This window comes from Triturus cristatus, chromosome 8 (assembly GCF_964204655.1).
Source record: "Triturus cristatus chromosome 8, aTriCri1.1, whole genome shotgun sequence".
In the NCBI taxonomy this organism is placed as follows: Eukaryota; Metazoa; Chordata; class Amphibia; order Caudata; family Salamandridae; genus Triturus; species Triturus cristatus.
In genome coordinates this window covers 1,344,098,957-1,344,171,045 of record NC_140591.1, presented here as the reverse complement: position 1 = coordinate 1,344,171,045, position 72,089 = coordinate 1,344,098,957, and positions in this window count along the sequence as shown.

The window sequence follows — 72,089 nt, the reverse complement described above, 5'->3', positions numbered from 1 at the left end:
CACACCCCTCCTGTGTCTGGGCACTGCTGGGGGGACTCTGCACACACCCCTCCTGCATCTGGGCACTGCTGGGAGGACTCTGTACACACCCCTCCTGTGTCTGGGCACTGCTGGGAGGACTCTGCACACACCCCTCCTGCGTCTGGGCACGGCTGGGAATGATAGGCACACACCCCTCTTGTGTCTGGGCACTGCTGGGGGGACTCTGTACACACCCCTCCTGCGTCTGGGCACTGCTGGGAGGACTCTGCACACACCCCTCCTGTGTCTGGGCACTGCTGGGAGGACTCTGCACACACCCCTCCTCCGTCTGGGCACTGCTGGGAATGATAGGCACACACCCCTCCTGTGTCTGGGCACTGCTGGGAGGACTCTGCACACACCCCTTCTGTGTCTGGGCACTGCTGGGAGGACTCTGCACACACCCCTCCTGCGTCTGGGCACTGCTGGGAATGATAGGCACACACCCCTCCTGTGTCTGGGCACTGCTGGGGGGACTCTGCACACACCCCTCCTGCATCTGGGCACTGCTGGGAGGACTCTGCACACACCCCTCCTGTGTCTGGGCACTGCTGGGAGGACTCTGCACACACCCCTCCTGCGTCTGGGCACTGCTGGGAATGATAGGCACACACCCCTCCTGTGTCTGGGCACTGCTGGGGGGACTCTGCACACACCCCTCCTGCGTCTGGGCACTGCTGGGAGGACTCTGCACACACCCCTCCTGTGTCTGGGCACTGCTGGGAGGACTCTGCACACACCCCTCTTGCGTCTGGGCACTGCTGGGAATGATAGGCACACACCCCTCCTGTGTCTGGGCACTGCTGGGGGGACTCTGCACACACTCCTCCTGCGTCTGGGCCCTGCTGGGAGGACTCTGCACCCACCCCTCCTGTGTCTGGCCATGTACGCTCCATACATACACGGGTGGGGGTACGGTCCGTACATACACTGTTGGGATGGGGGTACGCTCCATACATACACTGTTGGGGTGGGGGTACGCTCCATACATACACGGTTGGGGTGGGGGTACGGCCCATACATACACTGTTGGGGTGGGGGTACGCTCCATACGTACGGCGGTGTGGGTACGGTCCGTACATACATGGGTGGGGGTACGCTCCGAACATACGCGGGCCTGGGTACACTCCATGCATACACAGGTGGGGGTACGGTCCGTACATACACTGTTGGGGTGGGGGTACGCTCCATACGTATGCGGGTGTGGGTACGGTCCGTACATACACGGGTGGGGGTACGCTCCGAACATACGCGGGTCTGGGTACGCTCCATGCATACACGGGTGGGGGTACGGTCCGTACATACACTGTTGGGGTGGGGGTACGCTCCATACATACACTGTTGGGGTGGGGGTATGCTCCATACATACACTGTTGGGGTGGGGGTACGGCCCATACATTCACTGTTGGGGTGGGGGTACGCTCCATACGTACGCGGGTGTGGGTACGGTCTGTACATACACGGGTGGGGGTACGCTCAGAACATACGCGGGTCTGGGTACGCTCCATGCATACACGGGTGGGGGTACGGTCCGTACATACACTGTTGGGGTGGGGGTACGCTCCATACGTACGCGGGTGTGGGTACGGTCCCTACATACACAGGTGGGGGTACGCTCCAAACATACGTGGGTCTGGGTACGCTCCATGCATACACGGGTGGGGGTACGGTCCATACATGCACTGTTGGGGTGTTGGTATGCGCCGTACATACACGGGTGGGGGTGCGGGCCATACCCAGGCCTTTGGAACATGGGTACGGGCCGTACCGCCATTATTGGGGTGACGTAGGGGTGGGCGTGGTACGACTCGTGCCCACGCTCTTAAGGCGTGGGTACGGTACATACCAGACTTGTTGTGTTGCCGGTTCGCGTGTACATCCACTTCCGTTGCTGGACACGCCCCCACCCCCTCGAAGTGACCAGGCCCTGAAGGTCAGGTATGTCCAGGGCATGTATGATTTGTGACTTGGGTGGGGGTTTTTTGTCCTGCCCCTGCCCCCCCCCCCCCTTTGCCTGTGGTACTGTAAAAATCGGAACCGTGTAGGTGGCATGGTCCCACCATGCCAAGTTTGGTATCAACGAACCGCAAATGAGCAACGCGATATGTATGAGTGTTTTCATCATGTTCCACTGATGGATTCACCGTGCATATGATACTACATATTGTATCCATGGGTTCCATTTTACAGTAGTAGCCATTTTGTGGTTGCCCTCACATAGGCTGCGCACTAAGGCCATGCCTAGGCCTAAAGGACACGTACACCTTCTTTGACTTCTCTCTGACCTGTGCAAGCCGACTCCGCTGCCCGAGGTCAATCCTGTCCGGCCAGTTCCTTTCTCGCGGCCTAATGTGATTAGCATCAGGGCTCGACCCATCATAAAGCCCCTGTTCGCACACGATCCCTGACTAAGCTGTTTTTACACCTGACTCTGTTTCCTACTTTATGGCTTGTTTTACGAGCAGGACGTGCCCGTTTATGGGGGTCTGCTGTTATCTGATAAGGGTTCCGATCCCTGCTGGGTGCAATAACTGCATGCTTAATGAACTGAAATGTGGGATTGTCATTATGGCTCTGCTGTTCCTTTGAAACTAAAATATGTGAATGACCACTTGTAAAACAGGGGCGGTGTTGCCCCCAAAGCGTAATTTTTTGTATATAAGTAAAGACTGGTTTGTAGTTCGGGGCAGTCTCCTGAGAACATACATCGTGGTGTACTTCTCGGATACCTGTTATTGGTCTGCAGGCAATAAAATACGATCTTTGATTTCACCTAGAAGACTCTGTGTTTCTGTGCGTCTGAAACAGGAAGAATCCGAAGTCTTAGGGTGTGTTCCCCTGCACCGCTGGGTTCCAAAAACCCGGTACTTCAGTTGGCGCCCAATGTGGGGCGATTTCAGTGGTACCGGTCCAGCCAGAGGTTCGTGAGGAGCTTCGTGTGGAAATTCCGGAGGAGGGCCGCCACTTCATCGACCCCTGCATGTCGACGTGGTCCGAAAGTCTTTTCTGCGAGGTTCTCCGCGTCCCGACGGCTACGAAGGACTGCTGCCCTGATTAATCGCCCTGTTTTGGACCCTTGACGAGTTGGTAGAGTGAAACAATTGAGAGAGTCTTCTGGTGAAGTCATCGATACCTCAGTTAAGTATAGGTGGAGCGTCTCCCAGTTTGTTTGGTATCCTTCGGGATCACTTTGATTTGGGTCTTGCAAGTGCTAAAGCCAGAGGACTCCTGTATTCACGAGACTATCGTATTCGATAATCCTTTGAAGTTTGAAACTAGACTAGTGAGCAAAGATGCCTGGTTCTAGTATATTTGGAAATTTGTTTTGTTTTGGTTGTAAAAGGGACTCCCGATTGGAGGATTCGTGTCCGGTTCCTCCAATTGGAACTCCAACTTATGAGCTGTATGTGAAACATGGCGTGGGCCCCATTACGTATAATGAAATATGGGTCCGATACACCAGAAAGGATGTTGTTTTAAAATGGCCCCAAAATGGTAGTTTTGACACAGAGATCCTAGATAATTTAGAAGTTAAATTGTTCAAGAAGAAAGCCCGGCCGGCGATGTTTGATTCCTTCTGCCTATGGCGAAAGGAAGCCAAACAAAAATAAATTAAATTAGCAAAGAAACAAAGAGAGAGAGGTATGTCGATCATGCAAGCAGCTTTGCAGTTTGAGGATAATGAAGAGAACCGAATAGATGATCAGTTGCATAGGCAACGCAAACTAGTCATCGATAAATGTTACCCAGTTTTGCCACCCCTTCAACAAGATGAGTCGAAAGAGAAAGAGAAAGATTCCCTAATGTCCCATTTGCTAAGTTCGCCACCCCCTTATGCGCAAAATGCTACAGCGCCTCCACAGCCCGTAAATGTGCAGCCTCCAGCTAATGCGCAGCAAGCTTTCCCGCAGCCGCCAGCTCCTCCTCAGCCGGCTCCTGTCCTGGTAGCACAGCCTTCCCAAGGGCCGCCGATTTTGCAACCTACCACTTCTGCGCCCCTTACGACTTTTTCTAGCACATCAGCTGCCTCTCTTGGTGCCCTACCTACTGCTACCCCTGTATCTGTATCTGCACCCGTTTTCCTTCCCTCTGTTTTTCCCCCAGTTCTTGCCTCGACTTCTCCTTCTGCACGACAGCGAATAGCTAGTGCAGTCACTAGCCTTATATCACCCCTCTTTGGGTCGTCTACTACGACCCCTGGTCCACAACGTAAGCAGTTACGTAGTCAAATACATGGTTCTAGAGAGAAAGAAGAACTGGACCGCATGGCACGTAGATGGATTGTTTATCCTTCTAGATATGATGTAGAATCTGTTGTTAATGTTTTTCATCAGTGGGAAGCGCCACAACAACGGTACGTTTTTGAGAAAATGTGTGAAATTCTATGTGAGGAATTGGAAGATAATGATGTAGACTCCAGTCCGCAAGAGTTGTGTCAAGTGCGATTTGAATTTGGAAAAGGTACGATTGTGGGTTCCGAAGTTGAGAAAGCAGTTGCGACACTGCTGTCTTTCAGGAATGGGGATTGTCAGCAATCGTTGTTTGGACAGGAATTCCCTGAAGGGACACAGGTAAAAGCGCAACAATATCCGATGCGTGAGGTTCCTCCAGTTTGGAGACCTGGTGATGCGAATGCTAATCCACCTGTTCTGCCACATTTTCAGCGTGTTTGGGTACATGTTCCCTGGAAACGATCTGAAGTATTAGCCCTTAAACAGACATTGCCTGACCCCCGTAAGAACCCTGCAGGATATTATAAGGAGTTATCGCAGACTGCAGAATCATGTGTCATGAACCTGGCAGACATAGATATGTTGTTCGGAAATGTTGTTCCACAGCCTTTGTGGGGATTAATTTGTAATGCAGATCATGCTGCAGAACTAGGTGACACATGGGCTAATATCATTAATGTGGACAATGGACAGGTCGGTGGTGCCAAGCCTGAGCCCGTGGTAGCAGAACTCCCTGGTAGAATAATTAATTATATGAAACTTTAATGCCCGCAATACGTGTAAATTGGGATAAGTTATCCGCGTGCAAACAGAAGAAAGATGAAACAGTGTCCGATTTCTTCACTAGATTTGAAGAAACATTTATTGACCACAGTGGTCAGGACATGAGTACAGAAGGGGGCCAACGGTTATTTGTTGATAAATTTGTGCATAATTTGCTTCCAGAGTTGTGTAAGAAATTAAAAGATTCGGAGAGTTCTTGGGCCGTTTCCTCTTCAGCGCAAATACTGGCTACTGCACAGTATTATGAAAATAGGGATAAAGATGAGAAGGATAGAACAGACAAGAAAACGAAAGAGTTGAAAACAAAGGTTCTTTTACAGCAGGCTTATCCGCCACGTGGAGGTCAGAATAATTATAGGCAAACACAGGGTATCTATCAGCAACCCCAACAGTTCCAGAATAATCAGCAAATGTATGGGTATTATCAACCACTTGTCCCTATCAGTCCCAATCAATGTTCATATTGCAAGGAGGAGGGTCACTTTAAAAATAATTGTCTTAGATTGTTGCAGCGCTTATGGCGCAAGAGGTAGAGGTGGCCAGCAAGCCCCAAGAGGTAGCGGACGTGGAAATGTTCCCCAGAACGCGCGTCCTCTTCCGCCTCAAAATACGATGAATAGTTTTGATCAGCAAACCAATGCGACTGGCAAGACAGCGCAGTACTATAATAATGACTACTATGCAGAGGATGATAATACGGAAGGAAATGATTACTAGGACAGCCATAGACAGAGAGAGGGAGTTGTTTCAGTGCCAGTGGATCAGAGCGGACCGTATGTTAAGGTGACTACAGCAGGTATAACAGAGCCCTTTCTGCTGGACACTGGTGCTGCAAAGAGTTCTATTATGCACTCCAAACTCCCTGGCGTGCCTTTGTCTGGCGAAATGAATGTTTCCATAGGTTTTTCTGGCGCCCCGGTTAGGAACCCGATCTCAAGTCCTATGGCCCTTTCTGTTGGACCTTGTGAGCTGAAAGCACCCCTCATCCTAACGACAGGATGTAATGAAAACTTGTTAGGATTGGACCCGTTGAAGAGATTACATGCGACCTTATATTGTTCTCCCTCAGGAGTACAACTTACGCTGGGTAAGGAAGTGATTTCTCCCATGTATTTGTCAAAGACTGAACTACCAGCTGAATTGTCGTCTCTTCCTGATGCCCTTTGGGCCACTGGCCCTAATGATGTGGGCCTTTTGGAAATACCGCCTTATGTTGTCACTTTAAAAGCCAATGTTAAATTGCCCGCATTCCCCAGTACAAGATCTCTAAGGAAGGTGAAAAAGCATTGTTAGCAATCATCTATGATTTAATTGAGAAGGATGTCATTGAAGAGACAAGAGGCAACGTTTGTAATAGTCCAGTTCTACCTGTTTTGAAACGTACTGACCCTTCGCAGCCACCTTTTAAAGATTTGTGATCGATCTTAGAGAGGTCAATAAGGTAGTTGTGCCACAGTTTCCAGTGGTCCCTGATATAACCGCCTTGTTGACTATGATCCCAGCTTCCGCTGCTTGGTTCTCAGTAATTGATTTAAAGAATGCTTTCTTTAGTATCCCGATTGCAGAGGAGAGCAGAGATATTTTTGGCTTTTGTTTAGGAGGTCGAAGCTTCCGTTTTAAACGTGCTCCACAGGGCTACTGTGAAAGCCCATCAATATACAGTCTTTAAAAGCACAGCTTGATGCCCTTGTTTTACCTAAAGGTGCTACCCTTATCCAGTATGTTGACGATTTACTAATCGCCGCAGATACTGAGGAGATTTGTAAAGGAGCTACATCATCATTGTTGCGTCATTTATCTGCCTTTCATCACAAAGTGTCTCTCTTTAAGCTGCAATATTGTCGACAAGAGGTGACCTATTTAGGTCATCTCTTCTCGAAGGAGGGAAGGAAACTGACCCCAGAAAGAATCCAAGCCATTGCACAATTAAGCGTGCCAAAGACAAAGAGAGAAGTGCGTGCTTTCCTGGGCATCACTTCATATTGTAGGCACTGGATCCCGAGTTTTTCTTTATTGGCAAAACCATTGCTAGCATTAACATATAAAGATATACCAAATCCTGTCCCATGGTCTGAAGAGTGTCAGAAAAGTTTTTTGGAATTACGAGAGGCAGTATGTTCAGCTCCTGTGTTGGGTTCCCCCGACTATAGTAAGCCTTTTACCCTGTATGTTTATGAAAGGGATGGTTGTGCATTGTCAGTACTGACACAGCCTTTTGGAGACAGACCGCGCCCATGCGCGTATTTTTCATCGACTTTGGACCCTGTAGCGAGGGTATTGCCAAGTTGTTTAAGAGCTACAGCGGCAGCAGCTGCGTCTATTCGACAGTCTGCTGGACTAGTAATGAATAACACATTGATTGTAATGGTTCCTCATGCAGTGGACACATTGTTAAATAGGACCAAGACACAGCATTTAACTAATGCTCGATTGTCAAGTTACGAGTTGACACTGCTAGCAAGTCATGTACACATAAAAAGGTGCAATACGTTGAATCCAGCCACGTTATTGCCAATTTCAGCAGACACAGATGAGGTTGAACAACATGATTGTCTGTTCAGAACAGAAGAAGAAACAAAAGGGAGAGTGGATCTTAAAGATACTCCCCTGGTTGAATGTGATGGTATTTTATGGGTGGATGGTTCATGCTTCAAGCTTCCGAATGGTGATACGACTGCTGCGTATGCTGTCACGACTCTGCACACGATTGTTGAAACTGCACGCATACCACATAATTCGGCTCAAGCAGCGGAATTAATTGCACTCACAAGAGCATGCGTGTTGTCGAAAGGAATGAAAGTGAACATATATACCTACAGTCAGTACGCTTTTGGTGTGGCCCATAGTTTTGGGCGTTTGTGGAAAGAACGTGGGTTCCTGACTTCGCATGGAGCTAAGATTCAGAATGGTCAGTTAGTGAATGATCTCCTTGAGTCGCTGACCTTGCCATTACAAGTTGCGATTGTGAAATGCAGCGCACACAAGAAGGTTACCGATGATGTTGGGCGTGGTAATGCATTTGCTGACGAGACCGCGAAAGAAACTGCGAAAGATGTGACAACCCGAATGTATGTTGCAGGCTCCGCAAGATGGGTTGGTGATGTTGGAATGTGTGAAGACACAATAGAGAGTGTGAAGTCCCTTCAAGCTGAAGCCACAGAGAAAGAATTAAGTATGTGGAAAGAGAGTAAGGGTAAATTGGATGAAAACGGTTGTTGGATTGATTTGTCAGAACACCGGCGTTGGTTGTTACCTGATGCGTATGTGCTTCCAGTGGTTACGATGGCACATGGAATGGCACATATCAGTGTGAAAGGGATTTGTAAGTTGTTGGCTCCAGTCTGGCGGAATGCGGGAATCCCTAAATGTGCAGAAAATGTAGTCAAAAATTGCATGGTATGTCTGAAATACAATCCTGGTAGGGGAACCCCAGCTCCACCTGGTCATTTTGCGCCTCCATCATATCCTTTTGAAGTTCTACAACTAGACTTCATCCACATGGAAAGGTGTAACAATCTGAAATATGTACTGGTTGTTGTTTGTGCTTTTTCAAAATGGATAGAAGCATATCCCCTAAAAGACAATACTGCCTTATCCACAGCTAAAGCCCTAGTTAAATAATTTTTTCCTAGGTTCGGAATGCCAAGGATGGTATGGAGTGATAATGGGAGTGAATTTGTGGGTCGAGTGATGAAAGATGTATGTGAGGGACTAGGCATTAAGCAGAAGTTTCACGCTGCAAATCACCCCCAATCAGCTGGACTAGTAGAGTGCTACAATGGCACCTTGAAGCTTAAGTTGGCCAAAATTCAGGCGAGCTCCGGTGTTAAATGGCCTGACGCTCTGCCCTTAGCACTCCTATCAACAAGAATGACTGTACATTCGCGAGTGGGACTTAGTCCATATGAGATAGTGTTTGGCCGTCCGGCCAATGTATGGGGAGTGCCAAGGCCGACAAAGTTCAGTGAAATCGAATATCCAGTACTACTTGATTACCTGTATGAATTGACGGCTAAATTGCGTGTCTTACACCAACAGGTTCACGATACTCTGCCCCAGGCCTCTGAAGCTCCAGGACACCCTATTAATCCTGGAACGTGGGTGCTAGTTAAAAATGTTCAACGTGCAAAGAATGATGAGCCCTGTTGGATCGGCCCCTACCTAGTACTGCTATCGACAAGATCAGCAATTCGAGTGAAAGGAAAAAAGAATTGGATTCACGGCATACACTGTAAGAGGATCCCTTTACCCCTACCGTATGACCGGTGGGCCCAGGAGGGGATCGCTGACTCTGAGGCTGAGACTGTGCCTCGTTTTGGGCCTTTTAGCGATGCACGTGTAAAGGGGACAAATACAGAGCGAGAAAGTGACGACATTCTGCAGGAAGCTATATCGCCATCAATTCGATTGGATACCACAGAGCCTGAACTCTTGTTTCAAGACCAGACAGTGCCTGGCAGAAATAGGTATAATTTGAGGCCAAGAACCATGGACAAATAAAAATTCTTCTTCTTTGATATCTTCAAAAGTGCAGCTCTATCACCTGAAAAACCTTTTTGACTTTGTGTTTTTCGAACCACCATCCGGGTTCAGCTGCAGGGTCGCGGTGCCAAGACTTTGGGGTACAAGCCGAAGACGCTAGGTCGACGGTTCTGGTCAGTCTAGGGCGTTCCCTGAACTGACAGGTGTACTCCTTAGCAGAAGATACTCATCCGCCGCGAGCAGCACGATTAGAGGATGGAGTTTTTCAGGATGAAGAGACCCACCGAGGAAATGAATGTCAAGAGCAGAATATGTAAAATAATGAATAGCAAATGTTTTGTAGTACTATGTCTGTTTGTGCTCTCTAGCATAATGATGTTTTCTGTAGGTTGTATATTATTGTCTTTCCAAGTGTCATTTGCACCCACTGTACAGCCCACACCTCTTCCTACTGTTTCCCAGCACTCTTTCCACCCTCTGCCAGAACACGAACAAGCTAGACGTGCCGAATTTGTAAACAATTTGTTCATTCAACTCCTGCACCAGCACCAACTAGTTATGAATACAACGAACTGCTGGGTGTGTGGTTTGATGCCGCACACCATTAATAAGGGCATCCCATATCTAGTACTGCCATTCAGCTATAATGGTTCATCATGGGCATTCCAGACCATGTTTCTCTTTGCGCTTGAAACCTACTCCCAGCGACCACCGCGTTCCATTAGACCTAACTCGAATAATAAAGCCTTGATGAAAGGAGTTGCAGATATGAGTAGAGATATCGATGCATATACATCTATTCCCAAGGATGAGTTGCAAGCTTATGTAGGTTGGAACGCGACTGGGTATAGCATCAGTTTGGGCGAAAAACAGCGCAAAAGTTCATCTCCGATTTGGGTCGTGCCCCACATAGGTCGGTTCTGTCTACAAGGCAATGGTCAGAATCCAAGAGCTCAGCTAGGAAAGAGTAACTGTACTGAAACATACACTTTCCCATCACAGTTCTCCCCTGCGTTTTTGGCTGCCAAGGGTACATACTTTGTCTGCAATGATCGAGCATATACATGGTTGCCCCCTGATTTCTCGGGCACATCCTATGTTGCGAATTTGCTACCGCCAACATTTACTGCCGCCTCTGATTATCACAAGACCAGAGTTGTGAGAGGCGTTGTTAGTAAGGAAGATACTGCTGGTCAGGAGGCGGGAGACTTTTTCCTGGGTTTCCTGCCGTTTTGGGGACCAATGGTCAATAGTCGGAACCTAAGACAACTGACCCGTGTAGTTGAATCCACTGTTAATGTAACGGCCGGTGCCCTTGGTAACTTGACAGCTGAGCTTCAAGCGTATCGCCTGATGACGTTGCAGAACCGTATGGTTTTAGACGTCATACTTGCAGACCGTGGTGGGGTATGCAAGGTCATCCAATCAAGCTGTTGTATTTTCATACCGGATAACGCTCCGACAGTCTACCAGGCCATTTCCAAACTACATAGGATTTCCGAATCCATTCACGTAGATAAAGGAGATTGGTCACTGATGGGGTGGTTCTGGGGACTGATATCAGTTTGGGGATGGAAGATTTTAATAGTCATTGGAATGATCTTAGCCATTCTTTTCCTGTTCTGTTTATGTATACAGTGTGCCCCTGTAATGTGTAGCCTCTGTGTTACATCATGTGTAAGGAAACCTATATCGAAGGACGAGCTAAGCAATAGGATAATGCTACAGCAACATCTCCATGACTTCATGAATGTAGACTTGGACTCAGATTAGTATAGTTCTTGCCTATGTAAGGGCAAAAGGAGGGTCTGTGGTACTGTAAAAATCGGAACTGTGTAGGTGGCATGGTCCCACCATGCCAAGTTTGGTATCAACGAACCGCAAATGAGCAACGCAATATGTATGAGTGTTTTCGTCATGTTCCACTGATGGATTCACCGTGCATATGATACTACATATTGTATCCATGGGTTCCATTTTACAGTAGTAGCCATTTTGTGGTTGCCCTCACATAGGCTGCGCACTAAGGCCATGCCTAGGCCTAAAGGACACGTACACCTTCTTTGACTTCTCTCTGACCTGTGCAAGCCGACTCCGCTGCCCGAGGTCAATCCTGTCCGGCCGGTTCCTTTCTCGTGGCCTAATGTGATTAGCATCAGGGCTCGACCCATCATAAAGCCCCTGTTCGCACACGATCCCTGACTAAGCGGTTTTCACACCTGACTCTGTTTCCTACTTTATGGCTTGTTTTACGAGCAGGACGTGCCCGTTTATGGGGGTCTGCTGTTATCTGATAAGGGTTCCGATCCTTGCTGGGTGCAATAACTGCATGCTTAATGAACTGAAATGTGGGATTGTCATTATGGCTCTGCTGTTCCTTTGAAACTAAAATATGTGAATGACCACTTGTAAAACAGGGGCGGTGTTGCCCCCAAAGCGTAATTTTGTGCATATAAGTAAAGACTGGTTTGTAGTTCGGGGCAGTCTCCTGAGAAAATACATCGTGGTGTACTGCTCGGATACCTGTTATTGGTCTGCAGCCAATAAAATACGATCTTTGATTTCACCTAGAAGACTCTGTGTTTCTGTGGGTCTGAAACAGGAAGAATCCGAAGTCTTAGGGTGTGTTCCCCTGCACCACTGGGTTCTAAAAACCCGGTACTTCATGCCCCTGGGTGTTGTTCTGACCTTCTGCGGCGTCTGCGTCGGTTCCTGTAGAGCAGGTGGACTGCTATGAGGGCTGGGATGACACGTAGGTTCGGGTCCATGGCTGTCCGTTGCGTACAGGTGCTTCTTGCGCGTGTCGTCCTGATTTCCCGGCAGTTTTTGGCAGGCGGAGAATTTTATCCGTGCGGGGTGACGTCGGTGCGGTTCGTACTTCCTGGTTCGTGAAACGCAGCCTGAATGCGTCCCGACGTCATGTCGGCGCTTTCCCCGGATCACATTTGTATGTATATTTTCGGAGGTCGGTGTTTTGTACGAATCGTACGGAAATGGTGTTTCCGTGCGATTCGTACTTACATGTTTGTAATGTTTTTTTCCCGGGTACGAGTCGGACGGAGAAAACGCTCCGACCGACGGTTCGTACCCGTATTTTCCAGGATCGGAATCGGCACCAAAGTGTAGCAAATCCTGTGGAGAATCTCCGTCGCAGCCACAGGATGCTGACACTTGCCCTCTACTGCTTCCTCTTGGAATGGCAAGCAGGAGGTGAAAAAGATCCAGTCGAAACCTGCTCAATAAAAAGTGTTCATAGATAGTAAATACCCCCAGGAGGTAAGGCTCAGTTGATAATGTTGATTTTAACATTATGGTGCCGATTCTGATCCTGGAAACCCCGGGTACGAATGGTCGTACAGAGTGTATTCTCCATACTACTCGTACCCGGGAATTCCATCTTACAAAACAGCAAGTACGAATCGTACAGAAAACCATTTCCGTACGATTCGTACAAAAGTACGTGCGGCGAAAAAATACCCACAATTCCGATCCGGGACATTGCGTACGTGACGTCCAGACGGAGTCAAGCAGCGTTTTACGGACCAGCAAGTACGATTCGTGCCTACGTCACTCCGCACGGACCATTTTTTACGGCAATTGAGGACGAAATGAAGAAGGAGCACCGGTACGCGACGTACAGCCATGGACCACATCCTACGTGTCATCCCGGCCCTCCTAGCCTATGACCTGGTGCACAGAAACCCACGCAGACGCCGCAGAAGGTCAGAATAACACCCAGGGGCAAAGGGGGGGGGCAGGGGCAGGAAACATAACCCCCACCCAAGTTAAATTGTAAATATGTCCTGTACATACATGACCTTGTGGCTCTGATCACTTCGGGGGGGCGTGTCCACCACTCCCTACGTACCGTCACAACGGAAGTGGATGTGGACGCGTACCCGTCACCACGACAATGGTGGGACGGCCCGTACCCGTGCTGTGGGGGCGTGGGTACGGCCCGTACCTTCATTGGAGTGGTGATGGAGGTGTACGCGCCATACCCATGCCCTCAGAGCGTGGGTACGGCCGTACCACCATTGTTGTGCTGATGGAGGGGTACGTGCCGTATCCAGGCCCTCAGAGCGTGGGTACGGCACGTACCCCTCCATCACCACTCCAATGGTGGTACGGGCCAGACCCACGCCCCCACAGCCTGGGTACGAGCCGTACCACCATTGTCGTGGTGACGGGTACGTGTCGTACCCACGCCCTCAGAGCATGGGTACGGCCCGTACCACCATTGTTGTGGTGATGGAGGGGTACGTGCCGTACCCACGCCCTCAGAGCGTGGGTACGGCACGTACCCCTCCATCACCACTCCAATGGTGGTACGGGCCATACCCACGCCCCCACAGCATGGGTACGGGCCATACCACCATTGTCGTGGTACGGGTACGCGTCGTCCCCATGCCCTCAGAGCGTGGGTACAGCCCGTACACCCTATGAATGTGGGGTTAGGGTCCGTCCCACCCGCACCCCTACGGCACCAGTATACAATGGATACAAGGCGTACATACGCCGCGAATGTCGGCATAGGGCCTGGTGCAGCATATAAGCAGTATATTGGTTTGTGTGTATGAACAGGACAGCAGTGTACTGCACCAAGAGGGCGGGTGGGTGGGTAGCTGCAGAGGACTTCCAGCAGTGGACAGAGACATGGGGGTGGGTGCCCAGGACTCCCAGCAGTGGACAGAGACATGGGGGAGTGCACAGAGGAATACCAGCAGTGCCCAGACACATGAGGGGTGGGTGCATATCACTCCCAGCAGTGCCCAGACATATGAGGGGTGGGTGCATATCAATCCCAGCAGTGCCCAGACATATGAGGGGTGGGTGCAAAGGCCTCCCAGCAGTGCCCAGACATATGAGGGGTGGGTGCAAATCACTCCCAGAAGTGCCCAGACATATGAGGGGTGGGTGCATATCACTCCCAGCAGTGCCCAGACATATGAGGGGTGGGTGCAGATGATTCCCAGCAGTGCCCAGACATATGAGGGGTGGGTGCAGAGGCCCCCCAGCAGTGCCCAGACATATGAGGGGTGGGTGCATATCACTCCCAGCAGTCAACGCATCACTGACAGCGGTGTCCCACTCCCATGAGGATGGATGTCATTCCCCCACTGCATGACACACCACATGTGGTTGCGATGACAAATGACACATGCATACCCACCCCTGGCGGATGCAGCACAATACACACACTGAGATCATGTCACAAGACTGTATAGTTATGTGAAAGCCTACTAAACTAAGAGAGCCAAAGGGAACAAACACTGTCACGCACATTCCAGGACTGATAGGAATGTACAGGTGCTGGCACAGCCACCAAGTCGTTGTCTCTCATGGAAGGAATAGGGTGGACTTCCCACAGATACAATGCCCCCAATTTTTTGTCAGGTGACCAAATACCCTGCAGAACAAGTACCATATGTGTGCTAGGCTGGGAGTACACACATGCATAGTGCGGAAAAGGGACCATTTCCCCATGGAGGCATGGCAACATGCTCTATACACAAGTACAGTGACTACCAAGGATGGCACAGACACTGCAGCCGGACACATTGCTGAGCAGGAATGGACATAGTTGAAGGGATCCATCAGCCACCAAGGGAATGTAGACACAGGTCAGCACAACAATGGTGCAACTCCCTGCAGAGAAGATGTCAGGTGCACAGAGGAAGGAACACTCCTTGGGACAATGTCTCCAAACACAAAGAGCATACACGACCAAAGAATCATTGCAGAGACCTTGTGATGCCACGCAGATACCAGGGTCCACCCCATGAGCAGCAGACTACTACATTTCCCAGATACCCAACACATGATCACCACCCCAACTCATGGAGCATCAGCACCAACATCAATAACTGAAAATCAATCGTGTGCAAAGGGAAAACAAAATGCTTTATTCAGCATGAAAACAAAAAGTAGAAAAGGACACTATTTACAAAGGCCATAGGCCAGTCCAGATACGAAGTCCTGGGGGGGGACACATGGCCAAGCGTCTCCCCTAGCTTGCCTGCACATTTGATACCTCTGGTTGATCGACTGGGGTGGGGGCATCATTAGGCCTGGGCGGTAAATTCCGTTCCGTTCGCGGAATTTGCGGAATTTGGGTAATTTCGCGTTCCGCGGAGAACGCGAAATTGCCCAAAAATCTGCGTTCCGCGACTTCGCGAAATTTTTTGCTTGTTCGCGTTCTCAATATGCGTGTTCGCGAGATATTTCACCCCGAGCATGCAAACAGCGATCGCGAACAGGAAAAAAGTATCGCGAACAAGCAATTCCGCGTGTTCGCGGAATTTCTGCGTGTTCGCGGAGATTTTTTACCGTTTCGCGGAGATTTGCGTAACGCGATTACGCAAATTCCGCCCACCCCTAGGCATCATGTGGGTAAGGACCAGGCACCGCAGGGACAGGAGGGGGTGGGGCAGGTGTTGGGGGTGCAGGGACGGACGACTCCACCACAGGGGGTGGGGCAGCGCCAAAGGTGGAGGTCAGTATTGCGCTGCACACGTCTGCAAGGTCTTCCAGCATCTTCCCTGCAGCTGAAGGAACCACAGGCCCCAAGGGGGGGGGGGGGGGGGGGGTCAGAGGGATGGGTTGCAGTGCTACTGGGGAGGGGGTGGACAGGGGGGGACTCAACTCCCCTACCCGTGGAGTGCCTTGCCCGGTTGCGCGCAGGTGAAACAGTGGGGCTGAGGCCCAGCACAGCCAAGTAGGTCTCCTTCTCAGACTGTGGGGCAGGGGAGCCGAGGGGAGTGACATTGGAGGGACTGGGGAGTGAGGCATGCGGACTCAGACTGTGGCTGCGTGTCTGCATGTGTGCCCTAGACCCAGTGGGTGTGCCTTCTTCCCCCTGAGTGTGCGTGACAGGAGGTGTGCGCTTGCCCTTCCCTGTTGGTGTGCTGCCTGTGTCTGGTGTGGTGCCTGCCTGGGAAGGTGTGTGTGTGCTTGGGACAGGAATGAGAGTGGGAAGTGTGGATGGTGCAGGGGTAGGTGGGGGGATGAAGCGCTGCAGGAGACTCACTGCTGCCGTCAGTGACGAGTCCATGGACCGCAGCAACATCCGTTGGTCAGACATCGCTGATGACATGCCCTCCATGTACGACACCATCTGTGTCAGCAGTCTGGTGTGGCCATGGAGGACAGTCAGGATTGATGTCTGGCCAACCTGCAACTGCCGCTGAATGTCCACAGACTCGGCAGTGAGGGCAGCAGGGGAGACAGGGGCAGGGAGTGCGGTGCCTGGCACGAAGGAGACACATTGTTGCCCTACACGGACAGAAGCCTCGGACCCGTCTGCATCGTAGTCGGTGGTGGTACTACCCAGGTCCTCCGGCGCACTCCCCTCACCCTCCGTGCCACTTGATGCTGCCGACTCGCCAGGAGTGGTGGCACTGGTGCTGGATCCCTCCTCCACGTCCATGCAGGTGTCTCCCTCGGTGTCCCCCGATGATGCTGTGGGCAAGGTGAAGAGACAGGAAATAATCAGTCACCTGTGTACATCTGACACATGAGTCCAAACTAAATAGGTCACAGTGCATATCATGAAAAGCATCATGAGGAACATCTAGAATACCCAGCACATATGTAAGCCCTGCACTCCCCAGTTGGTTCACCCAACATGCCCCCTGAAATAATGAAAATCAGGACACCACAGCAAATAACTGGATATCCAATTATACAGAGAAGCTAGTGTCTGTGAACAGTGGAGCACAGGCAGACCATGACGGCATGCCACCTCCTGGTCACTGTGAAAGAAATAGTATTGGTGCACCCAATGCCAAATAACAGATGCCAATGCTGAAGGGGTCCCCACACTCATAGACCTGTGAGTACTTTATAAAACCAAAAGTTATACTATCTGATCCATTGGGAAGCACATAACTGTACACAATTGACATATTTGGAATGTGTGAATGTCCCACTTGTGGAACAGAACACACATGTGCATGAATATCAGAAGTCACACAAGGAGGTGCACACAAAACTACATATACACAGTCATTGTTTGAGCTGCCCACCTAATGCCAAGAAGCCAATGTTAAGAAGAAATGTGGTATCAGGAAGCACATACACATGGCACCATGGTGGTCGGGATGACTTGACACCGGTAAGTTGGCATCAGTTGGCATCAGCAACAACCAAGGACTAACTCAAATGCTAACACACTGTGGGGACATGGATATGTATAAATCCTAAACAAAATTGGACAGAAATGTGGCCATGTTCTAATTGTGCCAGCGTGTTCCACAAAAGTGTAAAAGTGGTACTTGTGCACTCCCTTGGGAGACATCTGTCATGCAGGCACATCATTGTCCTTCACTAAATCAAAGTGAAGCATATAAACTATTGGGACATGTTGACAAGTGTAGTGAGTGCCAGGGCACATGATTTCTTGAATAACAACTTAAAACATACCACCTGTCAAATGGCCATCCATGATGACACAGTTGGCAACACATCTGACACACTACCTGTCATGTGGATTGGCACACATGTCCAGACACAGGACAATGCATTAGCAAATGGCCCTGAAATTGTCTTGGAATAAGGAGCACCTGCACTGAGGAGACACCCTGATGTGAACGAAGAATGTCCACACAAATGTCAGCACACACAGACCAAACCACATAGCATCTGGAGCACACACCGGTGCCAATAATGGATGAGCAGGAAACATGTTTTTTAACTTGTGACAGATGCTGCAAAGCACAAACATGACACCCTGCACAACATGCCTGGGTCACTGCACGTTGAGTGCCTGTCCAGACAATCATCACACACTGGTCAGACCTGGCAAGGAGACATAAGGTTTGGACATGTAGTCCTTGCCCGCACAAACACCCCATACCTGAGACAATGTGATTGAGACAGTTCAAGCATTGACACCTCTCCATCTGGGTTTACTAAAAAGTGCATCAGGAAATCCTAAATTTACTCCACATCACCTCGTGAGGCTGCCAACACATATTTGTGAGAAAGAACCTCAACAGATTGTTGTACATAGACACACAGGCACTGGCCAGTGTGAGGATACACAAGCAAAATGGGGTCAGCCTGTACAATGGGCACATGTAGCACACTTTAGATGAATACAAATGAGGCCAGGGAACAATGCCACAGAGGCAAAACTATGCTGAACACATTGAGAATGGGCACAGTGTTGGATGACACACATGATACCGAGGCAAGGGTGTCTTAGGGTACTGTAGTGGGCACACTGCTCCATGGTCCTGGATTTATCTGACTGTAACATGAGCTACCGTCCCGGCACTATGCATATCTCCCACTCATGCACATCATGTCTGAGGCCACAACATCGGCCATGCATGCTGCAAGTCTGTTCATTTAAAAACTCACACTCCTATGTTGAGACTCAGCATCAGTGCCAACTGATATGGACCCGCAAATGACTGAACAGGACAGGGCACAGGCAAGGTAACAACACATGTCTCCGACCCCACCCCCACATGATGCAGACAGCAATGTGCACTTGTATTAACTGCCAGCCTAGATGACCATGTGCAATAGTGATTACACACAGACCAGGGAACACATGTTAAGGAGGGGAAAGGAGGAAGAACAGCAGCGGATGACTTTGGGGAACAGAATATGCAATGCACATATTAACCCTGGCAGTGTATCCATGCCACTGAGCACTTCCAAAAGCTGGTGACACACAACAAACACACATGTACCTGCCCCCTTCCTGCTGCTGCTTCACCCGTAACCGCCTATCCATGTCAGGGAAGACCACCGCCAGGACACGCTTCATTTGGTGGGTCAGGCGCCGGCGCCCGCGGTTCTTGCCTTCTGGTGAGTCCCCCAGCAGGATCCGGGTGATCCTCCAGGTCCAGCACCGGATGTCCTGCCAGCGTTTCCTCGCCTGTGCCAGGCGCCAACTGCGACCCTCCACGGAGATCATGGCCCTGACGGCCCGCTTCTATATCTTCTCCTTCTCGTAGGCGGTTACCTGTGAGGATGCCAAAGTGAAAATAGATCACTACACCTGCTCCATGTCACAGAGACACACATTAGAACATCTTGATTTGTTGGACAGGGCATAGTATGCTGCAAAATAATAGCACCTTTGTCATAGGGACATTCGCCTGTGTGTAAGGCCCAATGCACTACATGGCATTGGAAGTACACAGGTGGCATGAGGGGTGCGACACACTCCCTGATCATGGCACACACTGTGCATCACAAGCAACACAAAGTTGATGGCCAGCACCTCCAAGCAGTCACATGCCCCAGGCCACTGACCCAACATCAGCAGACTACACAGACACACACAGGCACAGATCATTCCCCTGCCAGTGGCAACAGCCGATACAAACCTCACTCTGCACATGTGCCACTTGCCTGGGGGGTGTCACAGGTGTGGGGCTAGCCCAGCAAGTCATACACACAGCACGGATCACTTCTCACATCAGATGGGTAGAGCTGTTGCCTCCTCCATGCAGCTGTGGTGCAACACTCCACATAGACACTCACCCACATGACAAGGAACATTCACACACATCAATGTCCAGATCATTTTGACACTCTCACCACAGCTCCATTCAACTCACACACATCTGTGGGTACAGTCACCTGTCACACGGGGGGAACACTGAATCACCTCAGGACTATAGAACAAGAAGGGCCAAGAGGATTAGCTATGCTGAATGTGCCACGCAGCATCCAGTGAATGTCACAGCAAGCACAATGCAAGTGAGGAGTGCACACATGATCCACATCATGCTCTGCATGACAGACATGAGACATCCCCCCCCCCGGGACCCACTCTAAACAACATTTCATGTCTGTCACACCTGGACACAATGCCAGAAGTGCCAGTCACAAAAAGAAGGGGCACAGTCAAAGGTAGCGGAGTCGGCACTCAACTGCACCCCTGGTCTACCATACAGGCTGGGGAACTGTGGGAGGATGACGTCCAGCAAAGCCTCATTCTCTTCCTGTGTGAATGGCTGGGCCCTCTCCACAGTCCGTGACATGGTGCCAGAGGAATCACAAGCAGCAGCAGTGTTGTCAAATCAAAGGTTGTGCAGGCAAGTGCCCTCTCATGAGTTCTGGCTGACTTATATCTGCCTTGCTGGGCTATTTCATTAACAGGAGTACAGAGTAATTGGTCAGACTCATTTGCATCCTACGTTTCCTCCAATTCCTTTAAACATACACCAGTGACAGCATTAGCATTTTTTCAAATTAGCTGCATGATGTCAAGTCAACAACCACTTTGCAACAATGTATAATGTGGCCAACTGCTTTTTCCAGGCCACATGATGGCAAAATGTGAACTTTAAAGTGGGTATCCATGACAACCAGCATGCATGGAGGCCCTAATACTTGTCCCCTATGTGTCCCCATTGTAATTTTCAAATCCCCACAGAGGTACGGTGCGTTTCCATGTACCCCTAGGGCACCAATACTCTAGTGATACGGGCCGTACCCGCGTGTGTAGGGGCCGTAGCACTATGGTAGTGTTGCCGTAGGCATACGCCATAGTGCTACGGGCCGTACCCACGTGCGTACGGTCCATAGTACTATGGTAGTGTTGCCGTAGGCGTACGCCATAGTGCTATGGGCCGTACACACGCGGGTATGGCCTGTAGCACTATGGCGTACGCCTACGGCACCAATACCATAGTGCTACGGGCCGTACTCACGCGGGTACGGGCCGTAGCACTATGGCGTATGCCTACGGCTCTACTGCCATAGTGCTACGGGCCGTACACACGCAGGTACGGGCCGTAGCACTATGGCGTACGCCTACGGCACCACTACCATAGTGCTACGGGCCGTACTCACGCGGGAACGGCCCGTAGCACTATGGTGTACACCTACGGCTCCACTACCATAGTGCTACGGGCCGTACACACGCGGGTACGGCCCGTAGCACTATGGCGTATGCCTACGGCAACACTACCATAGTGCTACGGCCCCTACACACGCGGGTACGGGCCGTAGCACTATGGCGTATGCCTACGGCTCCACTGCCATAGTGCTACGGGCCGTACACATGCGGGTACGGGCCGTAGCACTATGGCGTACGCCTACGGCACCACTACCATAGTGCTACAGGCCGTACACACGCGGGTACAGCCTGTAGCACTATGGCGTACGCCTACGGCAACACTACCATAGTGCTACGGGCCATACACACACGCTTACTCCTACCCAAACCCCATATAGTGATACGACCGTACACACGCCCTCAGAGCATGTGTACGGCGCATTTCACACTGGTGATAGGAGGCGCACAGGAAAAAAATGGAGGTGTCAGACTCGCACAAGGATGGACATCAAGTCATTGTCAGTGCAGTCCTTCATGTGTTGGGCCTAGGTGTGTCAGGCAGTGATGTGGCACATGTCTCCTCATGTGTTAACCCAATAGTTGTGTCATGACCTGTGTACACATGTCATGTGTGATGGGGCACTATGTGGCGCACTTCCCCTTCACACCTTTTACATGTGTGCATGTAGTTCAAACTTGTCAAGCACTGCATCACTGGCATGGCACAGTCACCACCAACCGCAACTGTCCCCTGATGCCAGGTACACAGATGATGACACCTGACATCTCACTACCAGCGTGCCACGATGTGACTATGTCATGTGTGTGTCATGTGTTCCCATGATCTTGCTGTTGGTGTTCCGTCAACGGCATCTGCTGTAGCTGCATCCAACATGTGTCTGTGTGTAGATGCCCAGGTCACACTATTACACACACCAGGACACATGTGGAATAACACGTAACGTGTGTCTGTATGCATTGAACTGGGACTTGCGAGCTTAGGACATACCTGCGTAGTCTGTCTCAATTGCTGTGTGATCATTTTTGACATGTTCCCCTTCATGGCAAGGTGTGTGGTCTGTCCTTTGACATGTGACCTGTGCGTCTAGCTTGCCGCCAGCTGTCTGTATGAGATGACTTCCTTCAAATGCACATATGTGGATGTATGTCACTCCTGTAATTTGTCTGGCTGTTCACTCACACTGGCCCACAGCTACTTTCATGGCATGTCATGTAGACCTTGACAATCCACCTTTGTAGCTGGCTCTTGGTAGGAGTATCGCCTTGCTGGCATACGTGTGCAGGTTGTATTGCACAGTACAGACTCTGTATGTAGCATATGTGTATTAGCTGTTGAACATGTGCTCAGTGCATTGACATTGGTGTAGTAATGTACTCAATCTTCGTTATTCCTTCCAAATTTCTGCAGGGCACCGCCTCTCCCCCGACCAATGCCAGACTTGGGTGCCATGAGGGAACGTGACTGCATACGCCGCTACAGATTCCCCCAACAGTTAATTGAGGACCTGACAAACAGGCTGGCACCACACCTCCAACCGCGACACAGTTATCCGACTGCGCTGACCCCCAAGATGAAGGTGATGTCAGCCCTACATTGCTTTGCCACCGGTACGTTTCAATTCACCATAGCTGATGTGGGTGGCATGTCCCAGAACATGTTCAGCCGTGTCCTGCATGATGTTTTAGAAGCCATGTTGGAGCACCTGGAGAAATTCATCCATTTTCTAACTCGTGAGCAGTTGACAGGTATCAAGGGTGAGTTCTATGCCCTGGGAGGGATGCCCCAAGTAATTGGGTCCATTGATGGGACACATGTGACTTTGGTAGCACCACAGGGACAGGAGGTAACCTATCGAAACCGTAAACATTATCACTCCATTAATGCCCTTGTGGTGTGTCTTTCTAACATGCTGATTTCCCATGTCTGTGCACATTTTCCAGGGTCAGCACACGATGCCTACATCATGAGGCATAGCAGGGTGCCAGAAATGATGCTGCAGCTGAAAAACGAACGAGCATGTCTTGTTGGTGGGTAGACTCTGTTTGTCCAGTATTTAGCGGTGTCTTAGTATGTGACGGCATCTCCTGACCCACTTCTTTACATGATGTTTCCATGTAGGGGACTCTGGCTATCCCAACATGCCATGGCTGGTGACGCCTCTCCGCAACCCCAGAACAGCTGTAGATCACCGTTACAACAACGCCCATGGGCAGACCAGGCGAGTGATTGAGAGGACGTTTGGCCTCCTGAAGAGCCGATTCCGTTGCCTTCACAAGACAGGCGGATCCCTCCCATATGCACCGGTGAAGGTCTGCAAAATCTTCCTCGTGTGCTGCATGCTGCACAGCATGGCAGTGGAGAAAGCTGTGCCACTCATCTTGGATCACGATGAGCAGGAACATCCACCCGTGGAGGATGACGGCCTTGGTCACGAGGCAAGTGAGGAGGAGGAGGAGGAGGAGGAGGAGGACATCCGGATTCAGCTCATACGCAACTTCTTCTCATGATGGTGAGTTCCTGCGTCTGAGTGTGCACGCTTGGAGCCTTGTGTGGTATGTGTTGCAATGTGTGTGTCCAGCTGACTGTTTGCTAAGTGACTTTGAGGTGTGTTCTGATGTGTCACTCGAGTGCTGATGTCATTCCAAACATTTCAGCTGACACACTGATTTGACAACTAGCATGGTGTCAACCTTAGTCATTTGGAGTACATGACCATGCATGCGGATGACTATGTTTTTCCTGACTTCTTGTGTGTCTCTCATCCCCAGGTAGTTGCGCATGCTGTCTGCTCGTGGCATCGTTGTGCTCCTGCTATTCCTCATGAGTATTGCAATGTGTGCTGAATCAGCGTTACATGCACAGACATGGTGAAAAGTCTCCTTTGGGTAAGGATTACAGCAAGGCATTTGGGTGTGGTTGTTGTTTGGAATGTGTGGGCACTGCTCCTGTGCAGGTTTTCTTACTATGCATACATGTGGACTCAACATGGGGCACATGACATGTAGCATGACTCACATGAATTGATAGTCACACTTCGTGACAGTCATCTGTAATGGGATTGTGGATTTAGATGAAGGCATCAATGTGTGTACAACTTCCCTCGGAAACATACGGGAGGCCACGGGTAGACATATTGCGGGACATCCCCATAAGAGGCTCAATGGGGAATTGCAGCCTCTCCGTGTGCAGCAGGGGATGTTTGGCTCACCCCCTTCACTTGTGTGCCAGTACGATGGATTTACAGCATCTGTGGTGCAAAGGGGGTGTCCAGTGTAGTTCCCACATGTTAATCTAATAGACCTGTGAGTCAGTTAATATTGATGCATTTGCATAGGTGTGAGCCTGAGTAATAAAGGGGTTCCTCAGCCTCCAAGGTGCCTCATCTCTGTCAATGCAGGTCTCTTGCCACTGTGCAGGCGGCATCTCTGGCATGGTTGTCAAGGATTGTGCATATGAGTCTATGTGTAGATTAGCAACCTGCATGCTGTTCTTCATGTTTTTGATTCTCTATTGTGCATGATGTCCATGGCTGTGTATGTGTTTTGGCATGTTGGTCCCCACAACAGGCCGTCAACACCTTCTGGGGTGTGTTTCCTGTGCGCAGCTCGGCCTTCAGTTTCATGACCCGGTGTCAGTCATCTTTGGTGATTGTGCATCCTTTGTCTCTGGGTGTGCCATTGAAAACCGGTAACTCCTTCCTTGACATACACCTGTTGCAGTAGTCCTTTCAGACATCCTAGTCTTTGTGTGGATATTGTGGCATAGTTCCCAGGACATGCCGACTGCTGTTGCAGCCACAGCAGCAAGGGCACACGTAGTTTCCAGATTTGGCAACACACACACATCAAAGATGTTCCTCCCTTCCTCCCTCAACCCATTCATTTGGCTGTCATCTGCTTGTCTGTGGCACAGTTGCGTCCACGCGGTGCCAAAGTCTGGACCGTCTGCACATGCAACATGCACATTGCACGACCCTCAGGTCCTTGCATGACCCACATCACACTACAGTCTGATGTTGCAGCCACCCTCCAAGCAAGGTCCATCCACACATCTCCCGCCTGCTCTCAGGCATACACTAAGCGCACACACAACACCTTTGCATGATGAGTGTGCAACTCCGACTGCCTACACAGCGCTGCCATGCCTTCCAGGCCCTGTAACACCCACCAGGTCATGTCCCTCCTACTCCCCACCGGCTCTGTACCCCTGCAAGGCCATGGGAGTGGGACTCAATGCTTCTGCATGTAGTATGCTGTAGTCGTGAGGCACATGGCACAGGTATCATCTCTCAGCGTGTCAATCTACAATGTGTCCAGGACACCCCTCTCCACCATCACATGCGCACACAACCTCATCATCAACTCGTATGCCATTGACAGCCAGGCGCTCCTCACCCTCACCAAGGACGCAGACATTTCCAGTTCCAATATTCAGGATTGCATGAGATCCATAGATGAATGGCAGAACAGCAGCCACCTGAGGCTGGACTTGTACAGGACTGAGGTCAACATCTGAGGATTGTCCCCTTACAGCTGGGTCAACTGCTTGTGTCCCACCCGCAGAAGCCCCGCACAGGCACCCAGTGTCCACGCACACAAGATGTTGGCGCATCATGGATTGCTTGCTCACATTTGCCATGCTAATCACCAGCATCTGTACCTCACACTGCAACACCCTCTGCATTATGCACATGATCCCCAGATAGATCCACTCCAAGGAAAGACAGACCATCCCCCAGGTCCACGACAATATCCATGTCAAATACTGCCCTGCCCTCTACGGAGGAGCCACATCCAAACTCCCGGGACACTTGTCCACATCCAGGCTGCATCTGCACACCTCAGCTGCAACATCCCGCGCCCCAGCCACATCACCGTCCAGCAGAGGTAGCTGCAATGGATCACTGTGTGCTGCAGGATGACCTTCAGACTCCCCACCCACACTCAGGAGGCAGGCCACAACCCTGACCCAAAACCAACCTTGTACCACTGTCATCCGAGACCCTGTAGTGCCATCTCCGTGCATCCAACCTTGACCTGGCCACCATTCTTCAGATCCACCTTACTCCAGCATGTAGGACATAGTTCTCCCACCTGGGAACACATACCTGGGACTCCCTCCCAGGGAACCTCCAAATGAGGCATGACCTCTACGCCTTAATGTTACTCTTCCAAATAGGTGTGTCCGCACAGTTTAGCAAGCACCCCCTCAGCAGCTTGAGGCCATCACAGGTGAGTGTTGTGCTCCATGTCTGCATTGAATGATAACTTGTGACCCATGTGTGTCCTGTACCAGACTCAGATCCCAGGGTATGGATGGGTGGAGTTAGTTCAACACTCAGGCATAGTTAGACATTTACACGCATATATGTTGTGGACTAATGCCAATGACAGCAACATCTCATGACAGAAAAAGATTTTATTTTTGGTGGGGTAAGTCTTTTGGTATATGTACTAAGGTGCTCTACCGGGTGCATAGAATCCAAAGTTCACAGTGGGAGATGGCATCCTTGTCAGTTGGAGTCATCAGAGTCCAGACCACAGTGTTGGTCATCCTTGGTCAGACTGTGACCAGCAAGTCCATGTGGCAGGGAATGTCATTGGGTGAGGTGCTGCTGTTGCGCCAGTGGGCCAGGTGCCAGGCCAGGTGACCTGGGAGATGTGGATGGTCCGCTGACTCTCACGGTCTTTTCCGTGGATGACCCACCTTCCTGGGGGAACCCTCAGATGCAGGCCTTGACGATGTCTGTGATGCTCCGTCGTACGAATCCTCCTCCCTCCCTGTGGCTGGTGGTGGTCTTCGCCTGGTGTCACAGGGAGAGTTGCCCATGTTGTCGGCGATCCGACGGAGTGAACGGCTCATGTCCTTTTGCACCGCCAGGAGCTCAGCCAGTCTTGCCTCCATCCGTCCTTGGTGTTGTTGTTGACTGGCATGTTGCTCGGCCTGCAGGTTCTTCATCTCGTCGAGGGTCCCCTCGATGTCTGTGAGGCTCGACACTACCTGGCTGATGCCCCTGGTGTCACGCCGGTATGTGTCCAGGATGTGGCGTATGTGTGACATACCGGTTCCCTCAGCTGGCTGGTCAGGTTCTCGCCTCCGCCTGCCTCTACTCCCACCACCCCTGCCCACACGAGCCTGGCCTGCTGTTGTGGGCACATCAGGTCTACGGGACCCCTGAGGGATGGCATTAGTGGGGTTGTCTGCCTCCTCCTGGGTGCCCGGAGAACCTTGTCCCTCCTGGTCAGACTGGCTGTGTTGTTCAGTGCGAGCAGGGCTCCTGGGTGTCTCCTGGGATGTGGCAGGAATGAGGGTGGTGGTTGGCACAGATGTACCTGACGCAGGTGCTGCAGGGGCTTGGGCACCAGAGGGGCAAGGTTGGTCGGGGTCATCCACGGAGTGGTGAGAGTCGTCGCTGCCGGTGGGATCATCTTCATGCTGAGCCAGGGACTGTGATTGTTCCCCCCCATTGTTGGGGGGAGGGCGATGACATTGCCCTGTGTGTGAGAGAGAGACAATGTTAATGCTGTTTCATGCCACATCCATGTTTCATGCATATTCAAGTAGTCACAGTTCCTCCAGGTGGTTGGATGTGCCTGGGATTCCTCTCAATGTACACTTGGGGATGGGTATGTTGCGGGGGACACATGGGCATGTGCTCCTGAGTGTTTGACCAGTCGATTTTTGGCTTGGATGCTTATTTGGCTATGGATTGGTCTTGTTGTGTCACATGTCCATTGTGAGAGTGGGTAAATCCGTTGCCTGCCCCGGGGGTGTGTGCTTGTGTGAGAGGGGGTGTGTGACCGGGCCTGCTGTTGGGTGTAGTGTGATTTGTCATTGGGTCTCCCAGGTGATGTGTCTGTCCCCTCATGGTGCATGCTGGCATGACAGTGTGTGTGAGTTCTTGTGCTAGGTATGTGAGCTTGTGGAGTTGTTGTTTGAGTGTACAGTGGTCACAGGAGGGCCTTGTGCTGCCTACACCAGGGCCAAGTGTCAGCTACCTTATCAGTACTTTGCCAGTCTCTGTGCATTGGGCATGGTGCATGGGTATGTACCTAGGCCATATGGGCTGTGGGCATTGGTGTCTGCTTCTGAGTTGCACAATGTGTTGTGTGAGCCTCACCCTCCCAGCATCCCGGACATCCAGTCTTGGGTTTGTGGTTGGTGTGGCCTGGGACATGGCATTGCCTTTATTTGTGAATGGGGCATGGAGACGGTAGTGGTATGAGCGTGGTTTTTGAGTGTGGTTGTGTGCGGTGAGGGCTTGGGGTAAGTTTCGTGCATTTGGTGTGTTTGTGGTGTGGATGCCATTCCCCCCATGTTACGTGAGTTGTTAGTGTACTCACCAGGCTCTGCGACTCCTTCGACTCCGTGTACTCCCACCAGCGGAAGCGTGGCCATCACCTTCTCCTCCCAGGCATGGTAATGTACGGGTCTGCGGGGCAGCCCACCTGCAGTGATGTTACTCTGGGCGTATTCCTCATTCATTTTCCTCTTGACTGCCCTGCGCAGATCGTACCACCTGGATTGGCATTCATGCCTGGTCCTTCGGGTGGGCGTGACTGCATTCACCTTGTCGACGATCCTCTGCCACAGGCTGGTTTTTTGGGCTATGCTGGTCTGTCAAACCAATGTTCCAAACAGCTGTGGCTTGACTCTGATGACTTCCTTGACAAGGAGGTACAGCTCCGCCCTTGTGAACTTTGGATTCTTGTCTGTGTCCATGATGTGGTGTGTGGGTGTGGATGGTTGTGGGTATGTGGGTTTGAATGTGACGGTGTGTGTGTGAATGTGAAGAGGGGGTGTTTATGAAGGAGGTTGTGTGAAGGTGTGGGAGTTAAGGTGTAGTTGAGGTGTAAGTAAGGTGCAGTTGTTTGTCTGTGGGGTCTGTCATCAGTGGGTCTGTTGCAAAAGCTCATGGGTTGTGTGTGTGGGCCCTTTTTATTGGTCCTTTTGTGGGTGTGGCTGGGTTTGAATTTGTGGTGGGTGTGTTATAAGAGGTAGTTGTGGTTTAGGGCCTCTGTTTGCCTGTTTGGATGTGCCAGCATAAAGACCGTCCAGGGAGGGTAGGAGGAGGGATTGCAATTATCCATAGGGAGAATATAAGCTGCTGACTACAGGATACTAGGATTCAGGGATGTGAAAGTACACATTTCACCCTCCATCCCTCACGTGAGAGCTCGATAGCAGGGATGTTGATCTATCGACCATCAGGCCCCCTTGGCACATTTCACGAAAGCTTGCTGGAGGCGGTGATAGGAGGGGTATGTACGGTCACGAACTTCCTGCTATTAGGAGATTTCAACCTCCATTTTAACAAGCTAGGAGATAGGGCAGCTAAAGACTTAGAAAATGACCTAGAGAGCTATAACCTTAACCTTAAGGTTCGGCGCCCCACGCACAAGTCAGGAAATACTCTTGACCCCATTTTTACTAACATTGCGACTATAAAAGTCCTGGAGCCTTACCCTGTCCCCTGGTCGGATCACTCGGTGATTCCTTTTCACTGGAGAATTTCCAGGACGAGTACTACTACTTCCTCAGACAGAGGACTAATAAGACCTTGGACAAAACTTGACGTGGACGAATGGAAGGGACTGTTAGAAAGCAGTAAGCCACCGGATAATCCTAATGTGGAAGGGGCTGTCAATAATTTTAATCAGTGGATCACCCAATCCCTAGATACTCTTATACCGAAAAAACCCTCAACAATTAGGAAGGGAGAGCTGAAACATCCATGGTTTACCTTAGACTTAAGGTTACTAAAACAAGAATGTAAAAGGGCAGAATGACACTGGCGGAAGGATTTTAGCGTGGAAAGGAAGACCAGTTACAAAGCCACACTGAAGAAATACAAAACCACTCTTATTACCACTAAAACTGCATTCTTTGCGAACAAAATCGAATCCGCCGCCAATGCCCCCAGGGAAATGTTCAAGATTGTAAAGCTCTTGACAAAAATCCCAGATCCCCCCGTAAAAGCAGACGAGCAGGACACAAGATGTGATGACATGGCGAACTACTTCCAGACCAAAATACATAAAATTCTTGAGACGATGCCGGTATCGGACCCGGCCTCACATCATAGTGCACCTCCCCCGGAGGAAAGAAGTGAATGTCCAACACTCTCCGAGTTTGCCCCCCTCACGGAAGAGCTTCTCCCCTCTCTGTTGAGGAGTATAAAAAGTGGATCACCATGAGACCCAGTCCCCATGAAAATACTTAACCAGGTACTTCCAACCATCAGCGAACCCGTAATTAAGATGGTAAACAACTCCCTGGAATCGGCTACGGTCCCAAAGGCATGGAAAGTGGCCATGGTTAGATCCCTGATTAAAAAGCCGAACCTCGACCCAGGAGACCCGGCTAACTATCGACCGGTATCCTTGTTACCTGGGATGGGGAAATTGACCGAAAAATTGGTAAACATCCAATTGGCGGCATTCCTGGAGAAGTACAATCTTCTCCATCCATCCCAGACGGGGTTCAGGAAGGGACAAGGCACCGAGACAGCACTGTTGAGGGTGGTAGAAGAGGCCAGAAGGATTTTGGATGCAGGTGGCAGCGCGGCCATTATCCTTCTGGACCTCAGCGCCGCCTTCGACACGGTAAGTCATCATCTGCTGCTGTCTCGACTCCGGAACATCGGGGTTACCGGGAAAGCCATGGAGTGGTTGAGATCTTTTCTCGAGGAAAGATATTTTCAGGTGTTTGAGGCTAACAACGCTCTCGCCTGTTAGCGTCACAGTGTGGGGTACCACAGGGGTCGTCCCTTAGCCCCACACAGTTTAATGTCTACATGGCCCCGTTGGCGGAACTAGTTGCTCCGTTTGGCATCCAGTTAATAAGCTACGCGGATGACACCCAGCTGGTGTTTTCCTTGCAACAAACAGATGCTCCCCCGAACAATCTGGCTAATTGTTTGGAGGTGGTAGTAAACTGGATGAATTCGTCTCAGCTCAGACTTAACGGAGGAAAAACCGAGCTGATGATCTTAGGAAAGCAGGATATCCCCGACTGTCTAGCTTGGCCCACTTGTATGGGTGCCATACCACCACCCAAACCAGAAATAAAAAGTTTAGGCTTCTGGCTCGACAATGCGTTGTCCTTCGAAACACAAGCCAGAAAGACCTCTCCAGTTTGTCATGGGATACTCAAATCCCTGCGCAAAATCCTGCCCCAACTCCCTGAAAAAGCAAAGAAGACCGTAGTTCAATCCTTGGTTTTATCACAAATTGACTACGGGAATGCTATATACCTTGGGGCACCGGCATCCACTTTTAAAACCTTATAAGTGGCTCAGAACTATGCCGCCAGGATTTTGACTGGAACTACTCGATATATGTCGGCGAAGCCAGCTCTAAGATCACTCCATTGGCTCCCTGTGAAGGAACGGGTGCGATTTAAATCCCTATGCATCACATACAAGATCATGCATGGAGAAGGCCCTTCCATTTTGGAAAATATGATAAGTCCCTATAAGCCCCAACTTAATCTCCGCTCGAGTGACCACAACCTGGCAATCATTCCCAGGATAAAGCGAGCCCGCTCGGGCGGTCGGCTCTTTTCTCTGCAAGCAGCAAGAGAATGGAATGCCCTCCCATGCAACTTGAGGCAGGAACAGACCTTCCTTCAGTTTAGGAAGAAACTCAAAACCTTCCTATTCCCCAGAAATTAGCTTGCAGTAGGAATGTAGATCGGACTAGCCCAGGGTCACTGTTGCCAAGAGCGCTGGGATGCCTACGGGTAGCCATGCGCTATATAAGTGATTTTTACAATTACAATTACAATTACAGGTCAGTCATAGAGATGTATTTTGTCATGTAGACGTGTTTTGTGGTGTTGTGCGAGCCAAATTGACCCTCCTTGTGCTGTTTTACAGTGTCCTGGTTCTGTACGAGCATTTTTCGCGTAGGTACGGTCTGTCCATACGCAATGCTGGGTGAGGGTGCTGTGCTACGGTGTTGGGGTACGGTGCGTACAGGTGCGGGGCTGTGCTACGGTGTTGGGGTACGGTGCGTACAGGTGCGGTGCTGGGCTACGGTGTGGGGGTACTGTGCGTACAGGTGCGGGGCTGTGCTACGGTGTTGGGGTATGGTGCGTACAGGTGCAGTGCTGGGCTATGGTGTGGGGGTACGGTGTGTACAGGTGCGGGGCTGGGGTACGGTCCTGGGGTACGGTGCAGAGGGGGAGTACGGTGCTGACATACGGGGGTACGGTGCTGACATATGCGGGTGAGGGGGGGCTGTACGTCTCGTATCCGGGCACAAGTTTACCCGTGTACATGTGTGCTACAGCATTCGCTCCGTACGGGGCCTTTTACATGCAGTTGTGTATTCGGAGGGGCGGTACGGATCGTACTTGCTCGCTCGGACTTCTGTTTTACGATTTGCAATTAAAATTTCCGGCTCCCTATCGTACACTTTTCCCAACGCTATTCGGATGTAAAAATTCCCAGGTCCCTCTCGTACACTTTTCCCGACGCTATTCGTACGTATTTTTCACATACGAATCGTACTTCGCTGTTTGTAAGGTACTTGTACGATTCGTACGTGAAAATATACGGATACGCAATTTTTTTTTACCGGATCGGAATCGGCACCTATATGTTTACGTACACTGGTTTTACACAATTCCAGCTCTTCTCTTTCCAGTTTCCTGAGATTGCCAAAAGACTCCCTTATTATCCCCACGTCCTGTTTAGTTATTAGATCAGGCTTGGTGTACAAATCTCCTTGGCCTAACCTTTCAAAACTGCCCTTGATATATCTGAGCCATGGGATGCCGAACGCATGATCAAGGGACATACACTCTTTTAAAATCATGTGACTCAGGGTTAATTCCTTATTCAACCAAGTTTTTAACCAAAACATTAACGGACGGAGGGCCAGAATATCATTTAAAAAAGGCACCCCAAGTTCTTCGTCTACCACCATATTAGATATGCCATGAGGAACACCCAGTAAATGTTTAAAAAAACTGTTCTCGATTACCTGAAGATCATCTGTGGAAACGTGCCCCCATATTTCGCTTCCATAGGAAGCTATTGCTACACTCTTTGCTTGATAAATCTTCAGCAGGGCTGCAATGGGTCTCTTTCCTAACTTAGATGCAAAGTTGAAGATGGCTGCATTCACCCGCGTCAGATCCCCCTTCTTTCTTTGCATAAGTGGGCCCCATTTTCCACACGCATCCAAGATGACCCCCAAAAATGAGAAGATGGCTGTACGTGGTACCTTGGCCAAACCAACCCTAAATTGAGACTATTTTTTGGGGCGTATCCCCACTTGCATAATGAAGGATTTCAAATCATTAATGGATAGGTCCCGATTGGCCATGAAAGCAGAAAAGGCATCAAGAAGGGTTTGTAGCCCCCCTCGCAGTCCTAGATATAAGACTGCGTCACCCACATAAAGTAACACAGGAAGGCCACGTCGGCCTACGTGCGGATAGTCCACCCCTGTAGACAGAAGGGCTTTGTTTAATTCATTAATATATAATATGAACAAAAAGGGGGCCAAAATACACCCTTGGCAAACACCTCTTTTGATATCAAAATCGTGAGACACACGTAGGTACTCCTATAAAGACTATCCAACTTCCAATGGATGCTTTCTGATATAGCTTTCACCCTTACCCTGTAGGAGAAGTTTGACTTTCAAATTGAGTTCTAATTATGATGACCCACTTTGTGTATTCAACGTCTTCTCCATTGTGCTAGGCCTGAAATTACACTTTGATCCCAGTTAAACAGTTACTTTAGATTGGTTGTTTTCTTTTTCTTGATGCTTTTTTACTATTTTTAATCATGGCTACAGTTTTCCTGATAGTATTTTAATACTTTTTGTACAATGATATTATTACATTGTTCTAGATTTTAAGAAATTGGTTGTGAGATTTTTATTATGTTGTGTTTTGACTTTTAATTTTTTTGTCACTGGAAAATACTAAACCCCTTTTCCTCAAGTTAAGTCTGCCTGCTTTCTGCCATAGATACCAGGGTGTGAGCCCAGGTTTATTTTAGTGAAATTATATATTGGGCCTGACAGATTTTGGAATTGTTACTTGAGAAGGATTCACATTCTTTCCAAATAATAACCCATTTATTTACAGTTGTCTTCTAAAGAAAGCACAATCCAAGACGGCAGCCTTTGTGTACCTCATTACAAGTGGGTTGTGATGTTTGCAGTATTAGACATGCACATATAAGTTATAAATGTATGCATGCACATGCATCATTGTGTGTGCCTGCCTTTTTTACTTCATTGTTCTAAGATTTGGCCATGTTATACCAGCAAACTAAAATTACAAAGAAATTGAAAAAGTGTGCTTGTAGCTCCAACAATGAAAGCAAACCACCTGACAGGCGTTTGCAACTGCCAGGCCCACATACAAAATAAAAAAGGGGGAGTGGAATGAGGAGCAGAGTGGAAAGTGAGGCAGGAAACTTCTTGGAATGAGGGAGTGAAATCAGAACACGCAGGGAGGAACAAAGGAGGCTAGAGCAAATAGGTGTTTGCACTGAGATGAAGGGTTTAACACAAAATGAAAAAGAGCCTCTTCAAATAGGCAGTAGAAAGATACCGCTCATACAATCAGACGTCTGTGAGATCGAAAGCCTCTAAGGTGGGACACGCACAACAGTAGGGAGAAAGACTATTGAATAAATAGCAGACTAATGATAAAGAAAACTAAACTATCCAATCGTGAGCACGGAGCGAAACCAAATCCCTCTCTAATTGTATCTATGGGTAACAATAGGTCTGTCTGGAGTGGGCTGTAGCCAAGTCTTAACAAAAGAACCTAAAGAGTGGCCTTTAAAATGTAACCACAGTATAATAGTGATGTCATGAAGGCCTCATTGAAGAGCTTCCTGGTCTTTCAGTTATTGAATGGGAGGCTGTAAATAGCAATCCTCAGGTCTTATATTAACTCTGAGTGTGTTACTGACTAAATATATTTTGAAGATGAAACAAAGGTTTTAAGAATATTCTTTGGAAAAATGTACCTGGTTTTATCATTTGTGGATTATAAAGAAAACACAAAGAGATGATGGAGGGAGTGCTGAAACTTTTCAGACACCCACCCCCAGTCACAGATCTGGGTTGCATCCATCATCGTTCTTTTGCTCACTTTGCCACCCCAATTGAGACAAAGCCATATACAAATCAGTCTTGACCCTGTCCCTCACGGGAACAGTCCAGCCCGATCTGCCAAGCCAGGTCTTCCCTGGACCAGAAACAAGCATCCTGTAACCGGTTTCGGTGGACTTAATATATTTTGAAGATGAAGCAAAGGTTTAAAGAATATTCTAGAGAAAAATGTACCTGGTTGTGTCATTTCTGGATTATAATCACCAGCTGTCTTGCATGTCAATAAGCACCTGCGCTGTTATGTAAAACAAAATACCGAGAGCAGTAGAACAGTAGAAGCAGTGTTCTTCTTGGTTCTACTATATAAAAAAGGGGAAATATATCTTTAAAATCGCTATCTATATATGTACTAGTGTTGTTTATCATTTTGATGGAAAATGGTTAGATTTCTTAATTTTAACTGCATCAGGCCATTGTTGATGCAAAGAAGATCAGTAGGCTCTGTTTTTTTATATTTTTCTAAAACATTCTTCTTTGTATATAACTGTGAGAAGAAGCAGCAGTGCAAACATTACATACATTTAATGTTAGACAAATGGGTACCCACAGACCCAATCCATTTAATGAGACCGATAGAGCGAGGCAGACAGGTTAGGATGACTTCACTGGAAGAAAATGTAGACGTCTTGTAGACTTGCATTTGATTAATTTAGATACCAACACCTAATCAGGTCTTCTTTTGATAAAGTACTGTTGTGATCTTTTTTACAAGTAATAATAGCAACTGACCATTGTGAAACATCTGAGGACAGAGGGGCATATTATCAAGAAACGGCGTTAAAATTATTGCCGCCTTAGCGGCAGAAAACTGCCGCTAAAGAGAATTCGCATTGAAGCCCATGTTCTGGTGTCAACATGGGCTTCTATGGGAATTCTCTGCGGCATATTATCAAGCCCATTATCTCCGCTTTAGCTGCAGTTTTCTGCCGCTAAAGCAGTGATAATTTTAACGCCGTGCTTGATAATATGCCCCAGAGTTTTTTGTATCATTATGCACCATGGAATAAGACATTTCATGCTAGTGGTGAAACAGAAAAACTCGAACCATCATGCCCACTCTCACATCTTTTTACAAACAATCACAGATTGGCTTTCCGGGCTCAACAACTGTTTATTTTATAGAACACACACCATTATATGGCACTAAAATCCTATAAGCCCCTTTTTCTTAATTGGCTGAGGAAAGCACCAGAACATTTGAAAAGAGGGAGTGAGGATCCCAAGACTGGATGGGACATGGCAGGGGGAAAGCCATTTGGCATCTGGAAAATGTTGAATATTTTCATATAACGAGCCATTAAACATAGGCCCAACTGTAAGACATTTGGTTGCTGATTGAGGAGGGTAAAACCCTACTCCAACAGAAATCCCAATTCTTGTCAGGGGAAAGTAGCAAGCAAACCTTAAAATAACCTCTGCTTAACCCCCTGGCAGCTTGCCATAGAGCAGTCTGGACTAACTTGTAGGCAATTAGTTAAGTATTTGTGCAACACTGCAAACAGTACCACAGTGAAAACACACCACAAAAGGATCCCACACCAGATTTAGAAAAATAGATTAATCATTAATGAATAAACAAGTCCAAACAACAAAAATCCAATGCGTAGGACCATAGATATGGAATTGTAAGGATTTCAGTGAAAATAGCACCCAAAATATGCAAAGCACCAACTTTGGAAATCTGGTCGCGGTAGAACAGGACAAAGTCAAAAGTTCAAGCTGACAATAATGGAGTGCTGGCCAACTACAGGGACTCGGGCAGGCCCACTGTACAGGAGTATTTCAAATTCTAGTAGCAGAGCATTGTGAGGTCCGGCAGGCGAGGAAGCACCGAGCAGCCACGGTGATGCTTCAGTTCCGAGGTGCTACAAAGCAGCAATATGAAGTTGTGCGTCAGCGTTGAGGATCCCATTGATGGGTGCTTGTTATTGAAAGTCTGGCATCAAGGATGCCACTCGCAGTTGAGGCAATACTTCACTTCCAAGGAGCCGTGAAGCTGCGATGCGAGAACGTGCATCGTCATCAAGGCTGCCGCAGTCTAAATATTCGTTATGCGATAGCCTGCACCCGTAAAGCCTTGCACAGCAGCTGGTCTGATATGGGCTGCGAGGTTGATACAGGGTCCTTATGTTGAGAGAAACCTTGCAGGAGAGGTGATGCGTTGGTTCTGCTGGATCCAATGATGGGGACTGGCAGGGCGCCTTCAGGCCCAATTTCCAAGCGTCCCAGACTGAGTGTCACCACTTGACAGGGTAGGAGTCACAGATGTCAGAGTTCAGATGCTGGGTTCAAGGATGTTGGGGTCTTCAGTCCCAGAGGCTCTACTCAGGATGCTTGCCAACTAGCACTTGGAGTCATTCAGGGGTCCTAGGTTTAACAATTGCCAGTCCAGTCCTTCTCACCCAGGCAAGAGGGCAGCAGGCAGCAGTCAGCACAGCAAGGCAGCAGTCCAACAAGGCAGTGGTCCAGCATGGCAGCCGTCCAGCAGAGTGGTAGTCCTTTCATCAGCACAGTGGTCCTATCTTTGCCAAGCATCCACAGGTCCAGAAGTGTACTAAAGTGTTAGTGTCTGATGTCTAATATTTATACCATGCCCTTCCTTTGAAGTATAAGAAGCTGCTAGAGGTTTCTCTTTGAGGTATGCAGACTTTTTGCATTCCCTGCCCTGGCTCTAGACTAACTACAGGGGTATGTAGCCCATTGTGCGAAGGCAGGACACAACCTATTCAAGTGTAATTAAGGCTGTACCCAGCTCTGCCCTCCCATTCTGCCAGTAATGGCCCATCCAGGCACACCTAAGCTCTCTATTGCATGTGGCTTTCTAAGACAGTGGTTTCCAACCTTTTGGGTCCTGAGAACCCCCACTGTATCACTACTGGAAGTCAGAGACCCCCAAACAATGAGTACAAGTTCCATTTCAAACATTAAAACAGTAATTCACAAAAAATACACAAACAAGTAGGCACCAAACAAATTCTCAAATTACTAAAGATTTCATTAATTTTTATTGAAAAAATGTGCAAAAATCGCAAATATTTAATGGGAAGATTGGTGCAATAACTTAGTGACTAACTTTTAATGTTTGGCTTTATTTCATAAAGTTGAATCCTCAGGTCAGATTCTACATTTCTCAATCGATCTCTGGTATATAAGATCTGAGAAAGTTTTTTCACATAAATGCATACATATACATTTTGGAAGAAGAAAGTCAGAGATATAAACAAATATTTGGGAGAAAGTATTTCCCCTACTCACGTCTATTGAAGCAGAGGCAATTTCAGTTGGGATACATTCTGAATATGGTCAATTGGCCTGTATGCCTGTAGTGGTCTATTTAGCAATATGATGCACCTTCTCTGGGCAGGGACAGACTGGGAAATAAAAGGAGCCCAGCCAAGTTTTGTCAGAGCAGCACGGTGCACAGCAAGTGCAGCTAGCGAGCCTGCCTGCTACAAAGAGGGGCTTTGGGGAAAATTATGCATTCTACAACACATTTGTCATTATATGTTCAATTGATTAGCTTTTAAAGCCTGCTAAATGATGATGTTACAGTGCATCAGGTTATGACAAACTGTGTTGGGGCTCTTCAATGATTTCCTCACTATCACATTCAAACAGTGCCTCTCATCACTCTATAGCCGCTCTGTCACATGTATTTCATTTGTTTTATACCACCTCTCATACCGGTGTAGGTAGGATGTTGCAGCACTTTACATCACACACATACAGAGATAATGAATCATACTTGTGTAAATCAGAGTATAGAAAATGTTACATAAGGCAAAGGGGGCTACAAGGTGTAGGATGTACATGTAATCCATACTGGTAGGCATTAAGAGTGCTTGTTCTAAAAAAGCGCAATCTCGGGATTCAGAACATAACACAGTGGTTAGTATTCTATGTAATAATAAGAATTTATTTCTACCTTACCAAACTTTTTTTAGCAGCATCAGGATAATATAAAGACTAGGAGAAAACATAGCTTTCAGTTCTTAGCTCTCTGTGCTAGATTAAGATTTTAACTTATGAAATGCACAGGAACAAATTGTAATTTAAAATCCAACTTCACCATGAGGGAGGATTTTTCATTACAATTTCAGACACCAAATATGAACTGGTTATCTGCCTCCATTTTGAAATTATTATCTATTACATGTAATAAGGTAACTCCAATCTTAGCCTATATGAAAGGCAGGCTTTGCTGTAGTGAACAGCTAATTTGAGATATTTTCACTACAAGGACATGTGAAACTAAAAGATACACACCTCATTGTTTAAATACACTGTACCTTGCCCTCTGGGCTGTCCAGAGCTTACCCTAGGAGTGGCTTAAATGTATTAAAAAGTAAGGTTTGGGCCTGGCAAAAGGTTTATTGTAATATGGCAAGCATCTCCTGAAGTAGGGGACGTCCCCCTGCGCACAGCAAGAACCCCTAAAGGGTTTAAAAAGTTTGATAATTAGTACATGGTAGTTTGAAAAAATAGTCCATGAATATTCAAGGTATCAATCCATTAGTTATAGTGAACCTTGCCCAATGCATTTCGGTCCTATCAAGACCTTCATCGCAACTTGCTATGAGATAGCTATCACTCTGGTTTGCCATTCTGGCTCGATTTTTCTTCAAAGATACATTGCACTTCCTTAATTGCTTTCCTATCTTGGTGAGCCACACCATCAGTTCCTTCCCTTCAGTATGTGTATGACTGTTACATAGGAAATAGATGAGTTGCTTTTTTTATGTTTTGCCATGATGATACCAACATTGACATGAACTGTTAGGTTTTTGGTTACTTCCTGATTCTTTGCTTTAAACTTTTCTTGTAGATATGTCCCCTGATGAAGGTCTTGAGAGGACCGAAATGCATTGGGCAAGGTTCACTATAACTAATGGATTGATAAATTGAATATTCATGGATGAATCTTTTGTGATATGATCAACTAAATATCATCAAATTAATCATCCCAACAAAGTCTCCGACTATTTTTTCAAACCACCGTGTACTGATTATCAAACTTCTTAAACCCTTTAGCGGTTCTTGCTGTGTGCAGGGGGACGTCCCCTACTTCAGGAGACGCTTGCCATATTTGAATTCTGACACTCTACACCAGAAAGTGATACCCCAGCAGCACACCACAGCCAAGCACAACGCTCAACACGGATAGTGCGCTTATCAATTTTTTGTTCTAAAAAAGGTTTATTGTGCTCGGTCAAAATGGCAGTTTAAAACTGCACCCACAGGCTGCAATGGCAGACCATTACTTATGGTTAGGTAAGTGGGTGACACAATAAGTGCTGCAGACCAAATAGTTGCATTTAATGTACAGGCACTGGGTACATGTAGTACCACTTCACTAAGGACTTATAAGACAATTCTACCATATTTAGAGGAGAGAGGACAAGCAATTTAGCACTGTTCAGCAGAGGTAAAGTCCACAGACTCCAAAGGTCAACAAAAACAAATTCAGCAACAAAACAGGAGGGTAAAGGGAAAAGGTTCGAGGAAGACCCTCAGAGAGGTTCAGGTCCAACACCCCCCATAAAGACAATGTTCAACTCCCTGCCTACTCATAATATCTCACAACTCTTTGTCTTTCCTGTAATAGTAACTCAAGAGATTATTGTCTACACTGTCCCCAAGAAAGGAGAACACCCACTGGGTACCTGCTCAATTTGTCAGCAGCCTTTGATACAGTTAACCCACACACCCTTCTAGCAAGACTAGCATGTATGGTGGTTGGTGGTACTGTTTTAGAGTGGATGAAATCTTACCAGTAGGACCTATGCTAGTTGGTCGCTATGCCACCCTCTCAATCGGACTTCAGATATATCCAACACAGTATGCTCATAGTTTCAGGACTCAGTCAGGTATTGTTTAACAACTATATGAAGCCACTGAAAATGCACAACATCTCTTTAAATAACTATGCTGATGACAGGCAGCTAATCCTGTCTCTCAATATTAGTTAGAAGGATGCGGTTAAGTACTTGAAGACCTGTTTAGTGACCATTGTAAAGTGGATGAACGCAAAGTCCCTTAAATTAAATGGGGATAAAACGGAGAGCCTCTACTGCCTAGCAAATAAGGCTTTGATGCCTCTACTCCCCAAGTCTTTGGCGACAACCTACAGAGACTGAAATATGTGTGCTCTTCTGTGGCTGTGTGTAACCTTGGATTTACCTTTGATGAACATCTCCCTATTGAAAAACACATCAATGAAGTGGCTGGTGGTTGTTTTGCACTGCTTTGTGTCCTTAGAAAACTGTTCCCAGTGCTACCCATACACGCTAAGTCCTTAATTGTAAGGAGTGTTATACTTAGTTAACTTGATTACTGTATCGTATTGCTGGTGGAGGCTCTTACCACTTGAGCTTGGTGTCCCAGGAGGGGCTGTGCTGACGACTTGCTGGGTCGCAGGGTTGCTGTACACGAGAGGAGCCGCCGGACGGGACTGCAGGTCCCAGGAGCCCTTGAGCCGCTGAGCTCCGCAGCTGTGTAGCGGCCCGCCCTCCCGCCATCCCGCCCACTAACTGTTTAAAAAACCTCGCGGAACCCGCTGGCGCGGGTCCCGCATCGTATTGCTGGTGGAGGCTCTTACCATTTGAGCTTGGTGTCCCAGGAGGGGCTGTGCTGACGACTTGCTGGGTCGCAGGGTTGCTGTACACGAGAGGAGCCGCCGGACGGGACTGCAGGTCCCAGGAGCCCTTGAGCCGCTGAGCTCCGCAGCTGTGTAGCGGCCCGCCCTCCCGCCATCCCGCCCACTAACTGTTTAGCGGCCCGCCCTAATCTCCTATTGGCTTTTGTCCCGGCCAAATTACATCAGTTCCTGCAGAGCGGGACGCGACGCGGGACGCCCAGGACGAAGCCCGGACAAAGGGCGGACAGTCTGAGACAGTCCGGGACAGGAGGGGGCAGGTGGGAGCAGCAGACCGGGCTATTGAAAATCGTGTTATTCAATTCACCAATTCGTATTCATCTGTGTGGGTAGATTGACTAGCCATTGTTGTTTATCGTCTAATGTTCCTAGGTGATCGGAGGCCGTATGTGTTAATCCATCTGGGAAATATTGGTATATTGTTGTTTGGTCCTCACAAGGAGAAATTGTAGGGGGGTGTGGGTTCCTGTTTTGCCAATTATGCCTAAAGCCAAGACAGCAGCCCCGACCACAACCATGGACAATTACCTGGTTAAGATGGTCGATAAAATTAATCAAGAACGTAGGAAATCTTTAGGCCGTCCAGGGTCACAGAGTTCGTTGTCCCCCCTGCCTAACTGCTTGGCCTCTGAGCCCTCTCCTGATCAGGATCTTAATACTCCCTTATTACCCACTGAAAGTATAACTGAGGGAGCTGTAACCGACTCCATTAGCTTGGAAAGTGATACTCCTGAGTCCACTAATGACCCCGAACCAGGCCAAGCTATCATACCTGATGTACCTATCCCCAGCCAGTCTGTATCCAGACGCCAAAAATTAACACGCACCTGTAGGAACACTAGCAAACCCATTCAGCCTAAGCGAGGAGGGAATCGCCATGTTAACAAAAACGATCCCCCCTCGCAGAAAAATCTCCCAGTTCAATCTGTGTCAACGGAAGGAGCAAAGGTCATCCTAGATAAAGAACAGCTGGATTTTATAATTCAGGCTATTGATGCCAAGTTTGACATATTTGTTAAACCCCTTTTGACCAAACTTTCCACTCTTACCGACGAAGTAGTCAGATTGGGAGGCATCTTGGATCCTTTTCTTAAGGTTAGACCAGCCACAAACACTATTGCTGGTATCCAGGTGCCCGAGGAGACATCTTTAATTACATCTAATACAGCCCCAATGACGGTCGAGAACAGAAGTCCTGATTGCAGACCTGGGTGTGCCCTTGGAAAGTCCGATGCAGTTCCCAATGTATCATACCAGCGGCAAGACACCTCTAAACCATCCTCCGGTTTAGTACCGGGGGAATCGTTGGGCCATAATGTAAATACCCTTAGCTCCAGAAACCCTCAACCGGACCTGCCACCTACGTGCGCACCTTTTGTAGCAGTTCTTATGAATGTCCCCCCTGTTAAGAGGTTTGATAGCAATCCTGCAAGCGGAGAATCCCACTCGTCATTAAAGAACAAGACTGTGGACTGGCTCCACCGGCAGTGTGATTTCCCTGTAGCCCTATCTAGGGATATACTAAGTACCAGGAGAACTAATTGGGTTGGTAAATCCCGTAAGACCTGCGAAGGTGACTGTATAGTCATCAATTTCCGCAACCCCCAACTTACCTCTACAGTTTTAATTAAAGCCGCTTCTCTCCCTGCGAGTGACCATGGTATATCTTTGCGGCCGCTTGGGTACTTCTATAGAGACTTTGCTACCCAACCTGTTATCCAATCTGCTGATGAGCGCCACTGGTACAGGCCTAGAGTTCAGGATTTGTGTGCTACTCCCACTATCTCTACGTTTAATAGATTCCAACCTTTAAGTGGGCTTGATAACAATGATTGACTGGAGCCTGCTATAGATGGTGTCAGGTCGGAGGACTTGGACTTGAGTAAAGTGAGCTTTAGTATGGCCCCCAGGATATTAACAAACATTACTAACAATATTGGTGTAAGCCAACCAGACTCTATTGTGGCTTGTGACCATGATAGTCCGGTTAATGCGAGAGGGGATAGGTTTACATTGAATTCTTCCACCTGCCTAGCTAACCCTGGTTCGTTTTTTATAGCTTGTTGGAACGTTGCGGGACTTTCCCACAAGGATGAATGCTTAGGTTGGTTCGATTTTATCAATCTTTTTAATATTTTATGTTTCCAGGAAACCTGGAGTTTGGTCCCCATTAATTATAACGGGTTTGTTTCATATCAAATACCAGCTGTGGCTTCGAACTCAGGAAGAGCCAAGGGTGGCCTCCTGACACTGATTTCTGTTGATGCTCCGCTCACTGTAAAGAAACATGTCCCGGTGGGGGCCCATTCCCAGATCCTTTGGCTTTGTAAGGAGCAGGATAGGAATATCCTTTTAATCAATTTTTATAATAATGTTTTTGACAATTCTAGGCAACGGATAGCTTTTGCCTTGGAGGAAGCTTTGGTTAAAATTGTAACAGGAAATGACATTGCTTTTGATTTTATCTGGTTGGGGGATTTTAATACCTCTGTTTGTATGTCTTCTGCCCATAGGGTCTGTGGTTTCTTAAGCTCCCGAGGTGAGGGAGTCGCCCATTTTCCCCATAACCCATACGGGGATTCATTAAATAAAATCTTGACGACATATGATATGGAGATCATGGGGAACGCGAGGGGTGCTCTTGGTGAAATTCTCCCCACCTTTAAGGGCAGAAACGCTAACTCTGTCATTGATTTTATTTGTACTTCCTCTAGCCTTATTCCATGGTGTTCAGCCCCCTTGGTAGTAGATAATTTAATTAGTGACCACAACTGCCTGATCATGGAGATGGTTTTTTGGAAGACTAATTTAGGTCCCAAACCAAGTACTGTGGATAACATTGAACCACATAGATCCAATGGATTTAGAATTAGGTGGAAGGGGGAGAAGGCAGACCTTTTGTCTAATTCCATTATTGTTAACTGCTCTAAAGAAATTGAAACTATCTTAGCGAGTGAAGAACCGACAGCTGTAATTTTGAACAAATTTGTCGATATCAATCACTCTATAGAAGCAGTATTCACCAAACATTTCAAGGGCGATTCAAACCGGCAAAGGGGGTGGTTTGATCATGCCAGCACTGCTGCCCTTAAGAGCCTTAAAGTGGCTTTGGCAGTTAAACAGAGGGACACTAACCTTATCAGGCATCTTAGGGCTATCTACAAGGCAGCAGTATCAGAAAGAAAGGCAGAACTTAAGCGTGAGGCCTGGGATAAGTTAGACCGGGCCGCCGAAACCTCTGATTCCTCGCTATTTTGGGCTACTGTCAACAGCCCATTTTTAAGGGACGAGGTTACGCCTGTTCTGTCGGCTAACGTTAGCGTGGGAAGCTGGGTCTCCCACTTTTCTTTGATTTTTGATTCTGATAAACATATGGACAATGGAGGTGGGGTCTGGCCAATCATTCCCCTAGATATCTCACCTACCGAGGTTAAGAAATGTATTATTGCAAGCAAAGGTGGGAAGGCTCAGGGACCAGATGGGGTGCCGGTGGATATTTATAAAAAAGAACCAGAGATCTGGGGCCCGCTATTGACTAAAGTATTTAATGCTGCTGTAAGACATGGTGCACCGCCCACATGGGAGGAATCTATTATTATCCCCATCTATAAGAAGGGGGAGAAGGGTGATGCTAAGAACTATCGGCCTATCTCCCTTCTAGATTCCTCCGTGAAAATTATGAGCCGGGTGCTCCTTATTAGATTAGAAGAATGGGCAGAAAATAATAACATCCTGGCTAATTCCCAATACGGATTCAGGAAGGGCAGAGGCACAGTAGAACAGTGTCTCAACCTAGAACTACTTATTGGGAAATATACAATGGCCAAGAAAGGTTCCCTCTTCCTCTGTTTCGCCGACCTCAGTAGTGCCTTCGATATGGTCAACCATCAGATTCTTTGGGAGACACTACTTGGAATGGGGGCTCCGGAGGGTATTGTCTACTTCCTGGCCAGACTATATGCTAATCTTAGTTCTAGTGTTCGATATGGCCCGGGTGGGGAGTGTACACCAAAGTTTCCTGTTAAGCGTGGCATCAGGCAGGGGTGTGTGCTAGCTCCCCTGCTTTTCACACTTTTTATCAACGAGGTAGACTCTGTCTTAAGGTCTGTGGGGGTGGATGCCCCAATCATACTTGACTCCTACATCCCGGTCCTACTATATGCGGACGACGCAGTACTTCTTTCTAGGACCCCTGTCGGCCTCCAACGCCTCATGGACAGGTTTTCCTTGTTTATTGGGGAAAGGAAGCTGGTCATTAACAAAACAAAGACATTTGTCATGGAATGCGGTAAGGGCCGTAAAAAACCTCATTCCTTCTTTATGGAAGGACAGAGGGTACAGACGGTCGATACTTTTAACTATCTGGGTATCACCTTTTCCAAGACAGGTAGCTGGTACAGCGAAGTCACCCACGTTAGAGCAAGAATGGCGAAATGTGCTCACGGGGTATTTACGTTCGCCTCTAAGATCGGGGATAAACGGATTGGGGACATGCTGAAGATCTACCAGATGAGGTGCCTCTCAATTGCCCTTTATGGAGCAGGTGTCTGGGGGCATGTTTCGGTTGGGAGTCTTCAAGTGGAGGAAAACCTGTTTTTAAAAAGGTTACTTTGTTTGCCTACTTCAGCATCCACGCATTTGGTGCATAGGGAACTTGGAATACCCCATCTCTTGGATTCCATTGCCCATAGACCTCTAATGCTGTGGCGTGCTATCTGGGCTAAGGAGGAGACCTCCATGAACAGAGCTATTGTTAAGGACTGTCTGTCTCTAGATAATTATTCGAAGATCCCCTGGGTAAATTTTGTTATGCGCAGTTTTAAGGACATATATGGTCTTAATCTATACGAGGACTGCTATGCTGCCAACAGTTTGTCCAAAAGCGAACTGAAGTCTGTTTGGTTGTCGCTAAAGTATGAGCAACATTTGAAGGCCAGTAGCAATTTATCCACCTGTAAGCTCTATGACAGCTGCTGTGAGTTGTCAGGCTATCAACCATATTTGAGCTTTGTTACTAGACCCTCTCACAGGTTCGTTTTAACTAGACTGCGCTTTGGAATTGTTCACCATTTGGTGGCGTTTCCCAATATAAAAAAATACCCAATTGGTCCTTGCCCTTGTGACGGCACTACAGCTCAAAGCACAATGCACTTTCTATTGTTCTGCCCATTATATGGTAATTACCGTATTGCTTTTTTAAAACCCTTGTACAAGAAACTCGGTGTTAGAACAGTTAAGGATGTTATGAAACTGATATTTAACCCCTCTCCCGATGTTTGCTTTTTTACTGCCACATTCCTTTTAAAAGGTATCAAGGCTAGGCCCAGTATCATTATATTTTAATATCGTTATTGCTGTTTTTATCTCTATTCTGTTTTAACCCCATAGATGAAGCTTTTATGAATTATTCTTGCTATCAGTCTATGTGTATCATTGATGTTTTTTATGTATGACCTGCTTTTATGGACTTTTGTCAAGCTCCGAATAAAGCTTTATGAATTGAATTGAATTGATTACTGTAATGCTTTCCTACTTGGAGCCCCTGACTATTTGGTCAAGAGACTGCAAAGAGTCCAGACAGATTCTGTTAAACTAACACTTAACAGACATCGAAGATCCTCTGGATCCAATGCTGTTAGGGAACTTAATTGGCTTTCTGTGGAACAGAGGATCTTCTTCAAGACAATGTGCATTGTGTTTATGGCATTTCAGAAGAAGGGCCCTGTATTGCTGAAATGTAGATTTAAAAGATATGCCCTGGGGAGGTCTCTATGTTCTGCCATCACAAATCTCTTTCAAGGACACAGGTTCCAAATAGTTCAACAAGGGAGATGTGCCTTTTCGGTCAGAGCTGCTCAGTTGTTAAATAAGCTCCCCCCCACTCTGAGGGCGCACACAGATTAGTTGAAATTCAAGAATACCCTGCAGACCTGGTTGTTCCCAAATCAGTAGATGCTTGCATTATTGTATAACCCTGTCCTTTTCACCTTCCAAACAAGTCTTCGCTTCAGTGCCAGAATGCCAGTTTGGGCACAGTGCACTTTGTACAATAAATAAATAAATTGCAACTAAAGAGTCAAGCCCACCTAACAGCATTTGATTGGACATGGCAAAAAAGCAATAGGGTGCTGAGACGGGCAGGATAGTCATGCTGGAAAGGATGAATCACCCTATATCATAACTTAAGATTCACCTCCAAATGGATCCCTGCTCGAGACTGCAGCAGGAACGCAATCCCTGAGCTGAATAATTTCACATTGGATACAAAAGCCGAATGAAAAGATTCCAGGTCAGGTATCACAGTTGTGGAGCATTTCACTTGCACCACTACTGGAGGTGATAGACGCTTAATCAAATCTCATTTTTATTTTACCCTCCATGGTGCAGTTCACTCACACTTTTTCTGTATATGTTCCCATACATTGTCTTATATTGGAATCACTCCTACCGTATCAGAAATTGTAACACAATAGCATTTTAGTCTGCCCTTCCGCTGGTCAAACATCTTTGAATAGCACATTATCAATAACTCATTTCTTTTTGCTTTTCAATTAACACTCTGTCTTTTTCAAACAGGATCTCTTTTATTTTTAATTAATGCTTTTGACCCTGACCTAATATAATAAGTATCTTCATTCTGTATACAGATTTCCTTTTCAATTTGTTCCCTTTTAGTCCACAAGGGAACATAGTATGCCCGGTTTCTACTGTCATATAACTCCCCATTGGATTAATCACTGGCTTAAATTTACCCACTAACAGTTTTTTAACACAGTCTCAAGCAATCGTTTTGCGGGACAGTGTATGGCATTGAAGGATCTCCTATGAATCTTACACTAAAACCGTTCCTCTTCACACCACAAATGGATATTTTCTTCTACCCTTCTTCTGCTGGTAACTTCATTACATAAATGCCAACTTTATAAACGTGGCATTTTCAAAATTGTAATGAAAAATCTGACACAGTACCTGCTCACAATTGGGAATTACAACTTATTAAGTGCAATAAGGAATCCCCAATGTTATCCTATAGAAGCGGTAGGCCTCTCAGTAGTGAAAAACAGATTTAGGAGTTTTTCACTACCAGGACATGTAAAACTTAAAAGAACATGTTCAACCTTTTAATGACACAGCAACCTGCTCTATGGGTTGCCTATGGACTTATATGTAATAAAAGTGGGGTTAGGACTTGACAAGGGTGGTTTAATGCCTAGTCAACATGGCTGTTTACAGCTGCATGCAGGCTGCAATGGTAGGCCTGCGACATGTTTCAAGGTGGTACTTAAACGGGTTGCACAATAAGTGCTTCAGGCCTACTGGCAGCATTTAATATACAAGCCCTGCGTATATGGTATACGACACTACAGGGGACTTACAACTAAATTAAATATGCCAATTGGGCATACTTCAATTTACCTATGTTTAGAGGATGGGGCACAAGCACTTTAGCACTGGTTAATAGTGGTAAAGTGCAGAGAGTTCCAAAGCCAACAAAAACAAATTCAGCAAAAAAGTGGAGTGGTAATGGCAAAAGGTCTGGGGGTGACCAGCAAGAGAGGGCCAGTCCAACAACCTACTAATGTGTATTCAATTTGATATGAGTTGTTTCTACAACATCTGCAGTATTTCCTTTTCCTGTTTTTTATTCTCTCACCTTACCTTTTACTTGCAACCACTAAGTATATTATTCTTCTATTGTGTAATATGACAGTGCTTCAATATGCTTTATTTTCTGTTCAATTGAATGTTATTTATTAGAGATAATGTCAAGTGTCCTGAAAATGTGCATCCTGACTGACTGAATGAAACACTTATAAAGCGCGCGATTGCCGGATCGTCTTGGTGCTGAAGTGGGTGGATGCCGCTACCCAGGCACGCTGACCTAATCGCTTGAGGGGAAATGCCAGGTCTTTACCAGTTTCTTGACGAGAGCCCTATTTGGTTGTAGCCTGATCGTAGATGGAAGAGAATTCCACAGCTTGGCCGCTCCGTAGGAAAAACTCCTGCCACCCATCTGGCTTTTTTTTATCTTAGGGACCAATAACAGACCTGTATTGGCTGACCTAAGATTGCGTTGTGGAATGTACCATGAGAACAGATGTTGCAAGTCCATGGCTCCCCCTCCATATAAAGCCTTATGCGTTAGGCTTTAAAATCTACTCGCTACCGGATGGAGCTTTTTAATTCTGGCTGACGTGGAATGATGTTTAGGGAGGTCTAGCAACATGCGAACTGCCGCATTCTGTAAAGACTGCAGTTTGGCGATCTGGCCTTTGTCTGATCCCAGAAATAAGGCATTGCCATAATCAATTCTTTAGAGGACAAGAGCTCCAACCACCGTTTTCCTGAGAGTTAGAGGGATGAATGGCAGGATTTTGCGTAGCACTTTCAGAGTGAAGAAACAGGCAAAGGATACCTGATTAATTTGTTTTGCGAACTTGAGCTCATTGTCAAACACGAATCTGAGGTTTCTGGCCTTAGTCACAGGGACCGGACAGTTCCCAGCCTCTGAGGGCCACCATAGTTGGCTCCATGTAGAGGGACTCTGCCCAAACTCGATGACCTCTGTTTTTTGGGTACTGAGTTTTAGGAGGTTTGTGCACATCCAGGCCATGACTGCGTTTAGACAGTTATGGAACCTGGCTGCCTTGTCGACCACCCGTTGCCTGACCGATACCACTATCTGGGTATCATTTGCATAAGAAACTAAGGAGAGACTAAGGAGAGACTAAGGAGAGACCATGATCTTTTATTAACTTTGACAGAGAGGTGACATATAAGTTAACCAGCGTTGGTGACAAAGCTGACCCCTGTGGGACTTCACAGGGAAGGCATAGGTTTCCTGACTTGAAGCCCTCCCAGTGAATCACTTGTTGCCTGGATGTCCTCATTGGATCTCTCAGTCTTTAGTCTGTAAAATTGGCACAGTTCTCAATATCATAACTCCGAATGCTCATGGTGATAGAGCAAAGACAGTTCAAATCTCAGTTCTGTATAATTATACTTTCCTTCCCTTAGAACTGTCAGAGTCAGTGCTCTAAAAAATGTGTATCCCCTTCATTCTAGACTATGTAGCTTCTCATAGTTTTTGTATATTCACTGTATAATTCTCTCATGCTATTGCCCTAAATTATGTGTCATTTTCTGCATTTTGCCAAATGAATCACACTATCATCTTGATTTTCCAGGAATTTTCAGGGAGTCTGTATTCATTTTTGTAATCCTCTTCAATTCCTAGTTAGACCTTAGTTTACCTGGAAATATACATTAAAATGTGCTTTTACCTCTTCATCTTAACTAATTATGGAGATGGCAAGGTAGGCATCCCAATTTCGTGCAAGCATTGTTTGACCTCCAGGTTTCCTCCTCCACGTGACCTTTCATGCCACGTGAGTGCCAGCTCTCACCCTGTTAATGCATGCCACTGCTGCCAAGGGTTTATTTGCTTTTACATAATCTGCCAGCTAAACCGATATCCAGTTGATTCTTTCCTTGACCCTTCTACTATATCACACAACTCTGGGAATCCCCTTATGGTCCTTGTCAGCCCAACAGGACATGTTGCCGTCACTGCTGTTATGGTGCAGGGCCTTAGGCCCTCATGCACGCTAAATGACTGGACACAGACACAGTACTTGGTGGGCAGAACTGGCCCAGGGCACTTACGCCAAGCCCCTTTTATTGGCAGGGTCACATGTCCAGTGACGCCTGTGCTGGATGGGTGTGGGGTGGGGTGTAAGCTGGCCCTCGGGGAGTGGCTGGTGCATTCCAACAACTAAACCAGTGATAGTCAGATCACTACATCCCTCCCAAACTTTATTCAAACTGGAAACAGGAAAGTCCAACCTGTGGGAGAGAAAATAACAAAAATAGAACACGATAACAGAAACTTCCACTGAGTCTATTTAGCTGCTTGCAAACCACAGACGATGGTACAACAGCTGCTGGGACCACCAGTTCTCTTTAGCACGGTTCATGGGTGCTCTGCAGGTCCAGTATTCATTTGACTCTGTAAATGTAAGCGGTCCTCACAGTCTTTCTCTGCATTGCTCTCATGGTGACAAAACAGGAAGAGTGATGTTGGATCGGATGAATGGTATTTTCCACCAGTCAGTCCTGATTGTTGTGGCTTCCCCACACAGGAAGCATGGCTCCTATCTGCAAATGGTGGAGTAGTTGCAAGACATCCCTCTCACCAGTATGCCCCTCTTGCAGGTGTTCCCCTCTCATGGGATGTCCCAGAGGCCCTCCTCACCAGGCTTCCACTGGACTGGTGCACTTAGCTGTGTTGCTTCAACGCACCCTCAGGATGTGTGGAGGAATCGCTATGAGTCCCACCTTCATGTCCTTGGTGCAACCTGAAGGGTAGTTGTTGGCTCCTGCCATTTTGCACGATATCTTTGTCCTTTTGGGACCTGCAGAAAAGCAGCTGTGGATCCATCTCTTGTGGCGGGACCCGCTCTCACCGGCGTTCCTGAAGCCTTTGCCCCTGGGTCACCACGGTCTGGTGTGGAGTGGTTGAATCCTCTTCTTCAGGACGTCCTAGCAGACTTACCGTCCAGTCTCCCGTGCAACCCCAAAGGTGGATGTCACCAATTGTCCAGCCGACTCACCTCTGCCATTACCAGGTGTTCTGAAGAATTCGTAGATAGACTTTTTCTCCCAGTGCCACCAATGTTCTCCAGGCCCTGTGCTCCGATGTTCTTGCACTTGTCACCTTTGCCTTCTGGTGTGCTAGTTGGCAGATCACACACTCCTCTCGTCTTCGTTCTACTTGTTGAGATTTCTTCTACCTTTCTTCGCGGTGGCGTCATGCCTCTCAAATTCCTCCTTCTTGTTCTTTTCTTTGCGAAGCGGTCTGATCCCATCTTCTTGCTCATCTTCACTGAACAGGTCTTTCCTGTTTGGTGACAATGGGTTTCACCATTTATCATATTCACCTGTAGTTTACAGCCCTTTCTTTAGCATGTGTGGTACTGCTACATGGCCACTAGATGACAATGTTGCTTTATTTCTATTGTGGGCCTAAGCTGTTTCCCTTAGACCGCTGCCTCCCACTTTCTCCACTCTTCTCTTCTTGGGACTCCAGCACCAGGATTTACACGTAACTTCAGCTGCTCCCTGGATGCCCCTCGTCGCCTCACTCATGTGGTCCAGGCCCCCCGACCACGGTAGGTGCTTTCCTTATATATTCTTATTTCTTTTAGGTGCTTTGTTGGATATACTTCATTTTTTTTTCTCTGTGCACATTCGATGGGCGCCTCTCAGCTGCAGTTATTCACCCACCCGGCAGCCTTTGAGCGCTTTGGCCCTTTCACTTGGAGGCCACCTGGGCTGAGGTTGCACCTGCAGTGCTCCGATCAGCCTCAGCAGCTTACACATGCTGCGGGCCTCACTTTACAGGTTGTTCACTCTTGTGGCCGCTCATGCCACTCTCCTGCAAACTCGTGTCACCAGGCTGCACTGGGAATTCTCAGCATGCCAGCGCAGCCTTGTCTCTTTGGGTCTGCCGGCCACGCGCGCATTCTTCCTGCGGGCGGAGCACTGACACAGAGGCTGCTCCCAACCCACACACCTCCAAAGGCTCTCTCCTCGGCTAGCAGCACCTTACGAATATGGCTGCCTCCCTGTACACACATAGGCTGCCGGACTCCACAGGAGGACTCCGTCTTCACCATAATCATATTTTTCTTTGGTTTCAATTGTGACCAGGGCCCTCGCTGCCACACGCTGCTCAGCGGCCCTCCTGCCCACTTCACATTTTCGGCCGCACACGAGGCAGTTCACCCATTGTCCCCTCCTTCCTCTACCCCACCGCCCGGCCTCTCCCACTTCACTCGCTGCTCGGGGGGCTGGAGCTGGCACCGGAGACTGCTTGCTCCATTTTGGGCAAACATCATCTTTCTCGTGGGGCGGGGGTGTGGGCAGCTACTCCACTCTCTGTCCTCCCCGCATTAGGCTCTCTTTGCCTTCCTCTATGTTTTGCCTTAAGGTTCACCTTATGCCCGATCTCTGCTCACGCGTCCCTCACCTCGTGGCAGTCTGCAGCAGTGGCCGGCATCTTGGCAGTCTGGCCTCTCTCACACTGCGTCTCTGCCATCACGGGGGCACACTTCATGCCGGATGGCTCAGCAGCAGGCTCTTTGAAGTGGGGTAGGCTCCTGCCACCTCACCTTCACCCCTGGGCTCATCCCACGCCCTGCGGGTACTCCGATAATTCTTCACCTGCTGCAGGGGGTGCCCTAGACAGGGCAGCACACATTCCCCCTTCAACCACCTACTGATTTGGCAGCATATGCGGGATTAGCCCGCTCGTCACCAATGTAATGGTGCAGGGCCCTAGGCCCTCATGCACACTAAATGAATGGACACAGACACAGTACTTGGTGGGTAGAACTCGCCCAGGGCACGTGCGCCCGGTCCCTTGTATTGGTGAGGCCACATGTCCAGTGATGCCTGTGCTGGATGGGTCTGGGGTGAGGTGTAAGCCAGCCCTCGAGGAGTGGGTGGTGCATTCCAACAATTAGACCAGTGATCAGCAGATCAGTACAACTTCTAGCTCTCAATGCATCTGTTACTCAACCCTAAACAGAGCAGTGAAGGAGCGCATACACTGCAAGCTGCACAGAGGATTCACAGAAGATCAGCGCAACAAGAATGCCAAGTGATGAGCCAAAAGCAGACGTATCCAAACAGATCACTTTGTAATTCTTCCTGTACCCCAATCAACAGCCAGCAGACATTCTGACTTTAGACTTGGGCTCCCCATTCACACTGTTCATGTGCGATCCCACTGACATGCACACACAACGCGATCATCTCACATTTATGTCAAATAGATATTTGTAACTGCAAATCTATATCCAATATCTTTTTACACCTACCATCTCGAGAAAGGCATAGACTGCTTTTTACGCACAGCAACACAGCGTGACACTTGATAACACAAGCCTAACATAAAAATAACAAACAGTGCCACTTTGTTGCACAGACCACTGCAATAGTCGGCTCAAAACACAATTCTACACTAGGGACTGTATTTTGATGGTGTACGCTGGCTCAGCCAGGAGCTTCTAGTTTTTTATGCACCTGTAGTGCGTAAAGTGAATTTATTTAGCCCCATATTTCTCCGAGTTAGTACATTATTTAAGAGCACAGCGGCAAAATCAGCCCACTGTTTCCTAACTGAGCTATCTTAAAATCAACACCTAACTCCGAGAAATATCGGGTTAAATGAATACACAACTATGTTTATTTTGATTTGCCAACCCTCAGCGTGACTCCATCTTGTGTGCTGATAATTAAGGGTTGCTGTTTTCATGGAATAGTGCAATCCATTTAGTTTAGAGGAAAATGGAATGTTTCGACCATGAAGCTAAAATGTCTGACTACAACAGGCAATAATCTCTATTGACATATCCAGCTCTTCTGAAAAGCAAATGGCACAAAGTAGTCTGACGGGTTTAACTTCCTTAAGATTGTCAGGTCGGTCACTATCATTACGTATTGTTCATGTAGATGCAGAGGATAAAAAAGAAACATGTCTAAGTGTATTGCTTGGCGATGAACCTAATTGGCTTTAGTCCAGACGAGATGAGATTTATTGGCTCCCTTTGTGCAAAAAAATAATCCCTTGGAAAGAAGACATTCGTCATCTGATAAAGCCTTATTAGATATATTAAACCTATAATCTTGCAGAGGCTTCTCATTAGAATTCTTTGATCGCTGTCAAATAGTGTTTCGTTCCTTACTCATATAATTTTCTAGTGAAACATAGAACATGTTGCAATGTAATTTGTCTGCATTTAGTAGTACAGTAAAATATGTGCTGTAGATTCAAATCACAAAATATATATCTGCATTTCATTTTTACGTGAAACCTGAAAAAAATACTTGATGTGTATGAATGCAACAGGAGATATGTGCACAAACAACTTGTTTAAAAAAATAATAATCTGAAAGCAAACAAGATATTTCTTTATAGTCAGTAGCGATGGATGCATAATAGGTCTGTGTAGAAAGCCTTCTCAGTTAGTTATTTACATTATACTGTCTATGTTCCTTTTGATATTGCAATAGCACTGCAATGCTGATTCTGTAACGATTAGTGGACATGTGCATATGGTAAATGCTTGTATTCAATGATCGGCACGCACACACACTCACACACAGTCAATAGGGGAGGGGGTGGGTTCAGTAGGGGCTGGCAGGGAATATGGGTGCCGGTGGTACAAAATAGTTATTAACAAATCTGTAAATGACAGATCAGAGAACCTAACCAAAGGGAGGGCTTCTGCTAAATGAGCGAAACAACGCCCCGAATCTAAAAAGAGAAAATTCTCTTCTTGAGTCCCCTCACTCACCAAGGGTTGCCACTAGGTGACATGCTTCATCCTTGGGGCCAACCCACACAGCTACTGTCTGGAGTGTACTGCAACTTGTGGAACTACGTAGGAGCATTTTTTGTGAAAAAATGTGTAGTGCAGTGTTTGTGGGAGTGGTGATGCTAAAAATACCTAGCTAGTGAGCGATTACTTTGTTCCTGCTTCTAGTTGGTATGGAGAAAAAGGGGTTAATAGTAGGGAGGAAGTGTAACTGTTATGTGTATACTATCCCTAGTATTTGGTCGATATGTTTCGAGGTGTCCCCTAAACCTCTTCTTCAGGACCACATGGGGACCAGCACCATGTGTACCACTGCGTGAGAAAAACTATCCTATGTTAAAGAAATAATATAATAAAGAACAGATGCACAACTAATATGTGAGCACCAAAAATAAAATACATACGGTTGAAATCAGACTCGTAGTATCTGTTCAACGAGAGAAAGTGACAAAGAGATTAGTACATATTGCCTGCCCACCTCTCACGTGGGCAGCTCAAAACCATATGCAGTGCTTAAATCAATGCGTTCCTCTATAGTTTGTGTCGGTGCCCTTAGTAGTAAAAATTATTTAATTAGTGCTTGTATCCAATGTGACACCTTGGAACACATCGGATTACTCTATTGTGAGAAAGCATGGTTAATCGTTAAAAACATTGTGAGCAAACATTACAAGACAAAACAAACATATAAACATACTGTTCACAAAAATATACATTTTAAAAAACCACATACTTTCTCGCGGCCACCGTCTCTCCTCAGCTTCGTTTCCTGATGAATCCTGGGAGCAGCAAGCACAGAGGCTACCCTAAGCCAATCAGCGTTGTGATTGGTCTGAGTGCCATGGTTCAGCGCTCAGATGGGGCTCTGAGCTTGTGCATGTTTCCCTCCAGGCTGTGCTTTACAGCCTGGTAGGAACATGCAAAGTGCACATGATGGTTTGGCCGGCCCAAGACGGCCGGCCAAACCGTCATGCACACTTAAGTGCATTAACCACTCCTCCCCCTGTGGCACCAGCCCCATCCTAACCTAGCCTCATAGCTCCAAAAAACAAAATGATGATAACAATATTATTACCATTTTATTTTTCCGTTTTCCTACTCTGAGAGCAGTGGGGGCTGCCCCGGGGTGGGTCCCATTACAGTAAAGCAAGGCCAGTGGCACATTATGTTCCCCTAAATCTCAAGATAAAATTAATAATTGCTAACCAGTACTGCACGAAAAACATGGAAGCCACCCATTTGTGACTGATAATACACCTGACCCTGTCTGAAGAACTTTTTTACAAAATACAAAGTAAAATCCATTCAACACCTCCTACGGTTGGTCTAGACGTCACCGGGCTCAATTCACAAAGATTACTTTATGGGTAGTTGTGACTTACTCTTGCAGTAGTTCTGACTTACTCATGGAATTCAGGAATACTACAATATTAAGTCACATCAAAATGTTTGAGTGTGTTTCACAAAGACAGAATATAATATGACATTTTTGGGGGTAGTGATCCCAATGGCAGATTATCACAAAAGCAAGACTTACAAACTGAAACATTAATTTAAGCTCATTCAAAGATTAAGGGGCAAATTGACTAAAGGGCAAATATACAGAGGTAATTTGAATATGTGAAGAAGTACCCAACATACAACTGTCTTCTTCGTGTACAACTAAATGCAATTCACTAAGGGGCAAGTGGAGATACCCTCCTATGACTTTGCATACCCTTAGCCCAATTCAAAAAGGGCCCAATTAACTAATATTTGCTCTTGTATTACTAGAAATTCTAGGACTAATACAGGAGTAAGCCGGTGGGCACAGAAATACGGTATCAGTTGCTGTTCAATAAAGTTACACTGACACCTACTGAAGTAGTACCTCAGCCCACACAGGTTCAGAACTGACACATCTGTATGTAAGTATGTATATAGTATTTCTATACCACAAACCTAACCAAAAGACAAAGAAGCCCTGTTCAAGGTCAAAGAAAAGCATACAGTCAATGAGTAATAGGAAAGGTAGTTGGTGTGTTCATAGCTAATGATTGTGGCATTTAAAGAGGTGTGTCTTACACTCTATACTAAAATGGAGTAGCTTTGGTATACAGGTGGTTTTTCCAGATCCTGGGTGAATAGATGGAAAAGGTCTGCTGCCTTGTTTTGTGTTTTTTATACTTCTTAGTCTCCAGTTGGACTGTGTCCTGGCTGCAGGTGTGCTGAGTGCAAACAGAGATGGTGAGCTTGTCTTCAATATAAGCGGGGGTCATGAGGGTTTTGTATATGTTGCAGCTGGTTTTGAAGGTGTTGCGGGTCAGAAAAGAGAGCTGATGAAGTTCCATCAGGCACTTAATCCTTGAAGCCTTGAAGTAAGTCACAACCCCACACATAGCCATTCCCAGGTACTGGATGGGTGTTACAATAAAATCAATTGAGGCAGGATATAACACTCCTAGTACAAAACCCACATAAACATAGCTATTGAATTTCAACATTGTCTACACCCATGAACATCACATTTGCCAAATAATAATACAGCAGCAAATCTAAGAAATACAAAATGTAAAAAATAAAATAATTGTAAACATGGTATATGCCTCTACTGCACAAGTGTGGGGTGCACATCATTCTGTGCAGGTTACTACCCTGCTCCATTCTCAAGATGTGGACAGATCCATAGAGGAGGTATGTCTTTGTCTGCCTTAAAGTAATGAACTGAGTCCTGTGTGTGGTGTCCATCTATGTTACCTTCAGGACAAAGATGACTTTCCTCCACTGCCTTAACCGCATAATCATGCCCCTCTTACTTGGGGGGACTGGAATGTAGATCTAGATCCTGTCCTAGACCATACTTGCCTGTTTGACAGAACTCTGAACCTGGACAGGACTCTGCTGCACAATCTTTGGAAGGACCATGGTCTGCTGGACGTTTGGCACCTTCACCACCCGACCCATAATTCTTATATGTAAATGTCACCAGTGCATGACACTCAGTCCTGGCTGGATTACTTCCTGGTCTCACACTCCTTCACTCTGTTGATGATTTATGCCTGCATTTTAAAGGGATCACTTTCAGGCCTTTCCTAAACTAGTCTCTTCCTAGACATCAGCTTGACGTGTCAGATCCGTATACCTTTGAAATTTAACTCTTCTATTTAGTGGATGCCCAACCGGAAACTACTCATTTGAACTCCTGTCTCGATGTATCTTAATGACAATATGGGTTTGATGGTGTCTGTGCAGACGCTCTGGGCAGCAACAAAGGCCACCATCAGGAGGCAGCTCATACAGGAAGCGGCCCCCATAACAAACTTAGGGCAGATAAGCAAGCCTCTCTGGAGGTATCCATCTGTGGCCAAACTCAACTATGTACCTCTTGCCCCACAGAACATACCCGCTGGTAGCTTGAGAAGGCTAAATTAGACCTTAACAGCCTCTTTATAGTTCAGTCAGAGTATACCCTCCACAAACTCTGGTATAGGCATTATGAGCAGGGTGAGAAGGCTGGTTTCGCTATTTCCAGCTCAGCTCTGCAAATGTGATGCAGCTTCCACTGTCCTGGCCATCAGGAACCCTGCTGGTTTGCCTCCTCATGCACCCTTGAGGGATTGCAGATGCCTTCGTTTAGCACTATTGCCTCCTCTATGCATCAGAGACTGTGACGGGCGTACCATGAATCTACCGCCTGCTGGATACAGTCACTTTCCCTCAGTTGAATGAAGATGACAGGGCCCTGCTTTTAGACCAATCACCAAAGAGGAGAATGTGCAGGTCATTTCCACCACTCCTTACAGTAAAGCTCCTGGGGAGAATGACTTCCCTGCAGAGTTTGATAAGTGAACATTTGGAGATGTGGCTGAATCCCTCATAGCAACCTATGTGAAGGCAAAGGGGATGGGTGGCCTCGGCCTGATTTCCAACAATGTCCTCATCACAGTGCTCCCCAAGCTAGGCAAGGACCCTCTGTTCTGTGACAGCTACTGGCTATCTTGCTACTGAATTGGAATGTTAAGATCCTGGACAGTGTCCTGGCCGCTCGGCTCAAAAAATTCATACACCCCACCAAGGTTGACTTTGTTCCACGCCGGTCCTCTTGCAATCATCTACATACCATGGCTCACATCCTCTGGCTGGCAAAGGACATGCCGAATGAGGCGTTGGCCCCCTTCCTCGATGTCAAGAAGGTATTCAACTGTACAGAGTGGGAAAATCTCTTGGCAGTCCTCCCCAGTTCGTTTATGGGAATGACTTTATTTTCAGAGTCCAATTGCTGTACTTCGACCCTCAGGACAGGTGTATTGTAGGAGTTCCTATAAGATCCCTTCCTCACCAGGTGCAGGAAATGTCAGGGTTGACCTCTCTCTCCACTCCTCTGCCTCCTGTAATCCTTAGCCACAGCTGTCCATCAATCACCGGAGATCATGGGCATCCCAACTCCAGGAAGTCCCTCTTCCATCCTTCTTTATGCAGATAATATTCTGCTAACACTTACGGACCTCCCTCAATCCCTTCCAGCTCTTTTTACCTCCTAGATGACTTTGCGCGGATAGCAGGCTAAACAATCAACTGGGGAAGAGTGAGGCCCACCCCCTCTTTTCATCTACAACGGTGGCTGTGGTCAAGGGCTACCAATCCGTCCCACCTCAAGCATCTAAGGATTTTTGTCAACAGGGGTTGGAACACATTTCAACTGACAATCTTGAGCCCCTGCTTGAATGGACTTGGGTAGTCTTTGTTAAATGAACACACCTCAATCTCTAATTTGGGGGCATATCTAGGCACTTAAAAAGGTTACCCTCCCTAGAGTTTTGTATATGTTCTGGATATGTTGGCCTTCCAGGTCCTGAGCTCCCTCCTTCATCCAGGGCTTCATTCAGGGCACTGCGTGGGTGTAGCTGACGAGCTCCAAACTGGTCGCCCATAGGAGGTACAGAGGGCTAGGTTTCCTCTCAGTGGAACATTATACCTGGCCCAACTCACCTATATGCAGCAGAGAGTGATGGATCCCCCCATGGTTTCTGATCGAGCAGAGCCTCTCTGATAGCCTATCCGGTTTATCCCTGCTTTATGTGTATGCCCCCTTGAAGGTGTGCTTTACTAGCCTCACACTCTGGGTGATGGCTGTTGTTTGGAGATGGGCACTTGTCCTTTTTATAGTTGATCATTGTTTACAGGTCAAGGCCCTCCTGTGGTGAAATGCTGGTATCCGTCTTAGGGGTTCCTCGCCCAACTGGCATGAGTGGAGGTGGGTGGGCATATAAATGTTTCTCCAATTGCTTGCTGATGGCTCCCTCAAGTCCTTTGAGGCCCTTAGGGATAAGTTTCAATTACCCACGCACCAGTATTAGCAGTATTTATTACTACGCCACTATCTACATAGCTGAATTGGGATTCTCCCCGGTTGTTGCCCACTTCCGGGTGCGGGGTCAGTGCAATTTGATGACCTGCCACAAATTCTCCCTGTACCAGTCACACCTGTTGTGGACATTGTGGCAAGCGCTCCTACAGGTGTATTATGAAGAGGAGGATTGGGCCGAGATCCTGGAGGGCTTGGACGATAGTGTAAAGGATTCCAGGATGAAGTTTTGCCTCTTTAAAATGGTGCAGGATTGGTGGTGGACGCGCTCCAAAATGGAGCATGCTGGCCTTCTCCACTGCTTGCGTTGTTGGCATAGTGCCCTCCTAGGCTACGACGTTCCCCAAATATTGTTCGACTTGTGGACATTTGTGGACTGTGAATGGAGGTGAAGGTGATGCTGGGCCGAACATTACCTCTGCTCTCACTGCTCTCCCACGCCAGTGTTTTTACACAAATTCACGAATGTCCTCCAGATGTCTCGTCATGAGCGCAAGTTCTTTGCCTCAGCCCTGATTCCAGTAAAGCTGAGCATCCTTCAGCACTAGCACTCCTCCCATATATGCAGACATGTGGAATTGCTGTCGAAAATGTTCAAAATAGTGTCCTATGAGCATCTGATTAATATGCACAATAATAAACTGGATGTCTATCTGCTGGTATGGGCTCCGTTCCTCGCTGATGATGCTTGATTGAGCAGGGGAGGGTCCTTGGGCTGGTTTCAGGGCAGTCATCCTTGTAGTCATTCCATAGAGGGGCACGGCACTGGGGACCTTGTCCCCCCCCCTGTTCCCGTCTTAGCATGGTTTCTTCTCCTTCTCCGCTATCTTCCTCCCCACCTCCCTTGCTTTCCTGGCTGCTAACTTCTTTCTCTTATTATTCTTTATTATGACTCCCTGGACTTGAAATGCTTGGTTTCAGACTGAATGTTTTCCAAGTTGGACTTCTACTTTTCCATGGAACTTTTCCATGCTATTGCATTGTAGTGCTCGGCTGAGCCTATGTTGTGTATTGAAAAATCTAATATAAAGATTGCAAAATATTAGAATGTTATTTTGAGTATAAGAATGCCTGTCTGACATTCGTTAGCACGGTAGCACATCACCCTATTTTAGCGTGGCAAGGGAACTGTAAAATGTTGTCCTACGGCACCCATTAACCAAACTTCAGGCATGTTCAACATCAAGTCCAGAAAGACCAGGAGAAACAGTCTTTTCATGACATGCAAACGAAGCTAACCGATTTCACAAATAATATATATGTACATAGAGTAAGTAATACATCTAATAGTAGAGGGGAAACAGCAGCTTAAAGTCTCAATAATAGTTAAACAACTATTACATCACTAAGCAATGATTAGCTATCCCCTCTAATATATAACTGGCCAGTGGGAAAGCCAGCCTGAAGAAAATGATTTACGCGTCACAATGAGTTACGACGGGCCCAATTAGAGGCTTCGTGCAAATATTCTTATTAATTTACTCTCCAGAAGGAATATTCAGTAGGGGTGGGCGGAATTTGTGAAATTAACTTTCACAAATTATCGCGAAAATGTTTATAATTATTGCAACAAGCGGAAATATCGCGAAGATGCGGAAGTTTTTTTCCGGCATGTTCGCGAGATTTTCTGCATGGTTGCGGGTCGCCAACTTACCCATGTGGTTGCTTGCGGGCGCGGCCATCTTGTTTTGAGTTGTCTCTCGGTGCATGATCGCGAGAAGAAAGACGTGATCGCGCGACGCATGATGTCACTGCGGGCGCGAACTGTCGCGAGACAGCGCAAATGGCTAAAAACAATACAACATCTCATGGAGAACGCGACCGGATCAAGAAAACTTGTCGGCGAATGCAGGGATTCAGGTAAGGCGATCGCGCACGCGCGAGAATGTATTATTTTACAGCGCGAGCAAGAAACGAATTATCGCCAAGCTGCGGAAACCGGAATTTTTGACATTTTCGCGCTCTCCGCGGAACGCGAAAATGTCAAATTATCGCAATTTCCGCGAACGGAACGAAATTTTCGCCCAGGCCTAATATTCAGCAACACCGAGTACTAGGTGTTGCCTCTTTTCAGTTTGTTCTATTAGAATATATATCTACATGTTAGTGTAGTTCCTGCCTCTTGTTTTTCGGTCACATATACTCAAGGCTAAAAATGTTCTTGATTACTGTTTTAGAATGCTTTGTGCTGTAACTCAAGTATGATTCCTGTAATATCACTGACTGAGGAACAACTGCATCACTCTCTCATGAAACCTATAACCTTTTGGTATTTGCGCTGTAGACAATATTAGAATCTGAGCGTTCGATAAGCTTTTTATGACTTGTTTTCTTTCTTAAATGAAAATAACAGATCATCTTTGACCCTAGTGTATGTCTCAGACAATGCAATCGCACTAAAGATTTTGAAATGTAATCAAACAGTAGTATTTTCATTTGTTTCTGGAGATGATCTTAACATTTTCACCTCATTCAGATCTCTCTCTCTCTACAAAGTACAAAAAAGTATATTGCCATTTCAAATTCCTAAAGGAAAATGAAACTCTTGTTCCAATTATACATCTGATGGAAAGTCATATTTGTTTTCCCAAACAACGATTTTCACTAAAAGTAGTATGGCCATATGTACTAAAATGTAGCAAGTCTGAAACCAGTCGCTAACTGGTTTGTGCCTGCTAAATGTGTAAATTAGTATGTGCTATAAACTTTTAAAGGTCTATTTATGTGGTTTTGGCACACAGACTGGAAAAGTTAGGCAATCGCTAAATAGCGAATTCTAATGTTAGCACATTACATTTTGTGATTCCCTATTTGTGAATCTTAATATTCGCAATTAGGGAATCATAATACTTTTTACTACATCTAGACAATTGTGATTAAACACCACATCCAGTTATATTTTTTACACCACTGTAAATTTTCTAAAATAATACTGTTGCACATATTCTATGGCTTTGCCAAGCAAACCACATTCTAACCTCAAAGGCAAAGGTCTTCCAACTGTGCGAGCTTAAGCAGATTAATGCACTATTCAACTTATGATAATTCAGTTACATAAGCGAACCTGTTGCCAAAATATGACATTTTTGACAACTGCGCAGCGGTCCATGAGACATGAGACATTTTATTGATTAATATTGAAAATTTGTTGCCAATTGAGCGGTGGTCCCTGAGACCACAGACATTGGGTTTATACTACTGAAACATTGTGAACAATTGAGTGGCAGTCCTTCCAACTAGAGACATTGGCCCAGATGTAGGTAAAATCAGTTTTGCGAGTCCTTAGTAGTGATTTTTACTGAATCGCTATTAAGGACTAGCAAAATGGAATGTATGTAGGAATTGCAAAAATAATTGTGATACCTTAATATGCATTAATTGTGAATCGCAAATTGAGATTTGCAATCAAGGAATACCTTCCCATTCATTCCTATGGGCCAAGAGGCCCTTAGGAATGAATGGAATTTTCAATGGAGTTTGCGAGTAACCAAGAGGTACTCGCAAATTGCTTGTGCAATTTCAAGGGGGCAAGGGTTCCAAAAGGACACCCTATTGCACCCCTGAAATGTGCATGTGTGCACATGTGGCGCACATACATGCCCTAAGGTCATGTATGTGTGCCACATGGCACTTTGAAAAAAGCAAAAAAGTGCTTTTTTAAAAGAAATCGCAAAATACCACCAACTTGAAGTTGGTGGTAATTTGCGATTCCTTAAGGTAAAATCGCAATTTGCGATGCCTACTAGCATAGCATTTAGGGAATCGCAAATTGCGATTCTCTAAATGCTTGCGCACAATAAGGAATCACAATTTTTGTGATTCCTTATTTTGCAAGAGGGTATTTGACTACCTATATTGCACACAGCCAAATTGCGATCGCAAACGCTGAAATTCTGCAAATTTCTGCGTTTTCGATCGCAATTTGGCTTCCTACATCTGGCCCATTGTTTTCTTGCGATTGAGACATTGTTGTCATTTGATGACGATTAATTTCCCCAAACTACTTCAGAGAACACCTTGTTCAAAATCACCAGAGAGTTTCCATGTAAAGGCGTTTAAATAATCCTGTAATGTGAGTGATTTTTATGCCAGTAAGAAGTTATGGTTAGGACCTATTATCCATAGGAAATCCGCAACATTCTACTTCGAATAACTTTGCCGCCGGTTGATGAATCTTCGTGAAATTTTCAAAACTGGTGGGACGCTCCGGTCTGCTCCTATACTGAAAGTCTCGGGGTGATTCGTCAAGCGGGGACCGAGAAAAAAGGGGGTCTCAAAACATGTTTTCCCCATGCAATTTTCCATAGGAACCGTTAATCGCAGCTGCAGCCCGAACTGCTGAATGGAATTACATGAAATTTGGCAAAGAGGTAGCCCTTGGTTCACACTCCTGCCTTTTGGTTAAATGGTGTAGATCTGTCCAGTAGTTGCTGAGAAAATCAAAAGAAAAATCATAGATATATCAGGGCGGAGCCTAACCACACATCTCATCGTGAGATCTGATTGGGTGACAGCATGTCATCCAAGAAGTGTTGGCAGCCATCTTGGGAACAATATACATGATAGCACCTCATTAAAAAACAATGCAGTTAATAGAAGGTTTTAAGACTTTAGTTACATTATAAATCATTTGTTGATGGTACCATACTCATTTTAGGTATTGTGGTGTGTTCTAAGGTGATTTTACTATGTGAAAAAGCCTTCTGCTGGGATATCATGAATCATGTTTGAGAGAAAACTATTTTCTCATGCTTTTCCCACAGAGGTTTGGAAGGTGATCTATAAGGTAAACTGAGAGCATTTTTTCTGTGTATTCACATTGTCTTTCTCAGTGATGTGAGAATGAAGTCTGACATTCTCAGTAACACATGTACATCCAAAAAGGGCAGAGACTGTGTTCTACTGCAGCTTCCCAGAGTGTTCTAAAGAACAACTAGTGCACTAACGTCCTACTTATGACAAACGTATGGCACACCTGAAGCCATCTTGATTGGAATAAAGTTGTAACTCTTAAAACATTTAATGTAAAAAGGAACAAAATGAGGGGGTTCATTTTGCCATAGAAAGTATGATTAGTGCTGCAGAAAGAAAAATTAGGGCACATTTTGAGTGACTTCTCAAATCCTCTTCTATTTCATTAAACAATTCTGACATGCAGACTGAAACATGCACTTTCAATACCAACAGCAGACTTCCCTAGTGAGCAGGAGCTTACTGCAGTGATCTAATAAGCAACTAGAGTGCTAACATTCAGAATTTATGGCAAATGTGTGCCACATCTGAATGCCTTCTTGATGGAATCAAAGTAAAAAACTGAAAGCATTTACTGCTGAGGAGACTGTAGTAAATGAGGAAATTAGGAATCTTCATAACAAATAAGTCTCCCAAGATGGCCACCAGAGGCAAAAGAGCCCAAATGTAGCACAAATATCACCCAGTTGTAGCTCAAGTATAGCCCAATGACAGAATGTCCCGGAGTGTTCTAAAGAACAACTAGAGCGCTAACAGTCTTACTTATGACAAAAGTATGGCAGACCTGAAGCCATCTTAATTGGAATAAAGTGGTAACACTTAAAACATTTAATTTGCAAAGAAACAAAATGGGGGGGGGGTTCATTTTGCCATATAAATTATGATTAGTGCTGCAGAAAGGAAAATTAGGGCACATTTTGACTTCTCAAATCCTCTTCTATTTCATTAAAAAAATTCTGACATGCAGAGTTAAACATGCACTTTGAATACCAGCAGCAGACTTCCCTTGTGAGCAGTAGCTTTACTACAGTGATCTAATGAGCAACTAGAGTGCTAACATTCAGAATTTATGACAACTGTGTGACACATCTGAATGCCTTCTTGATAGAACCAAAGTAAACAAGCATTGAAAATGCAATAGGTCTCGCCCTCGTTTAAGTTAAAGCAATTCTGTATGTAATTAGGTGGCTTTTTAGCTTTGCTTGTATGAGTGTTTTTCAAACTTTCATGTACATAACATGCATAATTTCAGCTATTGGAGGCTTACTAGAGAACACATCAAAATACGTAGATTTCTTCCTGCCAGATCTGGTAAAAAAATCTGCCTTCGTTTATTCAAGACTCTGGCGATTTTTTGAAGCACTTACAGACATTTCAATGGGATCCAAAATATTTGTTGGTATGCCTTGCTGTAACATCACTATATACTAGTATGCACCATAAATATGGTATAAGGGCAACACAGTACTATTTGGACAAAAGGCCATACAATCTGGCTCACCATAGCAAAATGTTAATGACTATGATTCAATATTGTTTGGAAAATAACTATTTTCTGTTTGCCAATAATGTATATCAACAAACCAGAGGAGTAGCTATGGGGACATGTTTTTCCCGTAGCTACTCCTGTCTGCATATGGGATGGTGGGAGGAGATGATATTGAACAAAGAGTTTAAACAACATGTAGATAGCCATATAAAAATATGGCTACGCTACATTGATTACTTGATTCTAGTATGGGACGGTACAGAAATTGAAGCACTAGAATTTGTCGATAACATCAATAACAATAATATCAATCTCCATTTCACATCTACCATCAGTAAATCTAATGTTTACTTTCCGGATGTAGAGGTTTACATAAAAAATGGGAAATTGGAAACAAAGCTATATCGGAAACCCACGGCATGTAATAGCCTACTGCACGCAACAAGTCATCATCCTCCGCATCGTATTCAAAGTATCCCCTATGGGGAGATGCTGAGGATCCGTCGAGTTTGCAGTAACATAACAGATCTGGCTGAAGCGCAAAAACAAAGTAAAGAAAGGTTCCTGGAGAGAGGGTATACTGCAAAGACCCTAGATATAGCCATCAATAAAGCTAATGCCAAAAAAAGAGACGATCTGTTAGCAAAGAAACTCCCAAAAGCAACAGAAACAGGCACTACAACTAGTATCTTAACCTACAGTAAAGAGCAAAAAGCCATACGTAGAGTAATTGATAAAAATGGGTTAGTTGTTAAAAATGATCCAACAATTGGAAAGCTAATGACCAAACATCCTAGCATTACTTTTATGAAAACAAAATCTATGAAGGATTCAATAGTTAATAGCAGCCCACAAATCAAACTGTCTACTAACTGGTTGTCTAATCAAAAGGGTTTTGTCAAATATGCCAATATGGCAACAACAGAACCACATATAAAACTCCCTTTTCAGAAACACCTAAGAAAATCTCGAAATTTCTTACTTGCCGCACTGAATATGTGGTATATGTTTTAAGCTGCTCGTGTGGACTGCAATATGTGGGAAGCAGTAAACTGCAAGCCCACAAGTGCATATTGCAGCACATGAGAGCTATAACTAATCAAGATCAAGCATACCTAGACGCAAGACATTTTGAAAAAGCGCATGCCAGTGATTTGAAACATTTTTCCTACTTTTTGATTGAATCTATACCTGTGTCCAGACATGGGGGGAAGAGAGAAGTCAAATTAAGAAGGCTTGAAACACAATACATCTTGGATTTAGATACCAAGACCCTCAATGGGCACAATTCAAGCGAATATTTTCACACATCGTTATGATGATTTTGATGGACTAATATACCAACTTAATCCCTCCATGATAATATTATCATAATATGTAAGCAACTCAAGTGTGCATTCTCTTTTGATAATAACTTTGTGCTTGAATATATTTTCACATATAGATCAGCATACTGCAAATTAATATGCAATATTTATTTTTTGAAATAATTTGAGAAAAACATGCACAAATTACTAATTGTATATTAATTTTCACGTACACGACCCAAGTAACCTCTACATCCCTTTCTTATCACATTTCTTCAACATAGGACCAAGGTTTGGTCCAGGTTAACACCGGGGTTTTTTACACTTAAGGATAGTAGTTATTAATATATTTATTCTTTTTAAATAACAGCATGTACAATACAGAACAATATAATGTAGCAGATCAAGTTTATACTAGTGCACTTTAGATCTATCAGCAAAACGTTTCAGAACAAAAAAATCTTTTGACACATTTAAGTGTACATATAAATTCCTATAAGGCAATAATACCATTTGCGTAAAATGCTTAACTATACCTTTGATTGTACAAACTACAAAAGAACAATCATTGTTTTAATGTATTTTTAAGAATCACGAAGGTTTCATACGATTTTATAAGAAATTGGGTAATAACCATATATTCTTGTTTTAAAATTGTATATCATTGTATATGTATTTATTTATATATATATATATAATTGCTGATTTGCACAATAGTATTGACTATATATGAGTTTACATCATTACATGTTTACATTTATTTATATATGTATATAAGCAATGTACACAAATGATCTAACAATAGTTCGTTGGCTTGATGTTGTTGGTTTTTCACATAAGGAAAAACGGCAGTATTGTTTCTATGTCCATGCTAAATCACGTGAGAGGCACAGGTCACTTTAAATAGATTATGACGACTTCTAAAACGCGTCATGTGAACAAAGCTGAGGCAGGCCGAAACGCGTCATGGCGGTCATGGTGGCAGCAATAAACTGAAAAATTGAGCACTTACTTGGTGGTTCGCTTCCGTTTGTTCCCGGGGGAAAGGAATTGCAAGAACGGAGTCTGTGAAATATATATGCATGCATTTATATTTGTATTTATATAGATATGCAGATTATATATATGTTTATATATGTATGTATATATATATTCACTGAAAAAAACATAGGTTTTAGGCACGTTATAGAAAGCTGGACTTTTCACTCGTACAAAACCATTGAAATTCCCCCTTTATAGATAGTTCAGCTAACTATAACTCACGCGCCCGCAATGCACTGCTGATGACGTCACATATTACATCACTCATGACATGGTCAGTGACATCACTCATGACATCACTGATGACAACTCAAATGACATCACTGATGACATCACTGATGACATCATCCAGTGAATGTGTGTTTTTCTGAAAAATGTTTTTTATATATGTATATCTCAAGGTCGATGGAAGAATAAATGGGTATACAAGTGTCTAAATGGATGATTTGTTTTTGAAAAATTGATTGTATAACTGACTGATTAAGTGTATCTTAGTGAATACATGGCTTAGTGAGTAATGTTTAAATATGTAAATATCTGTATCAGTCTCTCACTTTGTGTATAAGTGGCTGCATGGGATGGTGAGTAGCTACATGAGTGTCTATATAGGTTATCAGTTGGTTTTTTGAGTATCAGTATGAGTGTCTGAGTGTCTGTATGGTTCGGTGGGGGGTATTACGTAGTGCATAGGTGCATGAATGAGTGACTCACTGTTTGTATGTGTTGAAGACAGCATGTGTGCAGGACTGTATGGGTGGATAAGTGTGTGCATGGGTGTGTTAGTGCGTAAATGACTGTCTCAATAGTGTCTTTATGAGTAACTACATATGTTTTAAACTAGTATATGTGACTATTGGTGTATATGTGAGAGTGAGAGATTGAAAGAGTTCCTCTATGAATAAGTAGGTGTTTCTATAAGTGATTGTTTAAAAGACTAAGGGGCATATGCATCAACATTAGCATTTGCGATTCCTTATTAGCGAAAAATAAGGATTCGCTAATAAGGAATAGCAAAAGGTTATGCATGTAGGAATCGCTATTCAAATAGCGATTCCTTAACTTTCCTTAATTGCTACTAGCAAATAGCGAGTAGCAATTAAGGAATGCCGTCCCAATCATTCCTATGGGCCTCCAGGCCCATAGGAATGATTCGGAGATTGCATGAGCAAATAGCGAGTACCAGTAGGTTCTCGCTAATTGCTCATGCAATTTCAAGGGTGTCAAAATGACACCCTATAGCACCCCTGAAAATGATATGTGCACATATGTTGCACACACACATGCTCTAAGGGCATGTGTGTGCGCAACATGAAACTTTGAAAAATGCACAAAAGTGCATTTTTCAAAGTTTTTGCAAATTACCATGCAGTTCATCTTCATGGTAATTTGCTCCCCCTATTAGCGAAATCGCAAATTTTTTAACTTTGATGCATTGCATTTAAGGAATCTCACTTTGGGATTCCTTAAATGCAATCGCTATTTAAGGAATCGGTATTTAAGGAATCCCTATTTAAGGAATCGGTATTTAAGGAATCCCTATTTAAAGAATCGCTATTTAAGGATTCCTTAAATAGCGATTTCTGCTTTTGGGTTGATGCATTGGGATTGGGTATTTTTAACT